Below are 72,089 nucleotides of genomic sequence, written 5' to 3'. Positions count from 1 at the left end.
TGTTGGAGGCGATCATTGCTTGCCATTTTTGTGATGCAAATATTCCTTTGTTTTTTTTTAGCCCCAGTCTTAATATTGTTCAGGTTTTGCTGCATTTTGGGCTGCTGAATACAGCTACCAAGCTGGAAAAAAGTACTTATAAATTACTGTTTCACCTGGAAGATGTGTTTGTGGTCTTGGATGTCTCAAAGAAATGAAAGATGGCATTTACACTCAGGTACATGTGTAGGAAGATGGCAGGTGAATTGGACAGGGTATTGAAGGTGATGGAAGAAGGACCCATGGTGTTCCAAGGGATATAGGCAAAAGAGGAAGGCTTTCTTTAGTGTAATTACATTTGGATTGATGGAAGTAAAGTACAAAATTCTGTTGAATGTGCAAGGGAAACATTATCTTGATTCTCATAGGGAGAGAAAGGCAATCATGGCAGTATCGTGAGAAACAGAAATGGCACAGTTGAGAGCTCTTGCCAGCAGTGGACTCTCAGAAAGCAGTGGTGTTGGAGCGCCAACTGAAAGCATTTGAAAGGGAGAAGGAGAAACTGGCAAACAAGAAATGAAGTCCATCCTAGAAACAGAGGGAGAAAATCCAATCAAAAGAAATGTCAGACTCTGTTTGGTAATCATATTTGGTGACTAATCCCTGAAATGTCACTCGAGATGTTAAGAAAGTAACATGTTTGACAATTTCCCACATGAAAATGAGCAAAGAGCTGAAATCAGTAGCAAATTGATGCACTTGTCCAAGTCTTAGTGACAGAAGTATATGAAATCAACACAGTTATCAATATATGAAAAAAATAACTAGGGGATCCAGATTAAAATTAGAACCAATATCTGTTATATATCAATCAAAACAAACAGAAGCAGAGTTGAGACTGCTCAGGCTCTTATAGCAGTTCAATTCCATGAAGGATGATCCTATTTTTCACTTTGGGCTCAATGTATTCCAGCTACGAGGCTGTTGAACTGAGATCAGCAGTGAGGGTTTTCATTACCATCCAGAGTCGGACAGGGGCAGACTAGCTTCCAACAGAAAGTGCGAATGAATAGAACCAATGTCAGAACTTCAAATGGGATTGACAAAATGTATCAGCAGGAGACTGCAAGGAAAATTGGGGCTGGGTGTTGACCTCTCAGTGTTTAGTCAATGGTCTGCTGTGGGTTTGGGGGCAATCAGGGTTTTAGTGGAATTTGTTCCTCAGACTGGGAAGAGACATGGGCAGAAAAATATAAGCAGATGTCTGGAGTGCAGCACTGTCCTCAGAAGGAAGAAATCAATATGTGCAGTTGGAGAAATATTGACGAGCAGAAGATTGCATGACCAAAGTTACTCCCATCCACAGTATTATGCATCTCACTCAACAAAATGCTATAAAGAAAAAGTGGGAAAATTCCACTTTCAGATATATGTGTCATTTTCAGAGACGCTTCCTGTCTTAGAGAAGCTAATAGCATAGATGGAAGTATGGGGTTACGTGTGCCAAGCCTCTGAATCATAGATAATGATAGGTCTGTCAAACATTAACCAATTTGAGAATTAAATGGTGTAAAAGCCATTGTGCAATATTCAGTTCTTTGCAGGGAACTGATTGGAAAAATACAGTGTTCATAACCACAGATTCTCAGAATGTTTTTTTTAATTCAGTTGTTTGACTTTGGTGTTGCTGTCTGGCCAGCATTGATAGCCCATCCCTATTTGTCCTTGGGAAGGTGGTGGTGAGCTGCCTTCTTGAATACTGCAGTCCACTTGCTGTGGGTTGACTCACAATGCCGGTACAGAAGGAATTCCAGGATTTTACTCAATGACTGTGAAGGAATGGTAGCATCTTTCCAAGTCAGGGTGGTGAGTGGCTTGGAGGGGAACTTGCACTTGGTAGTGTTCCCAAGTACCTGCTGCCCTTGTCCTTCTAGATGGAAGTGGTCATGGGTTTGGAAGGTGCTGTATAAGGATCTTTGGTGAATTTCTGCTATGCATCTTGTAGGTAATATACACTGCTGCTACTGGACTCCAGTGGTGGAGGGATTGAATATTTGTAGTTTGGTGCCAAACAAGCAGATTGCTTTGTCGTGGATGGTGTCAAGCTTCTAGAGTGTTGTTGGAACTTCACCCATCCAGGCAAGTGGGGAGTATTCCATCACATGCCTGACTTGTGCCTTGTAGATGGTAGATAGACTTTGGGGTGTCAGGAGGTGAGTTACTCGCTATAGTATCCCTAGTCTCTGACCTGCTCTTGTAGCCACTGTGTTTATGTGGTGAGTCCAGTTGAATTTATGGTCAAAGGTAACCCAAGGACATTGACAGTGGGGGATTCAGTGATGATAATATTGTTGAATGTCTAGGGGCAGTGTTAGAGTGGCTCTTAACATTGATCATTGTCTGGTATTTATGTGACATGAATGTAACTTGCCACTTTTCTGCCCAGGCCTGGATATTGTCCAGATCTTGTTGCATTTGAGCAGAGACTGCTTCAGTATCTGAAGAGTCATGACTGGTGCAATCATCAGTGAACATTCCCATTTCTGACCTTAGTGCAAAGGGAAGGTCATTGATGAAGCAGCTGAAGGTTGTTGGGCCCAGGAGACGATTCTGAGTGACTCCTGCAGAATTGTCCTGGAGCTGAAATGATTGACCCTCCACAACCACAACCATCTTTTTTTGTACCAGGTATGACACTAACCAGACAGAGGTGGGTACTGCAGATGTTGGAGATTAGAGTCAAGATTAGAGTGGTGCTGGAAAAGCACAACAGCATCTGAAAAGCAGAAAGATTTACGTTTCGGGCAAAAACCTTTTAATTAGGAAGGGCTTCCTGATTGAAGTGCTTTTGCATGAAACATTGATTTTCCTACTCCTTGGATGCTGCCTGACCTGCTGTGCTTTTCCAACACCACTCTAATCTTGACTCTAACCAGCAGAGTGCTTGCCCCTGGTACCCATTGATTCCAGTTTTGCCAGGGCTCATTGATGCCATTCTCGGTCAAATGCAGCCTTAATGTCAAGAGCGGTGATTCTCCCCTACCCTCTGGAATTCAGCTCTTTGCCAATGTTTGAACCAAAGCTATAATGAGGTCAGGAGCTGAGTGACACTGGAAAAACATAATCTGGGCATCCCTGATGAGGTTATTGCTGAGCAGGTACTGCTTGATAGCACTGTTGATGACCTCTTCTATCACTTTACTGATAGTGGAGAGTAGGCTGATTGGGCGATAATTAGCCGAGTTGGATTTATCCAGCTTTTTATGTACTGGACATATCTGGGCAATTTTCCACATTGTCAGGTAGATGCCAGTGTTGTAATTGTAGAGGAAGAGCTTGGCTAGGGGAGCGGCAAGTTCTGGAGCACACGTTTTCAGTACTACTGCTGGACTGTTATCAGGGCCCATTGCCTTTGCAGTTTCCAGGTGTTTCTTGATATCACATGGAGTGAATTGAATTGGCTAGAGTCTGGTGTATGTAATGCTGGGGACCATTGGAGATAAGATGGATCATCCACTCGGCACTTCTGACAGAAGTGTTTTGCAAATGCATCAGTCGTATCTTTTTTACTGATATGCTGGGCTTGTCCATCATTGAGGATGGGGATATTTGTGGAGCCTCCTCCTCCACTAAGTTGTTTAATTGTTCACCACCATTCATAACTACATGTGGAAGGACTGCAGAGTTTAGATCTGATCCGTTGCTTGTGAGATCGCTTAACTCTGTCTATCACTTGCTGTTTATGTGATTTGGCATGTAAGTAGTCCTGTTTGGTAGTTTCACCAAACCTCATTTTTTAGGTATGCCTGATACTGCTCCTGGCATGCCGTCCTCCACTGAACCAGCGTTGATCCCCTGGCCTGATGGTAATGGTTGAGTGGGGGATATGTCAGGCCATGAGGTTACAGATTGTGCTGAAGTACAGTTCTGCTGCTATTAATGGCCCACAGCACCTCATGGATGCCCAGTCTTCAGCTGCTAGATTGGTTCAACATCTGTCCCCACTTAGCATGTGCTGGTTTCACATAATACAATGGAGGTTATTCTCAATGTGAAGACAGGATTTTATTTCCTCAAGGTCAGTATGGTGGTCATTTTTACCTATATTGTCATGGACAATGCTTCTGCAGCCAGCAGATTAGTAAGGATGAGGTCAAGTATGTTTTTTCCTCTCATTGGTTCCTTCACCACCTGCCGCAGACCCAGTCTAGCAGTTAAATCTTTTAGGACTGGACTAGCTCGATCAGTAATGTTGCTGTCGAGCCACTCTTGGTGATGGACTTTGATATCTCCCATACAGAGTATACTTGTGCCCTTCCCACCCTCAGAGCATTATCCAAGTGTTGTTCAACGTGGAGAAGTATTGATTCATCAGCCGAAGGAGGACAGTACATGGTAACTTGTAAGAGGTTTCCTTGCCCATGTTTAACCTGAAGCCATGAGACTTCACGGGGTCTGGAGTCAATGTCAAGGGCTCCCAGGGCAACTCCATCCTGACTGTCTAACACTGTGCCGCAACCTCTGCTGGGTCTGTCCTGCCAGTGGGACAGGACATATCCAGGGATGGTAGTGTTGGTGTCTGGGGTGTTATCTGTAAGATATGATTCCATAGGAATGACTATGTCAGGCTTTTGTCTGATTAGCCTGTGAGACAGCTCTCACAATTTTGGCAGTAGCCCTCAGATGTTGGTAAGGAGGACTATGCAAGCTCAACAAGGCTGTTTGTGTTTTGGCTGTTGTCTTTTCCGGTTCTAAAGTTGATGCTACGTGGTCCGTCTGGTTTCATTTCTTTGTTGTGACTTCCTCGTAATTGATACAACTGAGTGGCTTGCTTGGCCATTTTAGAGGGCAATTGAGAATCGATCACATTGCTGTGGCTCTGGAGTCACATGTAGGCCAGACCAGGTAAGGATGGCAGATTTCCTCCCCGAAAAGATATTAGTGAACCAGATGAGTTTTACCGACAATCGACAATGACCGTGATTAGACTCTTAACTCCAGTATTTTATTGAATTCAAATTCCACCATCTGCTTTGGTAGGATTCAGACCGATGTCCCCAGAACAGTATTCTGTATTTCTGGATTAATAGTCAAGTGATAGTACCACTTGGCCATCACCTCTCCGGATAGTGTTGATGAAGGGGACTAATCAGCAACAGAGCAACTAAAGTATCTGAAATAATTATACTTGGGTATCAGAGGAGGTCATTATCCAAAGGATTTGAATGCAGTAACAGTGCTATCCAACTCTTTATCTGTCAGTAACTGGTTAACATTAGTTTCTGTTGGTGTAATTTAAGTAGAGACAAGCAATATCAATACATTATACTGTATCCCTTAACTGGCAGGCAGTCTCAACCAACAATACAAATATTCCCCCTGGCCATTGATTATATTCAGAAACACAGAGACAGATCCATGGAGTAGAGAGATCAGTCACTTCAAACAGCAGTCTCGAAATAGAACCAGCTTCTTAAGGTTAGTGACAAAGGTATATTACAATTGAACAGTGATGTGTACTCCCAGTACTATCGTCCTTTCTGTGAATTTTCTGAGCTGATTCAACTGTGAATTTACCAAAATGGAATTCGTGCTTGGAAATGCTCTCCTCCACTAGTGGAGCAGTATGTAACATTATCAGTCTCAAAGTACAGCCAGACAGCAGCTAATGTTCTCATTTAAACCCAATGGCCATAGTCACACACCAGGAACACCAATTACACCAGGACTCGTGTCGAATATTTTACAAATTCTGTCAAATAGTTACATATTTTCTCTGTACAAAGTGATCTTTCCCTTTGTTCCAAAAGCAGCTTTTCGAATTAAACTCTATATTCAGGGACCCTCTAAGTTACATACATTTTCTATTCATCAATGTTATTACATATATCTGGAGTAGGTGGACCTGAAAACAGGTCGTCTGTTCAGAGGTAGTGACACTCACACTACACCACAAGAACCATTTAAAGGATGAGGTACATAAGATAATAGTGTTCACCTAGATGCTGGTCCACAAAAATTAGGTTCACACCATGCAAATATTCTTAATCAATCACAAAAGACATGAGCAGGTGGGACTAAATTCTAAGTCTTATAGGCCATAGAGATGGACACTGCTATTGTGCCATAAAAGCCCTACTTCCAATTTACAGTATACTTCACTAATAATATTGTGGTAGAGGTTGGGAATTTTAACGGCGTTGTTAAAGGAGCTGGACAATTTCCTTTAGTGCATTTTGTAGACGGTACATTCTGTAGCCACTGTGCACAGTGATGGACAGAATGGATGTTCAAGGTGGTAGATGGCAAGCCATTCTGAACGGCAGTGAGATTCTTGAATGTCATTAGAGTATCCAAATGAGTGTTTTTTTATCATCATACTTTGTATTTGTGCCACTAAGATGGCTTAGGGAAGTCAAGTGATGAACTACTCACCAGCTTTAAACCAAGCTGGAAGACTAATTTCATATATAACCAGTCTAATTACATTTATGGTTAATGGCAGCCACTCAGGATATTGACGGTAGAGAATTGAGTGATGGCAATGCCATTGAATGTCAAGATGAGATGGTCAGAAGGTAACCACTTGGAAATGGTCATCGACTGGTACTTTTTCGACATGAATATCACTTGTAACTTACATCCTAAGTCTGTTTCCTCACTTGTGCCTGTGGACACACACTTTTCCAGCATCTGATGGTGGTGGGTACTAACCATCATCAAACTTCCCCAGTTCTGACCATCCAATGGATGCAAGGTTATAGCTAAAGCGGTGGAAAATATCTGGGTGTAGGACACTGCCTTGAGAAACTCTTGAGACAATTTACTGGGGCTGCACTAATTGTTTCCGGCAGCCACAACCAGAAGCAAGAAGAGATTGCTGGGAATGCAAAAAAGCAGGAGCGGGGCCTGAAAGCTTTGCACTGATTGTTGGAAACACAACGATAAACCAATGTTCATGCTACCCTGTTGAAACTACCAGAATAGAAAATGCTGTTCAAGATAATTAAGGAGGTTCTCTCTTAACTATTGAAAAATGGTCAGGATGTTTGAAGTTATGCAAGTTTTGTATCTCAGGAAGAGGTATTCCAAAAAAGCATAAAAACATGGTAAAATTGTAAGAGACATGAGGAAAATCCAGTCATGGGTTGCAGCTGATGATTCACTTGATGATCTTGATGGTTTGATGGAAGAGAAAGTATTTACAAGGGGTTTTCATGGAAGTTTTGAAGCTACTTCTCTGTCAGTAGTCACAATACAATGTGATTTAGCAAGCAGAGTCAAGGCTGGAGGAGTTGTTCCTAGTGTGCCTTTTGAAGGATATGTTTTAAATATACAAATAAGCTATAATGCATCACTGAAGAGTTAGGGCTTGAAGCTGGGCCTTTTGACTCAGAGTTTACTGGCACTTCCATGCACCATTATAGCTCCCAAGGAGCAGTGTTGATATTGGTTAATGATTTGACCAACATTGAGGGTAACATGACGCCGACTGATTTGTAGTAGTTGTTCAATCTTACTTTACTTGCCAAACCTCCTATAACTACTGTCACCACACGTACGAAGATCCCTCAGTCAATTAAGTACGTTTCAAAGTAGAAATTGATAGATTTCCAATGATCAATATCGGAAAGGGTTATGCAGAAGGTGAGTGTAAAAGGCATTGAAGTGTTCGATCGGCCATTGTCATACTATATGGTGTTGCATATTCAATGGACTGAATGTCCTCATGTTTCTTTGTCCCACCAGTGAGCAACTAAAGGAAAAACAGATCAATATGGTGAAATAATATTTTCACATGAAAAATTAATTTACTAAGAAGATAGATGAGCAGATGGTGAGAAAACCTGAACATCAGTCACAAGAACTGAAAATGTGGTATGAGGACTTAAAACTTCTAAATAATAAATTTGTCAAAGCAAATTTCACAAAAGGAGATCTGCAGTTTAAACTGGATAAACATGACATATCAGAAGCCTTTATGAAGTGTACTGAAAAATACATGGAACAGGAAAGGGAATTGCTGAAGAACCATAATGAGGAATGAGGAATGAGGAATTACAAACTCATACTGACAAACTACTGTAGTTCCATTAATGAAAGAATAATGAAAGCTTCAAACTCTGATACAGTCTGAGCAACAGGAAAGATGAGGTGTGCAGTGTTAATGAAAAGATCCAGATGTTAAAAGCAGCTCAAGGAAGCAATCAGTAATCATAGAGGAAAAATTCTAAAATGACTGGAATGTCATTGTAACGTGGCCTCACATGAGTGAGGATTCTACAGATGAATCTGAAACAAAGGCAACTGGTCTGACTTAGCAGTGGATAAGATGTTTGAAAAGATCAACAAACTTGAAATTGAATTGCAGAATAAGAGAGAAAACAAATATTTGCAGAAAAATACTAGAAAGGATTGGAATTGAAGGTTGCACTTTGGAGGTGTTTGCAGGAAGAAAATTAAGGTGTGCAGAAGGCTTTGGCATATCTCTTGGACAAACTAAGAAAACAGCTTGCTCAAAGAAAGCAGAAGTCCCTCAGTGCAGATCTATTCATCTGATGTGAACCAAACAATGAACCAACAAAATCTGTTCTGGAAAACGTGATTTAGGAAGAAGAGAAAAGTAAGGAAAAAAAAATCCAAAGAAGGTTGGAAGATTGTGGTGTGCGCGTGAATTGCATTGAAGACTTTAAGTGAATTCCACAAAAGTAGATCTTCAGCTAAATTGCCAAATTTAATGCATTCAGAAGACTCTATTAATTTGCTTAAAGAATGTTTGAACCGGAGACGGAATTGCTGGTGAAAAAGAACAGTTAGTTGAGCAACGAAATCAACATCAATACTGACAAATTACTACAGTTTCAACATGATAAAGTACAATGGAAGTTTTAAACTCTGATGCAGTCTGGACAACAAGGAAGATGAGAAGACCAGTGTGGAAGAAAAATTGAAAGTGTTAGGGAAAGGAGTAAAAGTCTATAATGAGGAAGCCATTGACATCACTCAAAGAATTCACTAATGTCTGTTTGGAATAGGACTGGGAGAAGATGGACAATTTCAAGTTGGTCACAGTATTAATTGAACAAGAATCACATCTTAAGAACATTGTTGAAACAGACAAAATGATTTTTATGATGAGAACAGGGAGGAATTGTTGGCCCACAAAGAAGGCCTTTGACCTTATTTAATAAAAATGGGAATTTTACATGACCATATAAATAGAGTCACACCTATGACCAATGCAAAAAGTGAAAAATTAGCTGTGGAGCTATAGGAAGGGTGTTAAAAATATGCAGGCATTGAGTTATATTAATGCCAGAATGCTTAGATGTTAAACCATGCTGGTACTACTTATTATATGTACCTGCTTTTGTCTAAGTTAACCTTTTGTAGCTTTACATCTATGACATACAAGTGTAGAAATGAAAGGATTATATGTATAAAGGTAAAGGCAAAGTCACCATTGTCCTGCCAGACCATAGGCTGGTCTTCCATTAGAGGGAGAAGGCCAGCGGTGGCTTAACCTATTACTGCACATCAGGTGATGAGTATGCCCTTAATGGTGACCTCAACTGATGTGGAAATTGAACCCATGTAGCTTGTATCACGAGCCAGTTGTCAAGATAACTGAACTAACCAATCCCTCATATGCATATCCTTTGATAAGCTATTTGTTTTAAGATTATGATGATAAGAACTTGTATTTTTAAAGCCATTGCTAAGAAACCTTCACTATGGTGTAAGTTATATTTTCTTCCTAGGGGGATGGTGTTGTGAAAATGAGGGATCCAAATCTTAACAAAACAACATAACAGGGATAGAAGTAGGCCATTCAGTCCTCAAGCTTGACATTCTATTTGATCCAGGCCCCAAGAAAATCTTTAAGCCCAGTCCTCACAGCACTCAACTTGCTGATATTTTTGAAAATCTAACTCCCTCTTTACTTTCAATCATAAAGCTTCCACTACTCTCTGGCATGGAGAACTCCAATAGTTCACTACCATCTGGAATAAAAAGATTTTTCACATCTCAAATTTAAATGAGTGACACCTTATTTTGTCATGATGGTGAGAATCTTTCCAGGCTCTGAGTTACGTGGGCTATGGAGAATTGAGTGTTGGAATTGTGTGAGATTGTCATCTCGCTGCCAAGGTGGTCTCACTGCAACATCTTCCTTTCGATCAAGAGGCATGGTGAGATTCTCACAGGGAGGATGAGTTCCCAATTGGTGCTCATTATTGTTTGTTGAGGAGCTTGTTGATAGTCCAATACAATACGAATTGGAGTCTTACCAAATTCATTCGATGAAGTAGCCATTGCGCAGACTCAACACATAAATGAAAGTTTGTGATGGGTTCAACTCGCCGTTTGCTCTAAAATGCTTCAAGTTGGGCACTGGGCTATCAATATCTCAGATACACTCACTGGGCACCAGCCATATGCACAGATGTTGGCATTCAAACATGTCCTATTCTCTATGTAACTTCATGGTCCATCTTCAATCCACTTAAATGATGTTTTTGCACTTCAGTGCTTCACTTCAGGCTGCAAGGGCTACTATCATTGAATTGCTGCAGCAAAGACATTGTGCATTCAGGGACACAGCCAGCTCATGAACTGATCCAAACTGCATCTCACTGTCAAAGTGTTCATTCATTCTGAATCTCCCTGAATAGTCGCAGCATTCCTACCCCGCATCACTTCATCTTGCCTTGGCTTCCTCAGCCAGAGTCAGAGAGTCACAGAGATGTCCAGCACAGAAACAGACCCTTCAGTTCAACTCGTCCATGCCAACCACATATCCGAACTTAATTCAGTCCCATTTGCCAGCATTTGGCCCATATCCTTATAAACCCTTCCTATTCATATACCTATCCAGATATTTTTTAAATACTGTAGTTGGATCTATCTCCACCAATTCCTCTGGCAGCTTATTCCATACACGCACTACCCTCTGCATGAAAAAGTCATCCCTTAGGTCCCAGGTTGTCTTGCCATACTATTTAATATAGACTCAAAGCAGGAAACTTGATATATTTGTCAACAGGCCTCAGTCCAGTCAAGGGTATCCCAGTACAGCAAATCAAGCGTAGTCTCCAAAAACTGTCCAGGCCCTGCTGAGGAAGGTCAGAGTTAGAATACTCTCCTCCTCAAGTAGGAGCTGAATACTAGGCAGTACCTCAACCATATTGACTCTTTCTGCCCAATTATGGTCTGCTTTGGTCTTGCAAGGAGGGAAATAGGTATTACTGAAGATGAAAGTGGGTGGTCCAGCTATTACTGTTGAAACAGGTGGGGAGGTTTCATAAATGAATGATACAGAGGCACAGAGGACATGCATGGAGATCAGTGTCCAGTTTGTGGTGGGCGAGGGTGAGTGGGGAAGATATTGCACACATTTGTGAGAGGGTAGTTTGTGATCCTTTGTGGGAGGCATATACAGTAAGAGAGTTTGAAGAAGTGTGGAGAGAAGTACTCAACCTGGTAGCATTTTAACCGCTGGAGTGCAGAAGGATATTGACTGCCTTCCTACAGTGCTGGCATTTCCTCCAGATGGCATGGACTGTCTTGAAATGGGTGGCAACATTGGAACAGAAGTCTAATGACAAGGCCGCCACTAATAGTCCTGGCAAAAGAAAAGTCCCATCTGTACACCACCACCCCACCCTTCCAGAGGGCAGGATGATGCCCAGCAGGAGGGCAAGGCGATGTCTGCAACCCGGGGCAGCTTTTTCACCCTGTCTGCCTTTTCTGGGGAAAATATCAGAAACCATGCAGAGGGCAGCTCCAGAATTCATTCTTATTCATCTGTGGGATGTCAGTGTCACTGGCGGTGCCAGCATTTATTGCCCGTCCCCAGTTGCCCCTTGAGAAGGTGGTGGTGAGCTGCCTTCTCAAACAGCTGCTGTCCACTTGCTGTGGGTTGACCCACAATGCCCCGGAGGAGAAAATTCAAGGATTTTGACCCAGTGACAGTGAAGGAAATTTCCAAGTCAGGATAGTAAGCGGCTTGGAGGGAAACTTCAAAATAATAGTGTCCCTATGTATCTGCTGCCCTTGCTCTTCTAGATGGAAGTAGCTGTGGATTTGGAAGGATCAGTGTGAGAATTTTGGTAGATTTTTCATTGATAGTGCTTACCCAGGTACACAATACCCTATTTGCGATGCCACGGATGCAAGTGATGTCAGTGAATTCCAGCATCGCTGGTGACTGGGGTATTGTTTCAGAACAGCACATGGTTAGATTAGGCGGAAATATGTAATGATTCTCACCATAAGGGCTCAAACAGCTTTAAAATGGCCAGGTCAGTACGATACGATTACGACAGCGCACTCCACCTTGTGGGACAATCATTCCATCAAACACAGTGTGAGGTAGAGGGCAGTTTTCAATGTTGAGATTGCACTTTCTATGCCCTATTTCTAGATTACCCCAACTCGCAGCAACATCTTCTCAAAATCTACCCTGCTAAGCCCCCATGCCTGTTTCAATAAGATCACCCATTATTCTTCCAAACAGAAATGGATAAAGGCCTGACCTATTTAGTCATTAAATATCAGACAACCCACTCATCCTAGGAATCAGCCTCGTGAATCTATTTTGATTGGACTCCTAAGTCAATACATCGTTTCTTAAATGCCTGTACTACAGTCCAAACTTTCCTCAGTACTCCTCATCCAGCCTCACCAACACTCTGTCCAGTCATAATAAGACATCCTTCCTTTTAAACTTGAACTTTCTGGCAATGAAGGCCAAAATTTCATTTGATTTCTTAATTACACACTGCACCTGTGTGTTAAAATATTGTGTTTCAAGCATAAGGGTACCAGCACTCTTATGTTAGCATTTCTGGCCTGGGCCAGTTGCACTGTTCCAGTGTTCCGTCTCTGCAATAGTTATCAATAGTTATCAAGTCATATTCATTTACCCTGCATCTCGCTTATTCCTTGATATTTTTAAACATCTCAGTTAAATTCTCCACTACCCCCTCTCCCTCGAATTACTTTAAAACTCAAGTCATATGATTTATCAAGACTCTGGCCATGGCATGGTTTTAAAGGAACTCATTGCGATAGAAGGTCTGTCTACCAGTACTGGTTCCAATGCCCCATGAATTGGACCCATTTCTCATATTCTGATCTTCGAACCAGGCAGTTACCACTTTAACATGATGCACCCTGCATTAATTTGCATGTGGCATTAATTTGCATGGTAATCCTACATTGTTACCTTTGTAATTCTCTTTGTTAATTTAGCTGCTCATAATCCTTCAGCAGAATCGCTTTCCCACCTGTGTAAATAATACCTATGTGAGCCACAACAACTGGATTCTTCCCTTCCTACTAACATTGACAACAAGTGAACAGCACATCCTTTTGTTGGCCTCTGGTTTTCTTGAATAGAATGGAATCCATTTCCCTAAATATGTTGTTATAAATATAAATTGCAATAAGATTAATTTGAAGGATACATACATATACTTTCTTTTTTTTTTCATACGACTCTTTGTAAAGGGAAGGTGCACCAGATATAGCAAGAAAAGACTACATCTGAAATGAGGAGAGGTTCACATGCAGACTTAAATGAAGGGCAAAAAAGTTTGCTCAAGTACTGTCTGATGATATGGCTTCAGAATGCAAGCACATGGTTGTCTCCATGGACCAGATGATGGCATGTGTGAAGCACTAAATTCAGCAGAATATTCAACATTTTCTCAATATGTGCAAGAATCTTCATTTCATTGGTCAGGCTTTAGTGGCGAGGTGAGAGGTGGCCAAGGGACTATGACATCCTTCCTGGTGACCCATCCTCTCAAAGAGTGAGAGAGATGCCATGCACACTGATAGTGAGGAGAAGCAACAGAGAGAAAATTATCAGCTTTGAAGATACCAGAGGTGCTCTGATACACTTGGGTGGCTAGGGTTACCAGAGTTAGAGGGCTGTGTCCTTTAAGGGTTACACAAATCAGCTTCAGAGTTTACTACGGACAGTGGTTCAATGGTGGACTGTGCTCCTGGCATAGTGTGATGTCGCTGGATTAGTAAAGCAGAGGTATTGGTTAATGCTTTGGGGTGAGGGGGGGGATGTTGGTGAACATGGTTCAAATGCCATTATGAAAGCTGTTGACATTCAAATTCAATAAATAAAGAATGGAACTGCATCTCAGGAATAGTTACCATGGCAACTATCACTGACTGTTTATTTGGTTCACTCAGATCCTTTCTTCCATTTTGTGAATTTTTTTTGTTCTTGTTCTACAGGTGACAGTTTGGGTGACAAGTTAATTTGGAGGACAGTTAGTAAAAATTAAAGAGCTGGGTTCTTAGCATGTGGGGTTTACCTGTAGCCTCAACCCTTTTTGAGAGAGGTGGGTCATCGTAGGGGGCTAAAGCAAATTATCTCCCCTTTTAAAACCATTCTACCTAATCTCTGCCTTGCCTTTGTCCCTTTTTGAGTGTTTATTTTGTTATTGTTACATCTGTCCTTCCTGGACAGAGTTAGTTATTTAAATGCTGGAAAAGCACAGCAGCTCAGGCAGCATCCAAGGAGCAGGAAAGTCGACATTTCGAGAAAAGTCCCTTCATCAGGAATTAGAAATGAGAAATCAGTCATTCGTGATGAAGAGCTTTTGCCCAAAACATTGATTTTCCTGCTCCTCGGATGCTGTCTGACCTGCTGTGCTTTTCCAGCATTTTGTCGCATCTGCAGTACTCACTTTCGCAGAGTTAGTTATTTATTCTTTCTGTGTTTTATCCATTCGGTGGGAAGATTATGTCCTGAAAGAAAAAAAAAATCCGAGTTCTTCCTCTGTTGCCATTGCCTTCTAGACAAGAAAAGGATTCTGAACAGAAGTGTGGAAACTGGAGTTTGTACAAAGCTATGGGTTTGCAATAAACCCTAAGTAAATTGCTGAAACCCTTTTACAGCCTACCATAACAAATGGATGTCCATATATGAAACAACGTTCCCAACTTGGAACAGGTTGGAAGCTTGGTGTTCTGCACACTTGTTACAAAATTCTTTTGTGAGATGTGGGCGTTACTGGATGTGGTGGCATTTGTTGCCTATCCCTAGCACCTCAGCACCACCTTCTCAAATGAAACCAGGGACGGGACAGGGAATGGAGCAGAGCATTCAGCTCTTCAAACCTGCTTCGCCAATCAATATTACTGAAACTGATATGATTGGAACCTCAAATCCACATTCCTTCCTCCCAACTGAAAATGTCTCACTTGTTTAACAAAAACCTATCAGCCTCTGCCTTCAAGGACTCTCTTTCCATCAGGAAAAGAGCTCCAAAGACACATGACACCTCAGAGAAAAATATTTGCTTCACCTCTGTTTTAAATAAGCCACCCCTAATTTTTAAACAGAGACCTTCATTCTAGATTCTCTGTAAAAGGAAAGATCCTCTCCATATCTATGCTGTCAAGGCCTCCCAGGATCTTATATGTTTCAATCAAGGTGCCTTCCAATCTTCCACACTCCAACATCAAGCCTAACCTGTCCAACTCTGCCTCTTAAGACAATCCACTCATTCCAATAAACCTCTGAAATGCTTTCAACATTTTTACATCCCTCCTTAATAATGTGACTGACACTGTGCACAGTATTCCAGTGGTACTCCCATCAGTACCCTGGAAAACTGAAGCACAACTTATGTATTCAATTCCCTTCGCGATGTGATAACATTGCATTAGCTTTCTAAATATTTGCTGTAATTGCATATTAACCAATTTGTGATGCAGGCATGAGGAAATAAATATCCCTCTGATTCTCAAAGTTCTGCAAACTCACAACATTTAGATAATATGCAGTTATATTTTGCTTCCTGGTAAAATAGACACTTTCCCACATATCTTCCTACATTAGGTTCCTTTTGCCAGATCCTTGACCACAGTCACAGTATTTATATGTTGATCTATTTCAGTTTCTGATCAATGATAGCCCACAGAATATTGATAGTGGAGGATTCAACAATGATAATGCCTTTGAATGCCAAGAGAAAATGGTTAGATTCCCTCTTGCTGGAGATCTTCATTCCCTGGCAACTGCATCTCACAAACCTCACTTGCCATTTATCATCCCAAGCCTGCATACTGTGCACGTCTTTCTGCTTTTGGATAAAGACTGCTTCAGTATCTGAGGAGTCACAAATGATGCTGAACATCAGTGAACAATCCTACTTTTGAGGGAGTAAAGGTCATTGATGAAATAGCTGAAGACAGTTGGTTCTGGGGCACTACCTTGAGGAAATCCTGCAGAGATTTCATGGAGCTGCGATGACTGACCTCCAACAGCCTTAATCATCTTCTTTTGTGTCAGGTCTGTCCATAACCAGCAGAGTTTTTCCTTGATTCTCATTGACTCCACCCTTTTGAATTTCTAAATTTACCTATCTCCACCACACTTCCAGGCAATGTACACCATACCCAAACTACTTGCTGCATGAACAAAATTGCTGACTTTGTACTTCCTTCTTTTGTAAAGCTGTTGAAAACTTTCCCCTCTGTTTATGGATCCATTTATGATTCATACCAATTTCTCATTTTCCATTCTGTTCAGACCTCTCATGATTTTGAAAAATTCTGTGTCATCTAGCCTTCCCCTCTCCAAGGAAAACAGATAAAAATTCCCCAATCTTTCTTCATAACTGAAGTTTCTCATTCATGAAATCTTTTTTGCAAACACTTTTGCACCCTATCCAATGTATTTGCATTCTTTCTTTAGTTTGATGCCCAAGAACTGCACACTTGAGGTCTAGCCATTGTCCTGCATAGAGGTCTCCTCTTGAACTCTATGTCCTTGTTCTGAAATATAGAATACTTCGTATTTTATTAGCAGTTCTCTATAACTGTTGTGTCACCTTTATTGACATGCAAACATATATATTCAGATTTCTCAGCTGTTGCACATCTTTTATAATAGTCCCCTTTAATTTATACTTTGTCTCTCCATGTTTTTTGTACAAAGTACATCACCTCACACTTTTCCATATTAAACATTATCTGTCTCCATTGGATCAGTGCAAGGTCATGTCATGAGAGCCGTCTACTGAGAGACGCTTACTCCAGCAAAACTATTGACATGTGTAAATGCTCGGATGTTGCCTGCCATCAGCTGAAGGGTATTATAGGGAGACCTCTTCCCAGCATTGAGCTCACCTAGTGCAGCTGATTGAACATAAGCAGTGACTCCATGCAGCCTGAGAAAGGACACTGATAATGGAATGCCTATTCTGCCAATGGATTTCCTGCATTTTGTGGAAGCATTGCTGCTGGTGGTTCTTGCTGGATTTGAGATGTCGTCTGCATATCATCCATGTTTCCAATGCTGCCCTTTAGATAATGAGCTTGGTGCTGGGTTTGAGGTCTTTGCTGTAAAATATGCCTGGTCCAAAGATCGTACAGGCACATTGGGTACAATATTGAATTTCATCCTCTATACCAACCCTCACTGAGAGAAGGCTCCCATCCAGCACTGGGATTGTTTAGCCAACTCAGGATCTACAACTTTGAAGTGGAAGATGTTTACTAGACTGGTATCCATATGTTGAATTAGGCAGCAAAAGACTTTCAGAGACTTACAGGGGTTTTATTGTAAATTTATCATTTAGCACAAACACGAGTTTCCACCTTTCCTTTCTCGATCCTTTCCCTGTCCAGTTGCCATTGGGGAAGAACCCAACACTTTTATTTTCCTAATTAACAAGCCTTACTCACCATGGTGAAGAATTCAACCTTTTTAAAAAATAAATTCACCAGTGTCACTTGATAAAATACCAATTAACAAGAATTAGCCATTGGGTCAATGCAACAACAACAGAATAGGGGAGGTTAGGAAGAAAGGGAAGGTATAAATTATAATGGAGTTAGAGGGACAAATAATGCCCTCCAACCCCTGTAGTGCGCCCAGGCCCAACCTGTTCATAAATAGAAAGTGACCAGAGCTCCAGAGAGCTGCTTTCTCATTAGAGAGAGATGACTCGTGGAGGTTTAACCTGAGGTTCACCAGGCCTCAGGCAAAGGGGAGAGGTTGAGAACGACAGTCCTTCATGAAGACCTCAGACAGTGCAAGAATTGAACCCACACTACTGGCGTCACTCGCCAGTGTAAAACCAACCATCCAACTGACTGACCTCCAATCTACACTTACCGTTCAGCACAGAACATTTAAAAAAAAATAGATTTCTTAAGCAGGAAGGCAGACACGACTTGTTTAACGCCAATTTTTTTTATGTGTAATGAGTGGTGGTGGTAGTGGTGGTGGGGGGGGGGGGGGGTTGGTATACTCCAAGGAAGTTATTTCCTCCAAACACTGGGTTCTTTTTCCACTCAACATGCATGGCTCTAATGAAAAGCGAAATTCAATTTTTATTCTTGAGTAGCAAGCAGATTTTAAATCTTTCTATATGCTGTTAAACCATTCACTAATCAAATGCAGACTATTAAATTCTGATGAAACTGCTCAGCGGAGACTCTTGAATCTGCCGAGTGATTTTTTTTTCAAATTTGATCATCTGAAATGTCAGAGAAAAGGATCTTTGACCATGATTCCCTGAAAAGGTAGAGAACATTCGACATGTTCTAGAGGCAAATTAGGAAGAGGTTCTCCCCAACACTAAAGAAAAGTGTGATTTGTGAAGCTGTTCAGGAGGCGATTGTCTGAATTGTTTTAAGGTCACCATATTTCCTCTGTTTTATTATTGTCAAAGCTTTGTATCCTCTGTGCGAAACAAGTTGAACACTAAGCACACGTAAGCAGATGGGAAGTACTTCACAAGCAGTTAGGCATTTCACAGTGTAGTCACCGCTGTAATGTCGGAAACACAGCACTCAACGTGTGCACAGGAAGATCTCACGCAGCAATGATTGACAAAACCAATCTCCAGTGTTGCCTGTCCTCTCCTTCCTCCCTCCTCTCCTCCCTGAGTTTGTCCCTCTCCCCCTCCTCGCTCATCCCTTGTCGCTCCCAGAAGCTCCATGAATCAGAAGGCCGCCTCCCTGAAGCCAGGACACGTCATGTAAATTACTTGCTGATTGTCCAGTGATCAGGGACCAGTCCTTTGCTGCAAAACGAAGCTGCAGAGATATCCGTGCAGGAGAATCAGGTGCAGAGGGCAGATCCATTGGTGGCATGACTGGGAGGAGTTCCACAGCGACAGATGTATTCACCAAACACGGCCCATTAAAATACAAACTGCGCGGCAGCTTTGGAAAACTGCAGGAAAATCAGCAAAAGCAAAAAAAACAGAAGCCGCTGGAAAACCTCAGCAGGTCTGGCAGCAAGAAAGCAGGGTTAATGTTTCGTGTCCAGTGACCCTTCTTCGGAACTGGTGATAACGAGGAAAAGGTTGGCAATGTGCATAAGGTAGAGGCGAGGAATAAACGATACTAGTAGATCGAGCCCAAAGAGAGAACAAAAGCAGCTGAACGGACAAAGGAGTGGACAGAGGTCAGTCTGGGAGAATGAAAAGCTGCTCATGGGGACAATGGATTGTATGTGTGTTGCGAGCCCATGAGATGAGAAGTTAGATAGGCAGGAGGCTGGAAGAACACAGCAAGCCAGGCAGCATCAAGAGATGGAGAAGTCAACAAGACCCTTCTTCAGGACTGTAGGGGGCGCTGCAGATTAAGAGGGGTGGCGGGGCCAAGGTGGTGAAGTGGGAAATGGGATGATTAGGCCAAGTATATGGGGCTGGGGTAAGAACATGGGAGAAGGTGCTCAAGACCTCAAGATATAAAAGTCATTATTTGGAGATGCCGGTATTGGACTGGGGTGTACAAAGTTAAAAATCACACAACACCAGGTTATAGTCCAACAGGTTTAATTGGAAGCACACTAGCTTTCGGAGCGACGCTCCTTCATCAGGTGATAGTGGAGGGCTCGATCTAACAGAATTTATAGCAAAAAATTGCAGTGTGATGTAACTGAAATTATACATTGAAAAATTGATTGTCTGTTAAGCCTTTCATCTGTTAGAATACATGATAGTTTCACTTCTTTCATGTGTAAATCACAAAACCTTTTTTTTAAAAGTTGCATTCTCGGGTTAGCTGTTAACAATGGTGATAGCTAGACAATATGTTGAAGGTGTTTAGCCCCCTGTGTTCTCTGTCTATGACCGGATGTTTAGATTAATTCTAATCTAAAAAGTGAGATAACAGAGTTTTACATAAATTCATGCAGTTTTTGAGCTCAGAGTTCTACATGAATGCATGCAATTTTTAAGCAAAGTGCAATGTAACTCTGCAAGTACAAATTCAGCCCACAAAATATATGTGTACATGTGGGTCTTTGTCTGTCTCTGTGTGTGTGTGTCTTGTCAGGGTTGGGGGTTATGAGTGTGAGAATGTGTGTGCGTGTGTAGTGAGTGCAGAGTGTCTTAAGTCTGCGAGGGGGTGCATGTGTGAGTGTGGGAGTATGTGTCTATAAGGGTGTATCTGCGCGTCTGTGTGTACCTGTGTCGGTGTGTATGTGAGTGCGTGTGTGTGTAGGAATATCTGTGTGTGTGTAGTGCAATGGTGATCACCTGTAATGTGACATGAACCTAAGGTTTCGGTTGAGGCCCTCCCAATGGGTACCGAACTTAGCTATCAGCCTCTGCTCGGCCACTTTCCTCTGCTGCCTGTCCCGAAGTCCACCTTGGAGGATGGTCACCCGAAGGTCCGAGCTGAATGTCCTGGACCACTGAAGTGTTCCCCAACTGGGAGGGAATCCTCCTGTCTGTTGACTGTTGTACAGTGCCCATTCATCCGTTGTCAATTTTTCAATGTATAATTTCAGTTACATCACACTGCAAATATTTCCTATAAATTCCAGCCCTCCACTATCACCTGATGAAGGAGCGTCGCTTCGAAAGCTAGTGTGCTTCCAATTAAACCTATTGGACTATAACCTGGTGTTGTGTGATTTTTAACTTCAAAGCTATAGAACTCGACATTGACTCCGGGAGGCTGTCCGGTGCCCAAGCGGAAATTGAAGTGCTGCTCTTCCAGCCTTGCGCTGAGAGTCGTCGGAGCACTGCAGCAAGCTTGAGACAGGAGATGTTAGTCTGGGAGCAATGTGATGTGTTGAAATGGCAGGCAACTGAGAACTTGGGGTCTTTATTGCGGGCAGAACGTAGGTGTCCAGCAAAGCAGTCTCCCAGTCTTGTCCCAAAGCGTTAGCTCTGATTTCTCTCTGCATATGCGACCAGATCTGCTGAGTTCTTTTCCAGCAATTTCTGTTTTTGTTCCTGATTTCGGGCATCCGCAGTTCTTTCGGGGTTTTTTTTTGCAGGAAAATCACATTATCTTAAATCCACAACAATCACTAAGCACTCGGAAGCTGCGTGATCACTTGCACCACAAGGAGATTGATCCAATTTTTTTCATGACCAGGCAGCAGCTAAATTTCGCAAGGGGATTCTGCAAACCCTAGTCACCAGAGCTGGTTACACAGCAACCCCTCGCTAAAGGCCAGGCAGACAGGGGGCCTTTTGAAACCTACTCCTCACATCTCCCTCGCATTGTGATTTGGAGATGCCGGTGTTGGACTGGGGTGTCCAAAGTTAAAAATCACACAACACCAGGTTATAGTCCAAAAGGTTTATTTTGAAGCACTAGCTTTCGGAGCGCTGCTCCTTCATCATGTCGTTGCGGAGCATAAGCTCGAAGACACAAAATTTATAAATTGCTATAAATTTTGTGCTCCACAACCATCTGATGAAGGAGCAGCGCTCAGAAAGCTAGTGCTTCAAAATAAACCTTTTGGACTATAACCATCACATTGTGAAGGCCTGATTCCCTACAGCCCGTGTCACACAAAGAAAAAGGGAGTCTAGGGGAGGAGGGAGTCTAGGGGAGGAGAAAGTCTAGGGGTGGGTAAGTGGGCAACAGAGCAAGATGGAACATGAGTAGGAGAGACAGTGAGAGGGGTGGATTAGGGAATGACAGGTCATAGAATCCCTCCAATGTGGAAGTAGGCCGTTCGGCCCAGAGAGTTCACACTGATCCTCCATAAATCTCCCTGTATCTCCCGTGACTAATCTACCTAACCTGTACATCCATGAAGGAAACCCACACCGTCCCACAGGGAGAAAGTGCAAACTCCGCACGCACAGTCGCCAGAGGTGGAATCGAGTCCCTGGTGCTGTGAGGCAGCAGTGTAAAGTACTGACCCACCGTGCTGCCCCCAAATAGCAATAGTTAATAGAAAGCAATGCAAGTATGCAGGTAGATGTGAGGAAATGGTTTGTGTGTGTGAGAAAGAAGGAATTAATGCTGCATTTTTTTTAACAGTTACGACCGACTGGATGAGACACTATGTCAAGGCCCTGTCAAAGATCCCACAGTCCCCATTTGGAAGCTGGGCAGGGAAGGTCTTCCCTGTGTTCTGACCAATATTAACCCCACACACAACATCACTAAAACAGATTATCTGGACATTATCACGTCACTGCTCATCGAAGAGAATTCCTCAATGCTTGTCAAGCGCTTTGGTAGGTCCTGAGATGGTGAAAGATTGTGTAGAAATCTCAGTCCTTTTTTTCTTTGTCCCAAAGTAGAATATGTAATAATCGGCTGACAACTGAGAGGATGAATTATGAGGAGCTGCCCGAGTGCCGTGAGGAGACACAGAGAGTCCAATTTCCCCACTAACGGTCCATTACTTCCTCAGATCCAGTCGGCCTGGGTGACTGGGCGGGCTCAGACCTCAGCTGCAGTTTTCCTTTCCCAGGAGAGGGGGGCTTGGGGAATGGGGGGGGGGGGGAGGGGGGGATGGGTTGGTGGGGGGGGGGGGTGGTGTGGGTGGAGAGGGAGGGTTGGAGCGTGTTTGAACGGCGCCGCAGTAAACGCTGCATCTGTCCTGCCGCTCTCCTCAGCTTTCCGGTGGCGCTGGAAGCGGCTCAGAGCAGCGGGCGGCCGTGGGCGGCGGTGAGCAGCGCGGTCAGCGAGAGCAGCGCCCGGTGCAAGGAGGGCTCCCGGGCCGATTGGGAGACGCAGCCTTCCGCTCCCTTCCTGCACTGGACTTTCTCACACAGGAGCCCGGTGTAGGGAGCGGGGCACCGGCACTTCCCGTTCTCCTCACACACACCTCCGTTCTCACACCGTGTTAGCAAGTTATCGCACACTCCCCCTGCGAGAGAGAGAAAACAAAACAAAATACACAATAAGGTCAGGCTACATGAAAGATTTTCCAGCCAAAGCTTTAAGAGATAAGAAGCAGTCGCCAAAATATACAACTGGTGACCCGGAGAACACAGTGAAGAATAATTAGCGTGGATTCGAAAGGGGATGTGGACAGAGTCTGAAATTAGCAAACAAACAGATTTTTAAAAAAGAAGAAAAACTACAGAACTGAGTTGTCAAACAAATATAAAGTGAGATGAAGTCGAGTCACCATAATCCGAGAGGACCACAAGACTAGACTCTCATTGAACAGCTTGGGGCAGTTTAACCTGAAGGTCACCATGCCTCAGGCGAGGCGGGGGAAGGTTGGGAAGGAGAGTGATTCATGGTAACCTCAGCCGGTGCAGGAATGGGACCCATGCTGTTGACATCATTTGAAAAGCGTCCAGCCGGCTGACTTTAAAATAGAGTACAAAGGCAGATCTGGACAGCGAACAGCGAGAAAGAGTGGGTGTGAGCCTTCATTTTATATCGAGTGAGGGAGGGAGCATATTCAGTGAGTATTTTTCCATTTAATCTTTCAAACCAATGTCAGTCTATTACGAATTGTTGGTAGTAACCTCGAAACAGTAAGCCATTCAAACCATCGGCGCGTTTCCCCATGTTTTATTTGTTCATGGTTGTGGGCATCACAGACCAGCCAGTTGTCCACAGGACAGATATGAGCCAACTACTTTGCTGCATGGGTCGTGAGACACAGAAATGCTAAGTCAGTCAGGATGGCAGATTTCCTTCCCCAGGTTTGTGTGAACCCACCTCGTTCACAAGAGCTATAGGAAAGATGTTGTTAAACTTGAAAGGATTCAGAATTATTCTGCCTGGGTCTTTGGAGCCTGAGGGGTGAACTTACAGAAGTTTATAAAATCATGAGGGGCACGGATAGAGTGAATGGCCAATGTCTGTTTCCCCAGAGTAAGGAAGTCCAAAACTATAGAGGGTAAGTGGGTGGCACATGGCTCAGTGGTTAGCACTGCTGCCTCACAGGGGCCTGGGTTTGATTCCAGCCTCCGATGACTGTCTGTGTGGACTTTGTGTACATTCTCCCCATGTCTGTGTGGGTTTCCTGCAGATGCACCAGATCCCTTTCACAGTCATAAAAATGTGTAGGTTAGGTGAATTGGCCATGTTAAATTATTAAGTGCATCAGACAGGGATAAATATAAGGTAGGGAGAATGGGTTTGGGTGGGGTACTCTTCCGAATTTTGGTGTGGACTTGTTGGGCTGAATGGACTGTTTTCAAACTGTAGGGATTCAATTATCAGGTTTAAAGTGAGGGGATTTAAAAGAGATGTAAAGGGTAACTTTTTCATGTAGAGGGTGGTGCATGTATGGAACAAGTTGCCAATGGAAGTGGTGGAGGCTGGTACAATGACAACATTTAAAAGGCATGTGGATGGGTATATGAATAGAACGGCTTTAGGGGGATATGGGCCAAATGCTAGTGAAAGGGACTAAATTAATTTATAATACCTGTCTAGAATTAAACAACTGTATGACAGAAGGGTCAGTTTCCATATTGTATATCTCTATGACTCTATAATTGACAGAGATTACCTGGTCACCATGATAGCTTTCAATTCCAGACTTTTAATTGAATTCAAATTTCAACAGCTGTCATGTTGGCATTCAAGTGCATGTCCTACAACATTAGCTGGGGATTCTAGATCACTGGTCCAGTGGTATTACCACCATGTGACCACCTCCCCATTTTAACTTGAAAGTCTTTTGCCCATACTATCCCCAGAAACATTTACACCACTGGAATATGGGGTAAAGGGAGTAGCTCTTGAAAGTGATCAGACAGAGTCAGCATGGTTTTCTGAAAGGAAAACAATTTAACTCACTTACAAATACTTTTGAGTAAGAAACAGTGAACAAAGAGGAAGGTATACATTATTGCACTTGAATTTCCAAAAGGCTTTTTAAGAAGATGTGACCTTAAAGGTTAAATGCTTAAGAGCATGTGGTGAAGGTGGTCTGGTGAATAAGTAATCACGTTAAATTGATCTTTTTCTGGGTTGGTAAGGGTTAACTAGTGAAATGACATAGGATCAGCCCTGAAGCCTCAACTGTTAACAATCTATATTAATAACTTGGATAATGGGAAGGTAGAAATCAATTCGGAGAAAGTGAGGACTGCAGATGCTAGAGATCAGAGTTGAGAGTGTGGTGCTGGAAAAGCAAAGCAAATCAGGCAGCACTGGAGGAGCAAGAGAATTGATGTTTCGAGCATATGGCCTTCATCAGGAATGAGGCTTGTGGGTCAAGGGGGCTGAGAGACAAATGGGGCAGGGGGTTGGGTGTGGTGGTGTGTGGCTGGGGGAAAGGTAGCTGGGAATGTGATAGGTAGATGAAGATGTAGGTAGAAGGGATAGATCAAAGGAGAGGGTGCAGCAGATGGGGTGGGAAGGAAGGAAGATGGACAGGTAGAACCAGTCAAGGGGGTGGTGCTGAATTGGAGGCTTGGGACTGGGATAAAGTGAGGGGAAGGGAAATGAGGAAACTGGTGAAATTCACATTGATCTCGTGTGGTTGCAGGGTCCCAAGGCAGAAGATGAGGAATTCTTCCTCCAGGCGTCGGTTGGTAAGGCTTTGGTGATGGAGGAGGCCCATGATCTATATATCCTCGGTGGAGTGGGAGGCAGAGTTAAAATGTTCAGACATGGGATGGTAGCTAAATTTGCAAAGACACTGAGATAGTTAGGAAGGTAAGTCGTCACATGAAGATAGCAGATCTATGCAAGGGTATTAGTAGGTTAAGTTAGTGGCAATAATTTAGCTCATAGAGTATAACAGAGGAAAGTGTGAACTTCTCCTCTTTGGCAGAAAAAATATAAAGGTAGTACGGCCAGAAATTCCAGCTTCAAATACTGTTTTCCTAGACACATGTCATAATATGTCAGAACAGCTTGACTCAAAATATCTAAAACTTAAATGGAGAGAGATTGCAGAACATTATGGTACAAAGGGATCAAAGATCAGGCAAACGGAACATTGCAGTTTACTGGAAACCGATAGATTAGAAAAGGAGCAAAATTTTGCTGCAGCTGTACAGGCCATCGTAAGATTGCATCAGGAATACTGTACACAGTTTTGAGCTGTGTACTTTATATTAAGAAGTACTTTGAACTAGATGGAAGTGGAAAGGTAGCAAAATGGACAAGAAGCAGCTGTAAGATGACATTGGCAAAGGTGATAAAAATTTAAGGATTTAACATGCTAGAGGGTAAACCAGGGATTGGGTCTCAGTGGTGCTCTTCCTGCTCAAAACAAGTCATAGCATTTGTGAGCTCCTACCTTGCTTTGGGTTTGCAACATCGAGTGATGGGACAGTTGGACGTGGATGAATCAGCTTTGCATCAGCTGCATGATTCAGAGGAAATCAGCAATTATTATTCCCAATAGGAGTAGGTATACACACACACACACACACACACACACACACACACACAGTCATCTCCACCTCACCATCAATAAAAAAAAAACACCAAGATATGGCAGAAAAGTAGGACTTAATGCAGCAGATTTTAAATAAAGTCATGAAGGAGGAGGCAGAATGTCTCCAGTGCTCAGGAACCTGAACACTTAATTTGTATACATATTTCTGCTGAAGTGATCTTCAGCACTTGCAGTCCTCACTTCCTCCATATTTCTGTTGTAGTATCACTTTTAGTCAATTTGCCAAATCAAGCCACTCCTGTTTAGTCGATTGAAGTTAAACCATTCTGGATCAGTGCCAGATGTTACGGCACTCCCAATAAGTACAGGGAGTGAAGCTCATATTTGGCCATTATAGGAAGTTACAGTCACTCTTGGGATGAGGCGTTGGTCACTTTCAGTCATTATAGTGAGTGATGGTCATCCTTCATCAATGTGGAGAATTGTCATCATTCTTGGTTACAGTGGGGAATGATGGTCCCACTCAGTTACTGGCCATCTCTATGAGAAATAGTGATCAGTCTTTGTCAGTGTGGAAAGCTATAGTCACTCTAATGTATTATAGGGAGTCAGTTCACCTTGGTTATTATGAAAGAGAAAGTGAGGACTGCAGATGCTGGAGATTAGAGTCAAGAGTGTGGTGCTGGAAAAGCAGAGCAGGTCAGGCAGCATCCGAGGAGCAGGAGCATTGATGTTTTGGGCATATGCAAAGTCATGGTCATCCCCTAATCAGCATGGCAAGTTATACCTATCTTCAGTCAGTTTGAGGAGTTATGGACACTCCCAGTTGGTGTTGTGAAGTAATTGTCACAATCAGGTAGTATTGCTTTAAGAGTTCAATATGATAGATTGAGCAGAATGGTACAGGCAGCATGAAAATGCTTAAATAATAGGGCATGAGTTAAACTTGGGAACATACGTGAACAGATTTTGGCTGGACACACTGTTCCAGTTGCCAATTCATTATCAGAGATAGTGAGGTTGCAACGGGTTCCCATTAATCCTAGTCTCCAAAAATTTCTCCAGACATTCCATCTATTTTCCATTGAATATTCTCACAAAAACATAATTAAAAATGGCCTTTACCTGGGCTAATCATATGTTGCATATATGTTACAATTTCCTTGCTTCGTGTTGCACCAGTTGAGGAGATAATATTTTATTTCAGGGTAATCAAATAAGTAGACTTCAGATCTCAGTCTCTCTTCATACTTACAATCTGTTTGACACTGACTACCTATTCACATCTACAAGCATTCTATATATCTGAATTCACTCTTCTTATTACACATTCATTTCCAATTTTCTTCTTAACCTTTTCCACACCCGCTTCTTGCTCACCCATATGATTATTTCTTATTAAAAAAGGCAGGAGGTTTGTGGGGAGTGGTTCAGTTTTAATACAGACAAGGTTTAGCAGGTCACAGGTCAGGAAGAGTAGTTCTTACTTACAGCCGCTTGTGATGGTGTCAGGGAGGCCTGGAGAGAAAATTAAAAAAAAACAATGTGTGTGATCTCTTATTAACAATCATTGCTGATAAATGTTTACAAGCACCGCCCATTATATAGAGTGTTCACGAGTTTGATCTCAAACTCATGAACAACTAGCTCATCAGTGAGAGGCATGCTACATTCTCAGAGCACTCCCACAGCGCTCAGTCCTGCTCGAGAAACCTGTGAGATTACTGCACAAGTACATTAGCACTATGTATAATTAAAGTTCGAGTGCACCGGGTTAATATGTAAGGTGGCAGCAACCACAGAAGCAGAAATTGAGCACGCACAGCACTCCCTCTCAACCCAAGCACTTTATTCTCTCTCTCTGTCCCTTACCCTCCCCAGCACCACGTTTATTGGACATTCATGTATCACCCTGGTTGTCGATTTTGGGATATTGCACACACAGCAATGGCCACAGCCATCCCTCCTTCCCTACCTCCATTTCTCCACCGGTTTCAGATATTCATTACGTCCAGGCTGGTTCTCTCTTCACCCACCTCCAGCTGTTTCCAGATGTTGAACCAGCTCTTTAACATTCCACTCACACATCAGTCTCCGCCTCACTGTTGCCTCTGTGTCTGAATGCGTGTGCATTCAGATGATCTATCACATTTAACTCTTACAGCTATTACCACCTCACCTGCTGCATAATGTTTAGCAATACCACCTTGCTCACTGACTCTGACATTGTGCCGATCGAGGCATACATTCAGGAGAGGCTTCAATAGAATAAGTAAGAAGAAGCTGCCTCAAGTGAGGGGAAGGTCAGAAACTAGAGGTCACAGATTCGAAATAATTGGCAAAGGAACCAGAGGGGGAGATGAGGTGATTTCAGACAGCAATTGTGATCTGGTCTGTACTGCCTCAGAGTGCAGTGGCAGTGGATTCAATCAGAAATTCCAAAATCCAATTGGACAACAAAAAAACTTTGCTGTGAATTGAATTAGACAGAACGTTCAAAGGACCAGCAATAGGCTGAATTGCCTCTTTCTGCGCTGTCCGAATCTCTATGACGAATCTGTACAATTTGTCACTCTGTGTCTCTGCTCACCCATGAACACACTCTGAAACGTCCACTGGGTTGGGTTTAGAATCACCTCGTTTTCAGGGTTCAGAATCAGGATGAAACATGAAGTGAAACTCCCCCTCCCCCACAGGTGCGAGACTGAGCCGGAGAGATGTTCATTACTCACAGACATTGGCCGTCCCTTTGGGGATGGGGAGGTACGAGCCTGCTCTCCATCGTCGGCCATGAAAACCTTTCTTGCATCGACCACAGTCCGGCCCCGTGGTGTTGTGCTCACACTCACAGCTCAGCTTCCCCTTCTTCATGACACAGTTGTTGGCGTGAAGGTTACACTTGCACCTGACAACACACAACAGCAAAAAGCCACCGGTCAGCTCTGTGAGAGATCGCATTCTCCGCACTGGCAGCCCGCACCTACTCCCCCAACCCCAACCACGCCGCCCTCCCACCCCCAACCCCCCATGACCAACTTCACAAAGAAACACAGTTGTCACCCCCATTTATCACATTTCAATACCAGGCGAGGGTTCTGCTTCTGGCTGGGGTTCTGCCTGTTAGTGATCAGATTCTGAGCAGCGACAAAGGTTAAATTGGCAGAAAGTTTGTCATCGGCTCAACAAAATGGATTTAAGTTTGCATAGCGCCTGTCACCGTCCGGCCCAAAATTAACAGCCGGCAAAAATGCACTTTAAGAGAAGCCCGTGGTAACAACAAAAATGACAGACGTTGCATTTTATGGCGCCTTTAAGGCATCAAAATATCCCAAGGCATTTACTGCAGCATTGCAAGTGAGTGAGTCTTCAGCTGTTCGGGCGTTAAATCCCTTCGCTAATCTCCCACCGATTACTAAAGCAGGGAAGATACGTTGCTGCTGTACAAAACTTTGGTTAGGCCACAGCTGGAGTTAGGTACAGATAGAGATATAGAATCCCTACAGTGTGGAACAGGCCCCTCGGCCCAACAAGTCCACACCAACCCTTCGAAGAGTCACCCCCCCCTTTCCCCTACTGCTCTACATTTACCCCAGACTAATACACCTAACCTACACATCCCTGAACACTATGGGCAATTATAACATGGCTGATTCACCTAATCTGTGCATTTTTGGACTGTGGGAGGAAACTTACACAGACACAGGGAGGATGTGCAATCTCCACAAAGACAGTTGTCCGAGGCGAGAATCAAACCTGGGTCCCTGGTGCTGTGAGGCAGCAGTGCTAACCACTGAGCCATCGTGCCACCCACAGTTCTGTGTGCAGTTCTGGTCACCACACTATAAGAAGGATGTGATTGCACTGGAGGGTGTGTACAGGAAATTCACCAGGATGTTATTTGGGATGAAGCATTGCCTATGAAGAGATGGCTAAACAGGTACCTGATTGAGGTGTGTAAGATTATGAGGAGTATGGACAGTGTGGATAGGAAGCAGCTGTTCCCCTTAGTCAGACAGGCAGAATTTTAAGAAAAGCAGGAGGTTGAGAGGGAATTTGACAAGAAATGTATCCACCTAGAGGATGGTTGGAGTCTGGAATGCCCATCTTGGGAGAATAGTATCACAGAATCCCTACAATATGGAAAAAGGCCATTTGGCTCATTGAGTCCAAAATCCCAAAGCGCATCTCACTCAGACCAACCCTGTCAGGTTGCCTATGTGTTGGTTAGGATTAAATGTAGAGTATCCGGATAATAGGTGAATGTGTTCGGGTGGGCCAATCTTCAGAGGGTCAGTGTGGATTTGTTGGGCTGGAGGGCCTGTTCCCTCATTGTAGGAGTTCTATAATTCAGCTGTGGCTGAATGAAAAGTCTATACAGCTTCCACAAAAGCTTACGTGAGAATTGATTTGGGTGGCACGGTGGCACAGTGGTTAGCACTACTACCTCACAGCACCAGAGGCTCGGGTTCAATTGCCAGTTCGGGGGACTATCTTTATGGAGTTTGCATATTCTCCCAGTGTCTGCATGGGTTTCCTCCCACAATCCAAAGATGTGCAGGTTAGGTGAATTGGCCATGCTAAATTGCCCATAGTGTTACGTGCATTAGTCAGGTGTAAGTCTAGGGTAGGGGAATGGGTCTGGGTGGGTTACTCTTCGGAGGGTTGGTGTGGACTTGTTGGGCCAAAGGGCCTGTTTCTACACTGTAGGGAATCTAATCTAATCTATCCCAATAACCCGACATTTCCCACGACCCAATCTACCTTACCTACAGATCTATAGACTGTGGGAGGAAACCACAGCACACAGAGAAAACCCATGCAGACATGAAGAGAATGTGCAGACTCCACGCAGACAGTTGCCTGAGGTTGGAATCAAACCCAGGTCCTTGGTGCTGTGAGGCAGTGCCACCATGTCACCAAATTTCACCATCTGCCTGGATGGGATTTGAACCCACGGTCCCAGAACATTACCTGTGTTTCTGGATTAACTACCTAACAACAATAGTACAAAGCCTTCATCACTCCTGATTCTAGAGGGAAAGGCAGGAAATCACACAACCTTTAAAAATATATGGACGAACAGTGGAAATTCCATAACATTTAAGGCTATGGACTAAGTTCTCAGAAGTGGCATATATGTAGATAAGCCAGCACAGATTTAACGGGCTGAAAAGCCTCTTCTATGCTGCATGACTCAATGACTGTGTCCCTTTTCTCTTCCAATATTTCAAACCTGCCTCTTTGGCTAAGCTTTTGGTCATTTCCTTTCCTTGACACAGCGTCAACACTTTGTCTGCATTACACTCCTATAATGACTTTACAATTTTTGTTACTACATTGAGCGTGCTACATAATTACAACCTGCATTTGTTGGAGATTTGGAAAGGCCTAAATTGGTGGGATGGTCTGCCTACCAATAGGTGTGGGACATTGTTGTCACTGATTCTGTGTTAATAGCATCAAGCGTCTGCTAAGTTTACCATCAAAGCAAAGCTTCAAAATCTACAGATTTTACAGTGCACATTGTATTAATTGCCAGTTCTGAGCACGTCTTACGAAAGTAAGCAAAACCAATACAACTCCTTGGAGACAAATGAATGGCAACGTAAACAATTTCCTGCTCCTGTTCTCTAATTAGTGACTGAAGATTCTCCTTGATTAAAAGCTCGAGTGAGTCTCATAGAAGCCAAGTGTAGAATAATCAGGTATTATGCTAGACATACATACAAAATGGGAGCAGAAATAGACCAGCTTGAGTCTCTCCCTCATTCAATAAACTCATGGCTTATCAATCTGTGTTTCAATTTTGACATTCCCATATATCACCAGTAACCTCTGCCTAACAAAAATGTAATCAACTCTGCCTTAAAAATGTTTAATGACTTGCCTCACCAATTTCTGTGGTAGAGTTCCAAAGTTGAACATGCCTCAGAGAGATAAAGATTTTCTGCTCATCTGTGTCCCAAAAGGATGATCCTTGATGTTAAAACCACTCAGGTCTTGATTGACAAACAAGAGGAAATGTCATTTTCTCATGCACCTTGTCAAGACCATCCAAGATCTTATACAGTTCAATCAAGTCACTCCACTGCTTTCCAAATAAGCCCAGTTTGTCCAAACTACCTATTGATGAGACAACCATCTCTATTCCAAGTATTAATCCTGTAAACCTCATCTAAAGTCACTCCACTACATTTACATCCTTCCTTAAGTATGGAAACCATAACTGCACAGGCTATTCCAAATGTGGTCTCACCATTGGACTGTATAAATAAAGCACAACATTTATACTTTCTTGCTTAATTCCTTTTACAATGAAGGTTAGCATCCTGTTAGCTTTCTTGATTACTTGCTGCACCTACATAATAACATTATCTGACTGATTCATAAAACCATTCAAAATCGCTTTGCTCCTCGGTCTCTCTCCATTTAATTAAAACTCTGCATTATCATTATTCCAGTTAGCATGAACTTCACATTTTTTCACATTATAATTTCTCTAGCAGATATCTGTCCACTAACTCAAATGATCTATATCCGTCTGCAATCCTCTTATGTCTTCTTCATAACATAATTTCATACCCATCTGTATTTAAGTGAAAGTAACTCCAATACCTTCACTCCACTCATCTGTTTATTTGATGTAAATTCTAAGAAGATGAATCCTCACACAAGCGCTTCATCCATCATATTCTACAATCAGACAGGGAACCACTTGTACATACACTGGTTTTTGTGAGCCAGCCAGAAATACTAATGTTGTTACCCCTTTAATTTGCAACAATAACCTTTGATGTGGCACATTATCAAATGTGTTCTGGAAAACCAAATATAGTAAGGTGACAAACTCCTGTTAACCCTCAGTTCATATTCCTCCGTTAATGAATTACATAAAAAAGATAAAACCTGATTTCTCCTTTATTAAGTTGACTCTTCCAAATTATCTTGAGTTTTTGAAAGTGTGTGGATATAATCTCTGTGACTACCAATCTAACTGGCCTGTATTTCCATATTTTCTGCTTCTCTACTTTCTTGAATACAGGACTTAAACTTGGTACTTTCTAGTCTCCTGGAACACTGTCTGAATTGAGGAAGGTTTGTAAAACTAACATCATTACATCTACTTACTGATTAGCCCTCTCTTTTCCAACACTAGGATGAAGTCAATTTTGCTCACAGCTCCATCAGTTTGCTTAAAATTGCTTCACTCATGACTAATTTTACTAAGTTCCTCTCTCCCTTCCACTTCCTCAATTATAGCTGTTACTAGTGTGCTTTCTTGTTGCTTGATACTAGGGACAAAACAAAATATTTGCTCATTTCCTTATTATCTATCAGAACTTGCTCAGTCACACTGTCTAGCTGACCAACATTCTTTTATTTACAAGTTACCTTTTTAGCTACTTCATAGAATCCAAAAAGTGTAGACCTTTCAGCCATTGACTTCACACTGATCCTCTGTAAATCATTCCAATCAGAACCACTCCCCAAAACCCTGCATTTCCAATGTGTAATCTACCTAACCTGCAAAGCCCTGGATACTCTGAGCAATTTAACATGGCCAATCCACCTAATCTATACATCTTTGGACTGTAGGAGAAACCCAGAACAACCAGGGGAAACCCATTCAGAAATGGGGAGAATGTGCAAACTCCACACAGACAGACGCTCAAGGTTTGAATTAAACCTTGGTCCCTAGAGCTCCTACCAGCTGAAACTCTTGCCATTCATTTGTTACATTACTAGCTAGCTTCCTCTCAAACTTTAACTTCTTCTGCCTGATTAATCTGATACTAAAAGATGACTGGTGTTCTAACTAATCATCTGGTGTATTTCTAAGCTTTCTTTCCCTGCCCTTTCATGTCATTCTCTGACTTTCATTTCCCATATTGCTATTATCCTTTCTTACATATACTCTACTTCATGATAATTCGCCTCCATTTACATTTGATTCCCTGTCACCCTCTTTCAGTTAAAATGCTTTACCTTCCCATTTATGCAGTTCTTAAGAATGCTGATCCTAGCACCATTGAGATGTAGACTAACCCAGTGGTATGGATCCAAATTGCACAGTACTGTTGCCAGCGACCCAAAAGTCTGAACCATAGTCTTTCTTCCAGAGCAGACATTTATCCATATATTTCCCTGTCTAATTTTATGTATCCTATGTCAACTTACATGTGATTCAGGTAAAAGTCCAGAGATTTTAATTTTTGAGCTTCTGCTCTTTCTTTTTAGCACTAGCTCGTCACAGACTTTATACGGATCATAATTCCTAGTTCTGTCTATGTTGTTGGCCCTGAGCCAATGTCCCGAATTCTGGCACTATGTAAAGATCACAGCCAACTGGACTCTCCCTCTTTTGTGCAGAGAATGTTGTCAATCGACTAAATAGACTATCACCTGTTAATACGACCGTCCTTGTTGACTCACTAACTTGAATGTCTTCCTACACCATAGTACCATGATCTATTAGCTCATCCATCCAGCATCCTATACCATCATCCAAACAGACTGAGTGATCCTCAAAGCTACTGGACAATTGCAGATGCTGAAACTCCTGCACTCTGCCTTACCTTATCTGCATCACTTGCAATCATACTCTCCCATACATGACCACTGATTAAGAACCTATCCAGCTGGTGTGACTGCCTTATGGTGCAAAGAATTCTTCACTCTAGCTAATGCATCATAGTGCCTCCAGTCATAAACTTTGAACTGAAGGTGTTCAGTTTCGAACACGTACTGCATACTTGTTTGCCCTGAGGACAATGACATCCAGGAGCATCCAGACGCTACAAACATTGACACATTGCCTATTCTGCCGTCCTAATTAATTTATATATTCACTTAGGTATATTGACTTTTATATATTTTGTTAACTTAACAATTTGTACACTATGTTAAAGCTTAAGAATAGAAAAAGATCGTAACTACTTACCAGAGAGTAACCAAACAACTTGCTCCTTTCTCTGCAGTACAGCAAGAACCAATTCTGTACAGCTCTGCTGACTCTAGGTCTGCCTCTGACTGCGTGTCTTGGACTCCTCCTCTTCCCTGCTCTTCCAGGTGATACTCACTGCCTGCCTTAGCTCTTCTAGTTGATACTGACTGTCTCTTAAAGGGTCCTTCTGCCTGGTCTTCAATCTGGTTTTGGATTCCTGTCTCAGAATCTTTTCTCATGTGCTCCTCTGCATAATATTGACTGCCTGTTTAGGAGTCCCCAGCATGTCCATTCCTCTACATAATGCTGACAGACTGTTTGATGTCCTCTCATCCACTCCTCTAGATTATATTTACTGTCTGATGTTGGGTCCTCTCATATACTCTGAAAATGTGTTGCTGGAAAAGTGCAGCAGGTCAGGCAGCATCCAAGGAGCAGGAGAATCGACATTTCGGGCATGAGCCTTTCTTCAGGAATGAGGAAAGTGAACTTTCCTCATTCCTGAAGAAGGGCTCATGCCTGAAACGTCGATTCTCCTGCTCCTTGGATGCTGCCTGACCTGCTGCGCTTTTCCAGCAACACATTTCCAGTTCTGATCTCCAGCATCTGCAGTCCTCACTTTCTCCTCTCATATACTCCCTTCGGTGATGCTGACTGCCTGTTTTGATGTCCTTTCACCCAGATGCTGGTGCTTTAGATGCTGGTGCCTCCTTGTCTCAGGTTCTTTGTCTCACTCATTCATTTAGTGAATGATTGAGTTCTGCAGATTGTGCTTTGGGTAAATGGGAGCTCAGTGATTGAAACTGAACAGAAATTGAGGACAAAGGAAGTGGTCAGTCAGAATAATTCAGAAGATTTTCAGTGGTTTTGACAGGGCAACTAAGGAGAAACTGTTTGTGGTGACACTAAAACCAGTAGCCAGAGGAATAATACATGTTGAAGATAATGGACACAAGAAACAGAAGGGGAGATGAGCAGATTTTTTTCATGCAGTGTGTTCCTGAAATCTGGAATCTGCTGCCTGAAGGGAGAGAGAAAGTGATGATAAAATACATTTCAGAAGAGAATTGGGTAAATAATTGAAGGTGAAATGTTCACTGAGATAGGGGTGTTAGGTGAAAAATTTGGAGAGATCATTCAAAGAGATTGCACAGATAGAATGGATTGAATGACTTCTTTTCTGTACTGGTGGATTCTCCGAATCCTGATGCGACATGGAGTTGGCAGTGTTGAAAGGAATGGGTCAGAAATTACCTTGCTGCTCACTGAGCATGAAAACAGATCCTCACGGTGAGCCAGACATCAGAACTGTAAAAGATCAGAGCCAAGCTCATCAGCAAGGAGAGGGGGAGCTGTCACAGTGCTACTCTATACGGGCTGTCACTCAACCATTCAGCAAAGGCTTCACAACTCACATGGGCAGCTGACAGCGCTAAGTGGGCTGTGGGCTATGAGGAATTTCTATGCATCTCCATAAAACCTCACCAGTTACTGAGAGCTCGCATCAGTGACCCTGAGCAAAAGTAGCAAGATGCTCCCACCTTCCAAGAATCTCACATAGAGTGAAAGTCCTCAATATCCCAGTACAGATAGCACAAGCCTAGATGTTAATACAGGAAGCAAAGATATAGATGTTAACACCGATAGCATGACTCCCAATGATGGAATGGATAGAATAAATCCAGATCTTAGCACAGAGAGCATAGAACCAAATGCTGGCATGGGCAGTGTGAATCCAGATGATAACACAGATATAGTGAAACCAGATGTTGGTGCAGATAGAGTGAATTCAGATGTTTGCACAGAGAGCATTACTGTAGATGTTGGCACAGATAGAGTCAAGCCAGATGTTAGTGTTGCTAGAGTAAACACAGATGTTTGCACAGGGACCAGTAATCAGATGTTGACACAGATAGACAGAAACAAGATGCTTCCACGGATAGCATGAATCCAGATGTTAGCCCCAATAGAAGCACACAATATTGACTCTGACAGCAACCCTCAGATTCTCCTGTCATGGTGCCCCTTGATATTGCTCCCCAGATGTTAGTCCTAATGATGATCCCCTAAGTATCCACCCACATGGTGCTCCCAGATGTTCTCCAGGTGCAGGCCCCATATATTTCCCCCAATCATGCTCCCCAGTCATTGAACCTTACAATGACCCAAAGGAGACCCAGATGTTGACCTTGATAATACTTCCAGATGTTTCCTGACATGGTGACCCTCAATAATGTCCCCAGGTGGACCCCCCTTTCTAGTTCCCCTCTAGATGTTGGCACTTTGGCTGCTCCCCAGATATAGAGCCTGACCCCGTGCTCCCTGAATGTGAACAGTGAGTTGTGACCCTGCCCAGGAAGGACTGTGGAGCTCTCACCGGCCACGGATGTCCAGGTTGGAGATGGCATAGAAGTACTTGGAGAGATTGTGGGGGTCGACGCTGGTGGGTCCAGTGGCCGGCCGCAGCAGCCGGAGCCGCAGGTCAGTCAGGGTGAAGAAATCTCTCAGCTCCTTGGTGGTGTCCAGTTGGCCGTACAGTGAGGCCATGTCCCCAAAGCGGGGACCCCCAAACAGGGCCAGACGCTCCTGGATCTCGAAGCGGACCATCTTGTCCACCTTCCACACGTAGCCCCTGGAGTACTCCTCAGTGCAGATGATGTCCAGCACTGAGGTGGCCCTCAGATCTCGGGCCTTTCTCGGCTCCATCCCGAAGGAGTTGAGGCAATCGGCTGCATAGAACTGATAGGGCTGCCAGCTCCGCCCATGGTCCAGGGACTTCTCCAGGACCATCTGCTCCGGCCGGCCAGACTCAAAGGTGATGATGATGTCTTCGGTCAGCTCAATGCTCTTCCCCCAGGACAGGGTGATGTTGACCAACAGGGGCTTGGGAAAACTCCTCCAGGACACACTTTGCCAAAAGCTGGTGGGAATCCTGCCTTCGTCATCCAGCATCAGCTCGGGAGGGTGGGCCAGCTCAGGCGTGTGAGCATCACACTCATTGTTGCACATGTATGGGTTCTCCTGGAACAGAGAGGGGAATGGCATGGGTTAGACACAGTGTAAAGCTCCTCTACATGTTCCTATTAAATACTGCCAGTACAGGTACAACAGAGGGTTAGATCCAGAGTAAAGCTTCCTCTACATTGTTTCTACCAAATACTCCCAGGACAGTATAGCAGAGGGTGAGATACAGAGTGAAGATCCCCCCTACACAGTCCCTTTCAAATGCTCCCAGGATAGGTACAGCACAGGGTTAGATGCAGAGTAAACTCTCCAAACTCTCCTCTACCTTCCCAACAAATACACTCAGGGCAGGTACAGGACAGGTTTAGATACAGAGTAAAGATTTCTGTACACTGTCTCTATCAACTACTCCCAGGGCAGATATAGCATGGGGTTAGAGACAGAGTAATGCTTCTTTTAAACTGTCTCCCTAAAATCGTCACAAGACAGCTTTAACACAGGGTTAGATACAGATTAAAGCTCCCTTTACCCCATCCAAATAATACCCCAGAACATGCACAGCATGGTTAGATACAAAGCAAACCTACATCGACATTGTTTGTATCAAATACGCCCAGGATAGGTGCAGTCCAGAGTGAGATACAGAATGACGTTTTCCCTACATTGTTCCTGTCAAATACTGCTGGGACAGACACAGCATTATTTCAAATACAGAGCAAAGCTCCTGTGACATTTCCTCAATCCAATGCTTCCAGGATGGGGGGAGCAACACATGGTTACATACAGAGCAAAGCTTCCACTCCACTGTCCCGATCAAAACACCCACACATCAGAACAACACGCAGTTGCAGAGTAAAGCTTGCTTTACACTGTCCCTTTCAATATTCCCAGGAAAGGTACAGCATACGGTTAGACACAGAGTTCCCTTTACACTGTCTCCATCAAACATTTCCAGGGCAGTTAGAGCGCAGGTGAGATAGAGTAAAGCTCACTTGCCCCTTGACATTGTTTCCATCAAACACTGCCAGGATATTAACAGCATAAGGGATAGATACTTCTGCTCTGACTCCTTCGGTTACTCCCAAGGCAGGTTAAATGCAGAGTGAATCCCGCTCTACACTTTAAACTGAAAGTAAAACTCTCTCTACACTGTCTCCATTGAACATTTTCAGTGCAGGTACTACACTGGTTAGATACTGACATGGAATGTAGGAATATCCTCACAGTCCAATTATTTCCAGGACAAGTTTTTCATAAATCTGTCAGTGCTCCATCACACTACACTCTGTGTTGGACAGTTAGACAATGGGATAATTATATCACTGTTGTGTTGAAGAATGATGTTCACTGTCTAACTAAAAATAGTTTCACATCACCAAAATATTTACAGCCATGAGTTATACAACAGCACAGGATTTGGGAAGCCAATGCTATTCCTCAAGTAGACTGCAGGATCATGGAGAAATAGCAGGGGGAGTGGGACTAGATAGATCTTTCAGAGGATTTGCATAAGTAAAATGCATTGAATGGCCACATTCTGAACAATGTCATCCCCTGACTTTCACAATTATAAATTAGGTTGGTGTGTGCCTTAGAGGAAAACATGGAGGCAATGGTATTACCCTTGATGAGCTTTGAGTCAGAGTCATAGAGATGCACAGCATGGCAACAGACCCTTCGGTCCAACTCATCCATGCTAACCAAATATCCTAACGTATTTGGCCCATACCCCTGCAAACCCTTCCTATTCATATACCCATCCATATGCCTTTTAAGCATTGTAATTGTACCAACCTCCACTACTTCCTCTGGCAGCTAATACCATGCACGCAGCACCCTCTGTGTGAAAAAAGTTGCCCCTTAGGTCCCTTTTAAAGGTTTCCTCTCTCATCTTAAACTTATGCCCTCTAGTTTTGGACTTCCATGCCCTGGGGCAAAGACCTTGACTATTCACCCTATCTATACCCCTCATGATTTCATAAACCTCTATAAGGTCACCCTTCAGCCTCCTGTGCTCAAGGGAAAACAGCTCCAGCCTATTCAGCCTCTCCCTTTAGCTCAAACCCTCCAACCCTGACAACATCCTAAATCTTTTCTGCATTCTTTCAAGTTTCACAACGTCTTTCCTATAGGTGGGAGACCAGAACAAAGGCAAGTGCACTAGCTTTCTTCACTATCCTGTCAACCTGGGACTCCACTTTCAAGGAACTATGAACCTGCACTCCAAGGTCTCTTTGTTCGGCAGCAGTCGCCGGGACCTTACCGTTAAGTGTATGAGCGTTGCCCTATCAAAATGCAGCACCTCATTTTTGTGTAGATTAAACTCCTCCTTCTCTGGGTCCTCTAGATTATGAAGGGAGTGTATTTGGAATGTGCTGTAGATAGGCCTGAACGAGTTGCTTGAATCTTGCACATGGGGCACACCTACAGCCATCGTGCGCTGGTGGTAGAGAGAGTGGAGTTTGTGATGTACCGCGAAAAGATTTCGTGTAAATCGTTGTCATTAATCACGAACTCCATGCAGAAAGCAGCCGCCGTGCGTTGATGGTGGCGAGCGGAGTTGTGGGAGATGCTTTCTCAGGAGCCTGGGAGAGTTGCTCCTGCAGTGAGACCCGGGGACGGGGCACACCGCGGCGCTATCTGAATTCTGCAACATAGTCCTGCCGAAAACGATTCCACCCTGTAAACCATGTACGAGTGAAATCTGTTTCATAGTGGATGTTTGCGGCAATTAAACAAACTAATGTGTGTGCTGAAGACGAAGAGTGTAGTAACACAGAGAGAATCGAGAACAATTAATGTGTAATTGTCACAGCATCGACTAAGGAAATTAACCAAAGCTACAGATTAGGGGAAGAAATATTTTTAGTCCTTTATGTAAGTCAAATTGAGTGAATACTCGTAACCGAACCCAAAAGCTGCGTGGAGTATAAATGAATAATTTAACAGTACAGATGTTAAGTGCTCCTGAATCGCTGTATGCTCGATACATCATTAACAGCTCAGTGTCCCAGTCCTACACCTGATGCTTCTCAATAATGATGCTGTTTCAACAGCGAGGAATCTCGAGTGTCAGTCGCTGGTGGGAGTTCAGTAGAAAATCACAGTGGGAGTGAATAGAGACGCAGAGGGAAGATCTCACTCTACCAATCCTTTTGCATTATCTCTCATTCCCAATCCCCAATCGGGCCACAATTTGCAGTAAGATTGCTTGTTTCCCGTTTTGCCCTGCACCAGTTTGTGTCGGGGTCACCACCAGACTGTTTCAAATCTCGGCTGATCGATTCCTTCTCCCTCTGTAACCTTCTGCTCATGGGAAAACAGTGTTGTCTTTAGCCTTACTTACACTTTAACCTCCCCTACCCCCACTCGTGGCCTACAGTGGACGCCAGCAACAGCTCGGTTTTAAAATTCTCGTCCTGGTGTTCAAATTCCTGGTCTTGCTCTCAACCGCCTCCGGACTACATTGCTCCCAAACCCTTGCCTTTCTTCAATTCTGGCCTTATCGAGCATCGTCCCATTTCATGCTGCACAGTATCGTCTCACCCTACGGTTCCTTTTGTAAACCCCCCTGGATGCACTCCCTTCCATTCAGTCACTCTTAAAAAAGAGAATCGCACCACCCCTCCTCAGATGTGGCTCGCTGTCAATTCCTGTCTGACTTCTCCTTCTGCAAGGAACCTTGGGAATATCTAATTACTGTTGACGGTGCTACATAAATACAAGTTGTTGTTGAACCAGTAATTGATCATCGCCACCCGGCCAAGCCAGAAACTGAATCCGTTCTGGCTGCATCATCACGGGAAGGGAAGAGCTTTTAATATGAAGGATCGTATATTTCAGAAACTGTTTCTGTCACGGTGGAGTGTAAATGCAGGCTCTTGTGAATCATTGTTACTGCAACAAATCCACTCACCCCCTGACGTTTATTTCAGAGCTTTAAGTGCTGTTATCTTGGATTTACAACGTGTCGTGTGACTGAGATCCTGTCGCTATCGCGAACGGAAGCATTCGCTGTCGGCACGGTTCATTCTCCTGGCTAATGATGTTCATTAGCAGGTTATTAAAGACAGAAGTTACTGGCTCCGTAAAGTTCACTCCCACAGAATCTTGTTACTTCCAAGCAGCGAGTAATTTGTCCTTTGCTAGAATTAATTTAAGCACTGGAAAATATCCCAAAGTGATGCACGGGAGCATAAATTAAGAGGGAGTGAATGAAACTATATCCCGTAGGTAGTATTAAGACTGGTGATGGATGGGGATGGAGTAAAGGATGCAGCTCGACATTACCATGAAGCTGAGCTTACCATGAAGATCTCGCCTTCTCAACCTCTCCCTTCACCCGAGGAGCGGTGAACAACGTAGGGTTCAACAAATAACAGAGCAGCCCTGTGGTCCTCAGGGACGATGGCAAATATTTTTTGTCACATGCCGTGGTTGTGAAACGTGCTCTAGAAATGTACGTTTATTTCTATAGAACTGTGTTTCATTTTCAGTTTCACTGACTCTTAGCAGTTGCCGCTCAAGATGCTGACTCCAAGTGGTGTCTGCAGACAATTAGGTTGAGTTCATTTAAAAACAAACCACACACACACATATTCTGGCCATTTGGCTTAACTAGTCCACGATGATGTTTATTTAGCACACCATTGTTTCATTGTTTCATCCCATCAACGTATCCTTTATTTATTTCCCCCGCCCCCCCCCCCCCCCCCCCTCATCTGTACTCCTCGCTTATTCTCAAACTTCTCTGTTATTAGCCTCCATCACTCCTTGCGGTGCTGACTTCCTCACTGTCATTATTTTCGTGGATTTCTTTTCCTCCTGATTCCCACTTGGTTTTATTACTGACTATCTGATGTTTTCCTAGTTCCCCCGCACATCCCCCCCCCTCCCCCCCACTCCAGCCACAATTGGGAACACCTCCTTTGCATTCACCTCATTAAACCCTTTCATCACTTCGAAGCCCTCCACCACCCCCAGCACAAGAGCGCTCGTCAACCTCTCATAGCTCCATTGTGTTGGGCTGAAGTCAGTGCTAAACCAATCTAATGCAGCAAAGAAAGGTTGAGTGCAGCGAAATGATTGTTACTAAGAATCCGGAGAAGCTGTGTTCTAATCCCTCAGTGGGCAGATTGAGAATTTGATCTCAATTTTAAAATTCCAGGAAGCAGTAAACATCAGATAGCAGTGGAATTCCAACTAGCCCAAGAATGTCCTTCAGGAAGGGAAACCTGCTTTTGAACAGTCTTTTGATTTCCCAGGTTACAACAGGCAGATCCATCAGAACTGACATTTGGTCTCAGCTGACTCCCGGTGATGGACGTGTCGTGTGATCCACATTATTGACAGGGCCCTAGTCCACTATTCCTAAGAAATGACAGTCACATTACATTAGACACCGAGCTTCAACATTTGCTGCCCTTACCTAGTCTTGAAGAGTACGTGGCTCCAGCCCCACACGATGCTGTTGATTCTTAACTCCTTTCTAATGTGGCAAATTACACCACCATAACCAGGAGTACTGGGTGTCTTTGTGCACCAGTCACTGCACGCAGGTGCAACAAGAAGTGAAGAAGGCAAATTGTATCCTGACTCTCATAGGAGAAGAATGGGAGGATATGAGCAGGGGTGTTTTGCTGCAATTGTACAGGGTTTTGGTGAGATCACACTTGGAATTCTGTGTGCAGTTTTTGGTCTCCTTATAGGAGGAAGGATGCACAATAGGGAATGTTTACCAGATGGATTCCTGGGGTGGCAGGACTTAGTCTGAAGTAAGACTGCACTGTTTGGGAATTTATTCATTGGAGTTTTGAAGAGTGAAAGGGGATCCCATAGAAACCCATAAAATTCTTACAGGGCTTGACAGGGTAAATACAGAAATGATGTTCCTGATGACTGGAGAGTTCAGATCCAGGGGTCACAGTCTAAGGATATGAGCCAGGTCATTTCGAACTGAAGTAAGGAAAAACATTTTCTCCCAAGGAGGGGTGAGATCGTGGAATTCTCTGCCGCAGAAAGCAGTTAAGACAAACGCATTGCAGGTTTTCAAAGAGTTTAGATTAGATTCCCTACAGCATGAAAACAGACTCTTCAGCCCAACAAGTCCACTCCAGAGAGTAACCCACCTAGATGCTACATTTACCCCTGACTCGGGCCCCTAGCACTATGGGCAACTTAGCATGGCCAATTCACCTGGCCTGCATATCTTTGGACTATCGGAGGAAGCCCACACAGACAGGGGAGAATATACAGACTCCACGCAGGCAGTTGCCCGAGGCGGGGATCGAACGCGGGTCCCTAGCACTGTGAGGCAGCAGTGCTAACCACTGAGTGCTGCCCTTAAGGCTGAAGGGATCAAAGGATATGGAGAGAAAGTGAGGGACCAGTTGGATGGTCAGCTGTGATAATATTGAATGGTGGAGCAGGTTCGAAGGGCCAAATGGCCTGTCCCTGATCCTTTTTTTCCCCTCTGGTTCCGTGTTTTCAGTCGTACACAATACTGCAGACGCTTGACTACCTCCTGAAATGGCAAAGCCTGTCACCAAACCCACTACCAAAGATAATCATGGAGGCTGGGGATGGGAATAAGTTGCCGTGACTCCGACATTCCGAGATTGGATTTCCGAAAGGAGATCCGAGATTGGATTCTATGCCAAGGTCTTGTGAGGCAGCTCGATAGAAATCTAAGCACTGGAATTTAATTACGAAGGCAATGAGCTGATAGAAATGAATGTTTGCACAAGTTAATGAAACTCAGAACTCTGCACCTGGTGTTTGTGTCCAAACATTTCAGAAGTGAGAAGACGAGGCAGAGGTCTCAGCGAATAGAACGCACACTAGAGAAAGAATGAGCATCTATAGTAAATCTCTTCCAAACAGTGATGTAAATCCCACATTATTGCCAAGACGCTGTGTAGGTCAGTCCTTATACAGCACAGTCACCTTTCACTAGACGCTGCACTTTCAATTTAAATCCCCTCCCCCATTCACTCAGTGGGTGATTTGTTTCTAATAAAGTGTCTCTCGGAAAAAGACAATCACCTCCGACTAATCTCCCTACTGGACCCAGCCTCATTCAGCTTCATGACTGTGAGCAATTTGTCACATAGCCCACCGATTCATTGCGAAACTGGATTGAAGCAACCGCTTTCATCCCTGTGTTTACTTTCTCTTCCAGGGTATTGGAGAGGAGGGGGTGAATACAATAACAGCTAACAGCAAGAGCTCAAAGACATCGACAAAAGAGAAAGAATTTCTGGTGAACAAGAAAGGTGGAAAAGGGATGAAAGATAGAGAGGTTGTAGCACCGACTGTGGCTTGCGAAGAGCAGGATCCCACAAACGGCAATGATATAATGAGGGATGTATTATTGAGGGATAAATATTTCTTGAAGAGACGGAGAACTCGGAACTCCACAGCATTGGGATTGAACTCTCGACCTTGCCTGTCTTTTTGTATCTGTATTTATAGTTAAATTTTCGTGTGGGCATTACAGAGAATGAGAAACAGAATAACAGGAGATGGAACTGAGACTCCTCATCATTCAAACTGGTCGATAAATAAATCCATCCACTGATGACAGGGTCTGGGGTCAGTCAGTCATTGTCACATCAGCCAATAAATAATTCTTCAAAGATTGTCCCACTGAGCTGCTAAAGTGAACAGAACATTCCCAAAGGGAACAATGTAGCGAGGGAGGTCTGATCCAGGAATAAAGAGGCTTGTAAAGTTTAATGTGTAGCCTGGTTTATTGGGTCAGTGGTCGGTGAGTGAGAATTTGGTCAGAGTGAGGATTAACAGGGGAAAAGTCTCTGGCCCCAGATCACTTATTGCTGCCTGTTCCAGACCCTCCCATGTGAGAATCAAAATTTTGTCACTGAAGAATAGACTGTAATATTACAGCGCAAATGATTGGCTTGATCAGACAAAAATCCCATTGATTCTTCAAATTTGCTTCAAACATGCACTTTTAAGACAGCAGAAAGTATTGATGACTCATGCAGTACAAATGGAGACCAAACAGTCCATTGTACCCATCCTGACCCTGAGAAACTAATCAAAATTGGTTAAAGAAAAGTCACTTACGATATCTAGAGAGAAGTAATACTGTGTACCGTTCTGGCCACCACATTACCAAAAGGATGTGGACACTTTGGAGACGGTGCAGAGAAGGTCTACGAGGATGTTGCCTGGTATGGAAGGTGCTAGCTATGAAGAGAGGTTGAGTAGGTTAGGTTTATTTTCATTAGAAAAAAGGAGATTGAGGGAGGACCTGATTGAAGGGTATAGACAGGGTGGATAGAGACAAGCTTTTACCCAGGGTAGAGGATTCAATAACGAGAAGTCACTCTTTCAAGGTGAGAGGTGGAAACTTTTAGGGGGATACGTGCGGCAAGTACTTCACACAGAGCGTGGTGGGCGTTTGGAACTCGTTGCCACCAGAGGTGGTAGAGGCAAGCACGGTAGATTCATTTAAGATGTGGCTGGACAGATGCATGAGTAGGTGGGGAGCAGAGGGATACAGATGCTTAGGAACTGAGCGACAGGTTTAGACAGTACATTTGGATCAGTTCAGGCTTGGAGGGCCGAAGGGCCTGTTCCTGGGCTGTAAATTTTCTTTGTCCTTTGTTCTTTGTTCAAAGGAAAACAATTGCTGGACTATCGAAGAAAGAGCAGCAGAATACGACTGGTTAGATAGCTCTTTTAACAAGCTTGCATCAATGGGTTGAATGGTTACTTTCTATGCTGCAAGGCATTACATTGAGAAGAAAAGGAAGAGACAATATAAATAATCCTGAGAGAACCTGGTTATTAGCTCACCTGCTGGTGGATCTTGCTCTGCTGAAATTGGTTACTGCATTTGCAATTCAGTGACTGAATTTTGAAATGTATTGCACAGGCAATGACGCACTTTGGGACCTTGTAAGGTAGTGAATAGTTCGATACCAATGCAAGTCTTAATGTTAAAGATGAAACCCAGAACCTCAATATTAACATTCATCGTCTGTCATGGCTCACTTGGATTTTTTTTAGTGTTGCTGCTCGGACTCAGAAATAATTGGCTGTCAGAGATTTAGCTGCATAAGTCAGACTGTGTTTCGACAGAAGTACTGATGATCCTCCCTTTGCGAGTGAACCTCACAACACATGTAGTGAATGTAGTGAATGGCTCAAGCAATTCTGAATGGTTTCAGAGGAGACGCTTCAGAATTCCCAAGACTTAAGCCAAATACCAGGTGACTGAAATGCAGTAAATGTGATTCCTAACTTCAGGCCTGGGACAACGAACCATTGAATCATAGAGCCACAAGCTTCGCTTCTATTGTTGGGAATGAGTTGAAAATTTTTGTGAGACACAATATGAGGGACACCTTGGGAAACATGAGTGAATTCAGTGGGAGTCATAATTTATTTCTAAATTGAATTTAATTGAAGAGATGACCAGCCAAATAATGGAAGGAGATGATGGATATTATCTTCCCTGGTTTCAGGAAATTGATTAACTGCACCATAGAATAGGCCATTGGGGAAGGCCCAAGGCCAAAGGGACTGGATGGCTGGATTGCAATGCAGAGTGGTGCCAACAGCACCAGTTTAATTGGCTGAAGTCACAGTGAAAGTTCAACTTTCTCAACCCTTGCCCCTCGCCTTTGGCGTGGCTGTTTAGCAGTACCAGAAGGATCTTAGCGAATGGAGATAGGCAATTGGGGGGGCAGAGGGAAAAGCTACTATCCAGGGTTAAGGAGAAGTGTATGCAGCATGCTGAGAATGGGGAACACAATGGGGTTATGAGGTTAACCGATGAAGGAGCAGATGACTCGTGCAAAGGGTGTTCCAAGTCTATTGGTGGGCTGGATGGGTGAGGGGTTAGGGGAAAATGCAAGAGGATTGAGTGAAACTATAAATGAAGCCACAGTAGTAGGGAAAGATTAAAGCATGTTGGGGGGAGAGAGCACATTAGAAGGGGAGGATTTAATGGTACACTGCTGCCCATATATCCACTAGGGCCATCACTGAATGTTTGATCTTCTGAAAATGCACTTCTGTTGCCTGGAGCACTCTGGTACTCTCTGGACAGAGGCTCCACTAATCATGATTATTTGTTGTTCCCTGCACAACGTAGCTCAACTATGGGTGACAATTTAGCAAGAAGGTGAAATGGATCAAACCATATGTCCATGCAAACAGAATAGAGGAGGAGTCCAATGGAGATACTGATGGAGGCAAAGCTGCTAATGTTGCCATTTAAGAAGCCAGGGTGATGTGGTAGACAGGGTAGGTTAACCTAGTAGTGGCTACATTTGAACCTGAATGCTTTTGAACAGACGTAGATGAACATTCGCAGCATGGAGCCTTGGCTGAGAGACATTCCTATCATAAAGGCAATATCTGACTCCTAACATACATGTGAGCATTTTATGCTTCTTTATTGGTATTTGTTTTTTTTATTTTGGTTTTGAGTTCCTGTCCAGATTTTGACCCAGAGCATTCGTACAGTTTCATGTTGGATGACATGCCCTTCCCGAATGGTCAGTGAGCAAGGGACATTAATCTATTGCAGACATTTTGAAGGCCTACAAAATACTGAGTGCCTGCCCAAAGACACACGTCGAGCTCAAGATTTCTCTTTCCCACAGTCACATTCCTCCCAAAGGGCAACAGAGACTGACCGCTTTTGCTCTAGGCCAAACATTGCATGGTGCACATGATCACTTTGGTGATCAGCCCTGGTCTCAAAGTGTTAATTCTTTTTTTCTCCCAGACCTGCTGAGTTTTTCCCCAAATTTCTGTTTTTGTTTCAGAATCAATTAAAAGCCTTCTCTCGGTAGTAAAGGACCACATTACTGGATTACAAAGCACTATTTGTGACTGAAGCAATGTCCTCGTGGTATTATTGCTAGACAATTGATCCCTCGAGACCCAGGTGAAAGTTCTCAGGATCTGGGTTCAAATCCTCTTATGGCAAATGATGCAATTTGAACTCACTTATTTAAAAACAAACCTGGAATTAAGAGCCTAATGATGACCATGAAACCATTGTCAATAGTCAGGAAAAACCCATCTGGTTTGCTGATGTCCTTCATGGATGGAAGCTGTTATCTTTACCTGGTCTGTTCGACATTCGACTCCAGACCCACAGCAATGTTGTTGACTGTTAACTGCTCTCTGGGCAACTAGGGATAGACAATAAGTGCTGGCCTAATCCCATAAATATATAATAAAAATACAAACACTGCATGATTCTACATAATATTGATACCTGCAAATCCAGTGTGATTTGAGGACTCTTTAATCTGTCTATACCTATCACGACGGTTGGGAGCTTTCTCAACAGCTGAGCTTGAGGAGCCCTAGCTGACTGCTCTGCTGTCTTTGGCACGTCTTCCCCACTGCACCCTGCCCCGCCCTAATATTCCTGGGTTGTTCTGAGTGTCTCATGTGTAGATGCAGTTGCAACCTTCTCAGAATTATCAGATGGTGGTGGCCAAGTCATTGGCACAGCAGAGACAGAAAGCCTTGGCACAATGGGACTTCCTGAATGTCTGGCTATCACTCCTTCACCCTGTCTGTACTTAATGGCACGTCCCTCACCCTATTAAGGGGATGGGGCATGGGGAGGAAGGGTAAAGATGCCTGAGCTCCATTTCATCCAGTCAGAGAATGACTGCATCCACAGACTGACTGACAGAGCAAATCCTGCCTCTCTACATTGCCTGTTACCTACTACATGTAGGCAGCCATCTGTTCACACATCCAATGGCATATGGTCTCTTTGCTACACGTTTCTGGCACCTCTGTGAAATGATCCCCTGCTATTTTTAAAATTTATTCATTCATGGGATGTGGGCATCACTACCTAGCCCAAGATTTATTGCCCATCCACAATCAACCAGAGGACAGTTAACAGTTAGCCACATCGCTGTGGGTTTGCAATCATACGTAGGCCAGACCAGGTAGAATCATTGAGTCCCTACAGTGTGGAAGCATGTCATCAAGTCCACACAAAGAGCAACCCACCCAAATCCACCCTGTCACTATAACCCTGCATTTCCCATTTCTAATAATCCACCTGGCCTTCACATCCTTGGACACTATGGGCACTTTACCATGGCCAATCCACCTAAGCCCATCTTTGGACTGTGAGAGAATGGCAGTACCCAAAGGAAACCCATTCAGACACGGGGAGAATGTACAAAGTCCACACAGACAGTCGCCCAAGGCTGGAATCAAACCCTGGTTCCTGGTGCTGTGAGGCAGCAATGTAACCCACTGACACATTGCACTGTCCCAGGTAAGAACAGCAGATTTCCTTCCCTAATTGATGTTAGTGTTTGCTTATGCATCTACAACAACTCATTAATGGCTGAGTGCCGATGCTTATCATCTGGAATGGGCTCATCAAGGACCTGTTCTTCAGTGTAGCTGTAACCTCCCTCTGTAGCTGTGGACTTGGGTCAGTGTTGACCTCACTAGAATGTGACCCTGAAGCTACTCTAGATGAATGAATATCGCTGCATTGGTGGAAGGTGGAGAGGAAGGCGCAGCCTCTGAAGGTGCTGCATCTTCTTCCTTAGAGGTACAGCTCAGGATGGTGCGAGAAATATGGATGGAAAATGGGGCTCTTTTCTTCTCTCATAGATGGGGAGCGAGATCCAGAAGCTGTATGGAAATACATAAAGATTTCACACAATCAAAGAAATGTTACGGGGCCAAAGAAGGCCATTTGGTCCATTGTGTCTATGTTGCCTCTCCAAAAGAACGTCATTACTTAGTGTCATTTTTCTGCCTATTCCTCATAACCTTTCATATTATTTCTTTGCAAATGACCATCCAATGTCCTCATGAATATTTCAGTTGAACCTGCTTCCACCAATTTTCTATGCAGTTAATTCCAGACTCATGTGAAAACGTTGTGTTTCATCTGAAACTTGTTTCCTTTGCAAATCAATTTAAATCTGTGTCCTTGTTATAGACCAGACCAAACCCCTCAAAACATGACAAGGAAATAGCTTAGACCCTAACATTTTTCTTATTTTAAAGGGAAGTGGCAGACATTGCATTACAGATGCAACTTAATTGGTCAAGCTACCAGTCCTGAAGCAAAACACACTTTATTCATACACTGGTTAAAATACAAGCAAAAAAAAGGAATGGAATAACTTAACTCTATTGGAAAACTTACAGAATGATAGATTATTTAATTACTAAACAAGGACTATTCCAATAGAGTAACATCCCATAAACACACCCTTGACAAAGGCAAATTCAATAAAATAGATAGTCTCACATGCATTTCGAGCTGCACGAAGAGAGCCCCAGCTTTCAGCTTTAGCAAAGAGAGACACAGTAACTTTCACAACCCCAACAGCTACTGAAAACCAAACTTAAAATCCAGGTTCTGTGGGAGCTTGACTCCACCCATTCAGGTTGCTTCTACTGTTTCAACTTTAAATAAACACACAAGGCCTCACAATCTGTTTACTTCATCAGCTTGAAGTACGCTGCTCTACACCTCTGTCTCAACCTCTCCATGACAAAAAGGATAACATACACCTTATAAAGCCATAGTATCATTACACCTTGGATTCTTGATCCAATGGCAAGTGGGAACTATTTGTCTATACCTACTCTATCCAGCCTCGTGATGTGGAAAATGTGCACAGATCTCTTCTTACCCTTCTCTCCAAGGAGAATAGACTCAGCCTCTCATAACTGACAGTTCTTATCCCTGGAAGCATTCCTGTAAACCTCTTCTGCACTGTCTCCAATTTAATATTTCTGTGAGCCAAAATATTTTATTTAAGACATTACTATTTCATGTGCATCTAGGAATAGGAGCGTGTTTTTTTTTTCTCTAGTGAGATGTGTGTACACATCCAAATTCCCGTTCAGCGCAGGCAATGATCCCTTGCTCTCCTGCCAGCTACACTGCCTGCAATTTGGAATGGAAGGGTAGGGGTGGTGATGGTCCAGGAACCTTCAATCAGCACATCCCCCTTTCTGTCTCCACACATTCATACTCATTATGCATGTCCTTCTCCTGTGACAAGTGAGTGACATTAAGAGAAATTAGCATGGGTACATGAACACATGGTCTGCTTTCACAGATTGAGATTTCAATCCCCAAAGCTATGAATGCTTTCTTTTTACCATCTGAGGTGGTATCAGATATCTCCGAATGAATGGTGCTTCTGTTTGGTCAAGGAACAAGAGTACGTGAATGACAATAAAGTATTCAAAGGTATGTGCAACTAAGATAATCCTGAAGTGTTTTGACTAAAGCCGCTATTTGTATTGTGTCCTTGTACCATGCAACCTATCAGTGAAAGTGTATTTTATTTGTACATTCTCACATGAAAAGCTGGTGGTGAATGAGCTGTCAAATGTTGTAGAACCTTCAGTGTGTCAACTGTGAACCCCGGCAAACTCATTAAAATGTACAACACGGCTGGAAAGACAGGATGAAGGGACGATGTCTCTCTTTGTGTGGTGACAATCAAGGGGGTCATGGTCTCAGGACATGAGGTGGGCCATTTTATACAGAAATGAGGAGAAATGACCTGATTCATGGGGTGGTGAACCTGTGGAATTCTCTACCAAAGAAGGGTGAACAAGTCAAGTCACTCAATATATTCAAGGAAGAAATAGAATTCTGGAGGCTGAAGGTGTCAAAATGCGTAGGGAAAGTGTGGGAATTTGCTGCTGAGTTAGAGGCCCAACCATGTTCATGTTTAAAGGTAAACAATGGGATAAATGACCTTCTCCTGCTCCTACATTCTAAGTATCTATGTGTGAGTGGCAGTAGCATCGTGATACAAAGATGAAACATGGCTCTAGTTATATTCAGTGTACATGAGGAGTTTGATGGAAATGCCTTACCTATTGCAACCTTGTGCATGCAATGGCAAACCAACAATGCTAACTCACTCTCGTGGGACATGCAGCACTGAACAGGCAATGGCACTTACTGTTGATGGAGTGCAGCAGATCATTCATCTGTTGACAGCACTTCATCCATTGAATCTTGAAACACCCACAGGTACTGACCTCCAGCCACACTGCCTTTGCCAGCAGATGGACTCCTGTTTCCATGGTACAGAAACAGTACATCCTTTCTCCTCTAAAAATCCTGCAGGAGAAGATCAAATGTGGTATTGCTGAAGCACGGAGTTAGTCTCTGTCCAGTGTCAGACATCTTCCAGAGATGAGTGGTGCAGCCAACAGAGGTTGACTGCTGTTCCTGGCTTTCAGAAAGTTACATGCTGTCCGGGTGCCTGTGGACCCAGATGTTGGATCCTGGAAGGTCCCAGTCGGTTTCAGAACTTCTGTCCCAGACCGTTTGGCATTCTATTTGCAGGTTAGTATTCTTACCTGCTCTAGACATGTTCAATGAAATCTCTGAACAGGTCGATTAGAAAAAAGAATGTAATGTCTCAAGCCAACCCAATACTTACTGGAGAAAATTACCTCCTGCTTTTGGGAAAATTGCCACACTTATTTCCAATCGATCAAGATGTACTGTGTCTTACTATACTCAGTGTCCCATTTCTCCCTCTCTCAGTCACACTGTGTCACACTGAAGAGTGTCCCATCTCTCTGCGGATTAGACTGTGGCTAACTGTATCCAGTGTACTGTCTCTTTCTTTCCTATCTACTTAAAGTGGCCAACCTATCACTTGTGCAGAGTCTCAATGAGATTTGTTCTGTAGCTTGCAAAAAACCTCAGATCAATGAAAACTCGTCATTGAAGTGGAATTGCATGTGAACACATTGAGCTGTTGCAAGAAATGAATCTAGTGGGTGATTATAGAATTTGTGGAATATTCTACTTTCAAACTGGCATTGATTAGAATTAACAGACTCCTTTTGGGCCCAAGTGATGAAGAATTGACCATCTCCTCTCCATTGCCTTTTCCATCTCAATAATACTGCTTTGGTCTGCCTCTACCTCAGTTCATCTGTTGCTGAAACCCTCACCTCTGACTTTGCCACCTCCAGACTGGACTATTCCAATAATGTCACAACCTCTCTTACCACCAAGTCTCATCCCTGCTATCATGACAGGGATACACCAGTCCCCAGTTTGGCAAAATATTTTTTTTTACTCTGTGGTTCACTTTCCTCCATGGAGTCACAACCCATTTGTCTCTGGAATCCTGATCCCCAAACTCACCAAATTATTCCTGCCACTTCAATTACAACCTCTTAAACATTCAAGATCTTAACCCCTCTGCCTTCAACTGCCTTGGCCCTAAATTCTGGAATTCCCTCCATAAATGTCTCGACCTCTCGCATCTGATTAACACTGGTGTATTTGACAAGGCTTTTCATTACTGTTCTTTTTGTTGTTCGGTGTGGAAGTGCTGTCTGAATACGTTCCTGTGCAGTCCATTTTACTCCATAAGGCATTCTATCTAGATGCAGTTGTTGTCATAAGCCAAAGCAAACCCCGAAGATTAGTGCCAGGGACGGGTGAATTCATTCTCCTGTCTCACATGTTGGACCAGCGGAAGCATATTCAGCATCTCCACACTAAAGAGAGCGAAAGGTGAACTGCCCCAAAATTGGATGGGTCACAAGGTATGGAAAAAGTAGCGAAACTGCAACAGCACAGGCAATAAACCCATCCACAAAACATCTCCCCTTCAAACCCATGTTGTCTATGAGCTGAGTGTCTCTTCCGTTTTGAAGGACAAACACTTTGCTCTGGAGCTGGCATCACAGAAAGGCCAAACTGGCTTTGTAAAGACACTTTACGATTTGAAGAAAGGCTAGTGAAACAAATGGCATTTTAAAAAATCTGTCAGTTCTGCAATGGCATGGCCAATGAGGCAGACTTTTATTATATTCCCGTACTGCTATGGTGGGTTTTGAACTCATGTCCTTGGGATTACTCCTCCTGTAACTAACCGCAGTGTTCCTGAATCTAATTAACATTTACATTTCATCTAATTTGCAGTTTAAACAAAATCTATTGAATCGTAAAATGGATTAAACCCATCCCATTCCATTTTGACTCAAACACTCGATTGATGAATTAATCTTCGTGAGGTTTGCTTGTTTTTATCCACCCCATGTTGTGAGAAGCTGAGAAACTGGATCACTGTTTCCCCCAATCTCATTTATTGAACACTAATAGTGACTACTTGTCTCATCGCTGAGTGTGTGTGTGTGTCTGTGTATGTGTGTGTGTGTGTTTGTATTGAACTAATAGGGAAGAGAGGGAGGCACAGAGGTTTCTAAGCTTCAGTGCTGTCGAGTGAATAGTCAGGGTTTCTGTTGAAAAGTGTCCAGGTAAGGCAGTTAGAGGGAAATTAATAGTCAGACTTTCATTGAGTATAGGAGTTGTGAAGTCATGTTGTAGTTGTTCGGGACTTTTTTAGCCAACTTTTGGAAAACTGCATTCAATTCTGCTCTCTCTGCTGTCGGAAGGATGTTATGAAACTTGAAAGAGTGCAGAAAAGCATGTTGCCTGGGTTGAAGGGTTGAGCAATTGGGAGAAGCTGAATAGGCTGGGTTTCCTGGACCGTTGGAGGGTGAGGGCTGATCTTACAGAAGTTTATAAAATCATGAGGGGCATGGAGAGGTTGAATAACCAAAGTCTTTTCCCCAGGGTATGGGAATCCAAAATTAGTGGGTGTAGGTTTGAGGTGAGGGGAAAGATTTAGAAGGGACCTAAGGGACAACTTTTTCACACAGAGGGTGGTGAGTGTATGGAATGAGCTGCCAGCGGAAGTGGTGGAGGCTGGTACAATTACAACATTTAAAAGGAATCTGGGTGGGTATACGAATAGGAAGGATTTAGAGGCATATGAACCAAATGCTAGCAAGTTGGACTAGATTAATTTAGGATATCTCATCGGCATGGATAAGTAAGACCAAAGGGCCTGTTTCCACGCTGTGCATTTTTATGACTCTCCTAAAAGCAGTTTCTCTCTCAGTTGTGGACTGGGGACTCTCGCTTACCCTGGATTATTGCTGCAATATTACAAACCCCTACACCCACCGAACCCCGATACATTATATCAGCACAGCATCTGTTGAGGAATGAGTGTCTCTGCACCAACGTCACAGTCACAGTCTGAATACATTCTCACCCTGGAGTCTTTCCGTCTCACTCACCCACTCACACTGAATACAGAATCAGAGAAGCAAAATTCAGGAGATGGAACAGATTGGGAAAGAAGGAGCAAGCGAATGTGCATTTTTAAAAAAAGGAAACGCCGAAAAGTTACCGAATAAGAATAAAAAATACGGGACAAAGGAGTCGAAATTCGGACACCTGGTTCTGACTCTGAAACCTCTCAAGATTTCAGACGTGAAGTTAATATCGCAAGCACCAGGCGATTTTTCCTCCATTGCTGTGTTGCTGTGCACAAATTGAGGAATGCGTCCCCAACATCAAAAGAGTGACCACACTTCAAGAAATAAGTCGCTCACGGTGACGCACTTTGAAACGTCTTGAAACTGTCACTTGCAGAGAACCTGATCTCATTGGTTTCAGCTACGCTTACAATGTTACAGAATGGAACCTGCAAAATTTATTGCAGAAGATTCTTTTAAATAGCAGATTACTGATTGACTTGGAGTGTAATTCCCTGTGATAAACTGCATGTTCTGAAATATATCATACATTTTCAATTATTGTTGAACCATATGTCTGATTCCTACATCAGGAGTTTTCCTTCAAACAATAATGTACAAACTAGTCACCCTGAGGAAATGATTAGCTTAACAACATGACAATTAACATGTAAAAACAATCGTGAATTTACATCTCAATTGCTTACCGGATGCTTTACAGGACTAAACCAGAAAGGGTCAGACACTGTGAGATTGCAACAATTCCCACAGAAATCCAGTCTGGTGCATTTTGGCCTGAATCAGAACTTCATGAACTGAAATATTTCATAGCATCACCAAGACGTTTGAACATTATAAACATCAGTGACAAGAAACAGAATAGGACAGATTTCTCACTCCAGACATAATCCCACAATCTCCACATGAAATGAAGTCCCTCATCCCTGTTAACTGGTTTTAGCACTATCTCCAAGAAATGAAAATCTCGGATGTTGTCTCACAATGGACACAATCTTCCAACCTGGGCCTGAGCAGTCATAGAGTCATAGAGATGTACAGCATGGAAACAGACCCTGGTCCAACTTCTCCATGCCAACCAGATATCCCAACCCAATCTAGTCCCACCTGCCAGCACCCAGCCCATATTCCTCCAAACCCTTCCTATTCATATACCCATCCAAATGCATCTTAAACATTGCAATTGTACCAGCCTCCATCACTTCTTCTGGCAACTCATTCCATACACGTACCACCTGTGCATGAAAAAATTGCCCCTTAGGTCGCTTTTATATCTTTCCCTTCTCACCCTAAACCAATGCCCTCTAGAGAAGAGACTTTCTCTATTTACCCTATTCATGCCCCTCATGCTTTTATAAATCTCTGTAAGGTCACCCCTCAGCCTCCGATACTTCAGGGAAAACAGCATCATCCTATAGCTCAAATCCTCCAACCATGGCAACATACTTGTAAATCTTTTCTGAACCCTTTCAAGTTTCACAACATCCTTCTGATAGGAAGGAGACCAGAATTGCACATATTATTCCAAAAGTGGCCTAACCAATGTCCTGTATACTGGAGACGCAACATGATCTCCCAACTTTTATACTCAGTACTCTGACCAATAAAGGAAAGCATAACAATGCCTTCTTCATGATCCTATCACTTCTAAAGATTTTATAACACTTCCTTGATTTTGTACTCCATGCACCTGGTAATGAATCCAATGTCAGAGTGCGAACAGAATTCACTTTGACAGAGGCCATTCAGTGAGCCTCTGTTCACAGTGCCAGACACAACAGCGGCCGGTTCAGAAATGATTGTACTTACCAGAGTGCAGTACATCTCGGGGGTCTCTCCACATGTGCTGTTGGGGGGATCCAGACTGATCTTCAGGAACCTGGTGAGCAGCGTGGTCTCTGGTTGGCAGGCCATGTAATCCCAACTCATCCATTTGTCCCAGTGTATCCGGGTCTTACATAGGTCGTAGTGTCCCCAGGATGGGAAGTGCTGTGCAGAGAGAGACAGGGTCACATAAAGGATCTGAAGGGGTAGCAGGCTGGTTAGATGCATCACTCCAACTGGACCCACTTAGAGAGGGGGCTATCTCAGTTCGTCTGGGGGTGTTTCTCTGCTCTTGTACCACCCTCACTCAGGGACCAACTCAATGCGGGCAGATGTTCTTAGCCTTGGAACTCATTCTATCTTCTGCAGTGTTGGTGTAAATATTCCAGGAGTTGGGACTGTAGGTGATGTTCTGGTTGTTCTTATTTGAGATTTTGTTTTCTTTCCAGATCTGTTTGCTGTGTCAGGCAGATGTTCTGGGTGTCTGATACAGTTAGTGCAGGAAGCCAATGTGAAGGCATTCTCCAGACCAGATCCTGTTCCCCATTGTTCATGTCTTCTCTCACAAATCATTTGCCTATTAGAAAAGGAATCAAATACATAGATTAAGAACAGACAGTGGCCCTAAACTTCAGCCTTCAACCACAATCCACCCTCAGACTTCACAGCTCACTTGAAATGCAATGTTGCAGGCATGGAGAGGAGTTGTCACTTACAGCAGTCACTTGGAAGCAGATATATTGCATACGTAAAAATTGCAAATACGACCAATGAATGATGAGTCTGTTTACTTCATTTGATCATGAGTGGGTTGAAGTATTGGTGAGGATGCCAGGGAGAGGTCCTCATCACATTGTTTTTTTTCCAAAATAGTCACCGGAGGATCTTTTACATCCAAATCAGAAGTAAGGACTTCATCACAAAGGTGGCACCTTTAATAGTACAGCACTATCAGCTTTGAGCCTCTTGACCTAAAGCACTCTCTCAGTACTGGCCTTCTCACATTCCAAACTCACTCAGTTCAGACCCTCTGACAGTGTAGCTCTCCCTCAGTACTGACTCTCCAACAATGCACTCTCTCAGTACAGACCCTTTGACAAGCAGCACTCCCTCAGCACATACACTCTGGCAGTGCAGTGTTCCCTCAACACTGACCCTCTGACAGTGTAAAACATCCTCAGTAGTGACCCTTGACAGTACAATACTCCTTCCATGCTGCCCCCTGACAGAATCAAACCTCATTAATACTCCCAACCTGCCAGTGCCTTCCTGTGAGTCCAGATCCACAGCAATGTTTGACTTTTAACTGCCTTTTAAAATGATATTAAGCACAACTTTGAAAAAACATTTAGCAATGAATAACACAACTGGCTTTACCAGCAACAGCAAGATCCCATGAATGAGAACATAATTCTCTGACAGTGCTCCACTCTATTAAACCAACACTTGGAGTGCCAGATTAGATGTTGGCTCAAGCCTGTGGACTGAGTTTTGTTCAGAGTCAAAAAAGTGTGGTGCTGGAAAAGCACAGCCGGTCAGGCAGCATCCATGGAGCAGGAGAGTCAATGTGTCGAGCATAAGCACTTCATCAGGAATGTGGGGGCACGGGGTGCCATGGGAGAGGTGGTCCCAAGGGGGCTGAGAGATAAATGGGACGTGGGTGGGAAGGTAGCTGGGAATGTGAGAGGTAGATGAAAGTGGGGGGTGATGGTGATAGGTCGGAGCGGAGGTTGGAGCAGATAGGTGGAAGGAAGATGGACAGGCAGGACAGTTCAAGAGGGTGGTGCTGAGTTGAAAGGTTGTATTTGTGATAAGGTGGAGAGACAGGAGATCAGGAAACTGGTGAAATTGCCATTGATCCTGTGTGGTTATAGGATCCCAAGGCAAAAGATGAGGTGTTTTTCCTTCAGGTTTCTGGTGGCTAGAATTTGGCAGTGGAGTAGGCCCAGGACTTGCATGTCCTTGGCAGAGTAGGAGGGGGAGTTGAAGTGTTCAGTCACAATATCACCATCAGCTCCCACCTTCATCTACCTATTGCATTCTTAGCTACCTTCCCCAACCCAAACACTCCCTTCCATTTATCTCCCAGACCCCTTAGGGTGCACCACCTCCCCAACATTCCTGACGAAAAGCTCATGCTCGAAACGTCAACTCTCCTGCTTCTCAGATGCTGCTTGACCTGCTGTGCTTTTCCAGCATCACACTTTTTGACTCTGATCCCCAGCGTCTGCAGTCCTCACTTGTTCCTGTGTTTGATTCAGCTTTATCGGAAGACATAAAGAGGAACAAGGTGAAATAAGAAAAATAATGTGTTCTTGTTTTACCAGCATTGTTGAGAAGGTAATGGCATGGTGGTACTATCGCTTGATTAGTAATCTAAAAATTCAGCTAATGGTCTGCAGATATGGGGTCATGACCGTTGTTGAAACCTGACTACAATGTAAATCTGGAATTAAGAAGCTACCCTAAAGGCAAGTACTGTAACCACCACTGATTGTCATAAAACCCCATCTGCTTCACAAGTGTCATTTAAGGAAGGGAATCAGTCATCCTTCCCTGTTCTTGCATATATGTGACTCCAGACCCACTGCAATTTGGCTGTCTGTTAACTGTCCTCATTCTAATCAAGAGTGTGATGCCGGATGCTGCCTGACTTGCTGTGCTTTTCCTGCACCACACCCTTGACTCTGATCTCCAGCATCTGCAGTCCTCACTTTTGCCTCATTCTAATCAACACTGACCCAGCTAGCGATGCACATTCTCAGAACATATTTTTTTCTAACTTTACTTTAAATCCTCTTGATCCTGAAAAAGGAAAGTGATTCTCATACCGTGTTTGAAGAGTTTTCCTTTTAGCCTTGTTTAGTGACCATTCCCATGTCCTAATTTACAACACAAGGTGTTACTCTGAGCTGTGACTGTATCAAGATTAGAACTCAGATATTTATAGCTCATCCTTGAGAATAAATACTATGAGCTTTCATAAATTTCTACCCTGTGTGCAGAAAATAGTCTCTGAATGTCTCACTTCCTCCCACATTCCCCTTCAGCTTGCACGTCATCACAAACAACAGTCACATTCTGAACCTAACATCATTGCACAAATCCCTGAACACACATTCACCATCTCCAAACTTCAGACACTCACTCAACAATCTACCCACACCTATGACCCACCAGCACACACTCACCATCTCCAATCCCCTGACATACACTCACCTTCTTTAAATCCTGACACACACTTACCATCTTCAAATCCGCCAACACACACACTCACCATCGCCAAACTTCAGACACTCACTCGGCAATCTACCCACACCTATGACCCACCAGCACACACTCAACATCTCTGAACCCTGACACACGTTCACCATTTCCAAACTCTGACACACACTCATCATCTCCAAATCCCCAGCATACACTCATGGAGTATAGAGTCATACCGCATGAAGACAGATTGTTTGGTCCAACCAGTCCATCCTGATCCTAATCCGAAACTAAACTGCTCACTCCTCGCCCATACCCCTACAAACCTTTTCTATTTGTGCACTTACCTAAATGCCTTTTTAATGTTTAAACTGTACCCACATCCACCATTTCGTCTGGAAGTTCATTCCACATATGAATCACATTCTGTGTAAAAAAAAATTGCCCCTCATGTATTTTTAAAATCTTTCTCCTATTCATCTTGCAAAAATGCCCACTAGTATTGAAATCCGCCACCCTAGGGAAATATTCTTATCATTCAACTTATCTACACTTCTCATGATTTTATAAATCTCCATAAGGTTACTCTCAACCTTCTAAGCTCCACTGAAAAAGTTCCCAGCCTCTCATTATAACTCAAACACTCTTTGCCTGGCAACATCTTGGTAATCTCTTCTGAACCCATTCTCCAACTTCATAATATCCCTCCTTTAACAGGGAGACAAGAACTGTACACAGTACGCCAGAAGAGGCCTCAACAACATCCAGTGTAACCTCAACATAATGTCCCAACTCCAACACAAATAGGTCTGAGCAATAAAGACAAGCATGCTAAATGCTTGCTTAGCCACAATTTCCAAACACCAACACACAATCACCACGTCCAAACCAGCAACACAAATTCACCACCTCTAAACCATCAATTCACACTCATCATCTCCACATCCCCAACACACAATCACCACCTCCAAATCCCCAACACCCACTGATCATCTCCAAACAACCAATAGATGCACGCCATTTCCACATTCCCAACATACACTCACTATCCCCAAATCCCCACCACCCACTGACCATTTCCAAACCCCAACACAGACTCACCATCTCCACATCCCCAACACACACTGACCACCTTCAAACACCCAACGCATGCTCACCATTTCCACACCTCCAACATACACACACTATCCCCAAATCCCCACACACACTCACCATTTTCAAACCCCCAACACACACCTACCCTCTCCAAACACCCATCACACCCTCACCATCTCCACACCCCCAACACACACCCTCCATCTCCAAACCCCCAACACATACTCCCTATCTCCAAACCCTCAACACACATTAACCATCTCCACACCCCCAACAGACACTTACTATCTCCACACCCTCAACACATATTCACCATCTCCAAACACCCAACACACACTCACCTTCTCCAAACCCCCAAAACATTCTCACTGTCTCCAAACCCCCAACACACACACACACATCATCTCCAAAACACCATCACACACTTACCATCTCGAAAACACCAACACACAATCACCATCTCCACACCCGCAGCACATACTGCCCATCTACACACCCCAAACATACACTCATTACCACACCGCCAACATACACTCCCTCTTACCACACCCCCAACGCACACTTACTATTTCCACACCCTCAACACATACTCACCATCCCCAAACCCTCAACACACACTCACCATCTCCGAACACCCAACACACACTCACCATCTTCAAACACTACCACTAACACACACTTACCATCTCCAAAAGCCAGGCAGGAAATGGAAGAGGTGAATTGAACAGGGACAATGAGAGAGAGGGAGAAAGGGAGAGATGCGAAGGATGACTGAACAAACAAAAGAAAGATTGAGAGAAAGAAAGAAGGAAAACCAGGGAGAAATTATAATAATGTGAACAAAAGGATGTACGAGGCAGAGGGACACAGATAGATTGTTGGGGTTAGAGAGCGACAGAACGGGGGAGTTGGGAATCAATGCAGAGATCGAGATGGAGCGATGGGAATGAACCTGAAGGTACGAAGATAAAGTAATGGAGAGATGGAGATAGAGATGAAGATCAAGATATCAAGACGGTAAGGTATGGAGAGAAATTAGAGAGGTAGAGAGAGAGAGAGAAAGAGAGAGAGAGGCGGGAATGGAGATATGGAGATAAGGAAAGCTGGAGCGGGTCCTGGCGCCGTACTCTCACACATTCAGACTTCAAATGTAAATCCTGGAGAGAGACGGAAAGCGGCCCATCTAAGGATTCCGCATGGTCCTAAAGTCCCGCCTTCCAAAAGCCTTTAAATCCACATAAATCAAACTCTGTGAGACTCTGCATGGTTTTATCTTGTGGAGAGTGTTCTGCCGTTGTAGTCTACAAAACCTGAAGTCATTACAGCTTGAATAATAGTGGGGAGAAAGGTCAAAGTCTAGAGCCGAGTTTGAGCTCTGAACTGCTTCGGGAATCTGCCTTGTCGCTAATTGTTTGCCATCTTCTGGGGAGAACTGACCAATGCCCCATCTAACCGGGAAAGTGTGGAGCGATCGAGTGGGACTGACAGGGTGCCTTTTCTTAAAAAGCTTGTCGGAGCGGATGGGCTTTTTCTCAGGAAACCCCCTGCACCCCGCCATAACATTCCTCTCTGGCCATCTGAAGAATCAAACGCACCTCCTGATCCGGGATCGCCCTCAGGTTTCCCAGCTGCATTCCCAGTTTTCCCGAACGTCACAGACGCAGGGAGCAAACAGCTGCTGGTGGCTCTCACACTGCTGTTTGTGGGATCTTGCTGTGCGTAATCCGGCAGCTGCATTTCCGCGGTGACTACCTTTTCAGGAAAAGAAGTGTTTGATGGCTAGGAAAGGGTTTTGGGTTCATTGCTGGGCTGGTGAAAAAAACAGGTGCTTCAGAAATGCAATTCCTTTGTTTCAGGATCACCAAGGGATGATAGCGAACATCTGAGTGGGGTGGACCCTGTCCAGCGGAATAGAGGTTTTATTCACTTCTTTGGTGTATGAGAGGGTCTGTCTCACTCTGACCCTCCGTGTTAAAGTGACCCACAACAACTCCCATCTCCTAACGCAACGCCCTCAGTCCCTTCCCAGCTCCCGAATTGTTGGCATTCCAGAGCTTGAAATCCCGACTGGAAACAGGAATGAACTGGGAGTCGAGTGGGATAAAAGAAAGAAACATCCGAAAGGAATTCTCTGCCCCACACTCTGCCTCCACGCCCGGGACAACAGCAGCAATAACTCAGGGTTCATTGGAAGGTAGAAAGTGTTCAGAAACTGATCTTGGATTCGATTTAAAAGATATCCGAGGGCAGAGGAAGTAAAGAAGGTTTCCTGAGCCCCTCCAATTCTGGCCCATGGACAGTTTTGCTCGTAAAAAGGCGCTATACCAATGCAATTTCTTTGCGTCCACCTGGACGGTCCATTTTTTTTGTAATACCTCACTGATCTTGGGCTGCAGGAGTCTCTAGTCACTAGAAACTATCCCCACCACCTCTCCCTCTCTCTTTCTCTCTGTCGCTGTGTGTGTCTCTCACTCACCGGCTGTTTCTGAAGGGGGTTTCCTACCCCGGGTTACTGCAATCTCCGATTGAACACAGCCAGCTCCATTTTGAAGCTCCCAATTGGAGGCCGCCTTGATGCGCTGAGAGCCCGTGTGTGTGTGTGTGTGTGTGTCACTGGAGACGGGCCGAAAGTTCCCTCCTCCCCAGAGCTCGGCGCGTCCACACCTCCCAGACCCAGAGCAGCAGCAGCGTCGGCGCTGAGTGAATCACACGAAGGCAGCGCTCCCCGGCAGGCTGGGGAGAGGACATCACTTTCGCTCATAGGAAATGCTGAGGCTGGGGAAAACTCTGCACACACACACACACACACACACACTTGGGGTTGTGGGGAATGCAGGAGACAGGGATCCGGGCAGTGTGGAGAAGTGAATAAATCAGCAACTCAGACTCCCTACACAGTGGAAACAGGCCATTCGGCCCAACAAGTCCGCACTGACTCTCCGGAGAGCATCCCACCCAGACTCACCCTATCCCAGTAACCCTGCATTGCCTATGACTCAGCCACCTGAACCCCCCCCCCCTCCCCCCCCAACGCATCCCTGCACACAGCAGGGCAATTTAGCATGGATCTATCTACCTAACCGGCGCGCCTTTGGACTGTGGGAGGTAACCCACACGGGCACCGGGAGAATGTGGAAATTCCACGCAGACATTCGCCCGAATTGAACCTGGATTCCTGGTGCAGTGAGGCAGCAGTGCGGGGATCGGAGTTGATGAATCCGTGATAACAAGGGAGTCCCACCGCCCCCAGCCGGGAGGGAGAGGGTTTTAGGTATCAGGAGCAGGAAACCAAGTTGAATGCGGACTGAACGTCGGGGGCTGGAGTGGGGGCAATTCCCGGAATCTCGAAATTCTGAAGCTGCGGTCACACTGTGTGATATTCACCCCAAATTGCCCTGAATTCCCGGCTCCGTTCAATTCCCGGGATGGACAGCGCTCCGATCCGGAAACGGGGCTTCAGGGGATGGGATGGATTGGATTCTCACGGACGCAAAGTCTCACTCCATTGACATGAAGCTCACCTGAGCTGAGAGACGTGAGGACAAACATCAATCAAGACCGAGGCTCCAGTGGGCTGGGGGACAGGAGGGGAGGCTGGGGGTGGGAAGTTGGACAGAGCGGATCCTGGTGTCGACTCTCATTTATTGTCTCGGCGAAAGAGGGGACTGTAGATGCTGGAGATTAGAGTGGTGCTGGAAAAGCACAGCAGGTCAGGCAGCATCGCAGGAGCAGGAAAATCGACGTTTCGGGCAAAAGTCCTTCATCAGGAATGTGATGAAAGGCTTTTGCCCGAAACGTCGACTTTCCTGCTCCTCGGATGCTGCCTGACCTGCTGTGCTTTTCCAGCACCACTCTAGTCTTGACTCTCATTTATTGTCCACCCCCAAAGCACATAGATAGAATTACACTCTGAGCGGAAGGTAGATGTGAAACCGGCCCAGCTCTCTCCATGTCTCCAAAGACAGAAATAACTTTCTATGGTCTAGCGCCTTTCGCGCGCCCTCAGCCTGTCCCAAACCTTCACGAACAGTGAGATGCAATTGCAGTTGTTGTTGTACGCGTGCAGTCTCTCCTGTGCGTTACACCCTCCCTTGCTCACCGGGGGTGCTGTCCATTCCTGCCCTCAGTTTGGTAGCATAGTCCAGTTTCATTTTCCTGATTGCCTCATCTCTACCATTCACTTTATCTCTGATTTTATTCAACACAGTCTCACTGGACTCAAAGTCTATAATGGTGAATTTATATTCCAGAATATATCAAATCACATCATTATCCAGTCAGCTACGTTTCTCTCAACCATAATATTTTAACCTTTCACTAATTGATCAGGGAACACTTTACAGTAGGTTGCTTGAAGACCATTTAACAGTGGAAAAGATCTGATGGACAGTGATTTTTGTTGAGACATAAACATTGGCCCCTGGATACTGAGGAAAACTCCAATGGTCTTCAAAATACCAACTGTGGGATCTTGAAAACCAAACCAGATATGATAGGCAGGGCTACGTTTTAATGATGCTTTCAGAAATGGTATTTCTGACAGCACAACAGTCCCTCAGTGTTGCTTCCCTGACACTACAGCACCTCTTCACTCAGTATTGACCCTCTGACAATGCAGCACTCCCTCAGTCCTGACCATTCAACAGAGCAGCACTCCCTCAGTACTGACTCTTTGACAGTGCAGCACTCCTTCAGTCCTGACCATTTGACAGAGCAGCACTCCCTCAGTACTGACTCTTTGACAGTGCAGCACTCCTTCAGTCCTGACCATTTGACAGAGCAGCACTCCCTCAGTACTGACTCTTTGACAGTGCAGCACTCCTTCAGTACTGCCTCCCTGACAATGCAGCACTCTCAGTACAGTATTCCTCCTCTAATGGTGTATCACTCGCTTTGTACTAATCTTCCGACAGCTCAGATTCCCTCAATTCTCATTAATTCTCTGAATGTTCTGACACTATGTGCCAACATCAAATTGCTGCCGAAAGGTGTGAATGCCTGCTTCTCGAAATGGCAATGTGTTTGGTCTGTAACTTAAAGACGGGCATTGTATCAATCAGAGTTTGCCCTGACAGACTATATGGAACAGATAAAGTCACATTTCAGTCAGCTGTGTCTCCTGTTCATGAAATGGCTCAAAACATTCAACTGTATTTCGCTGACTTTAAGATATACTGTTGTCCTGAGTAATGTGTTCAGGAAAGCTATCACTCACATCTGGAATAGGTGGGGTTTGAACCTAGATTCAAAGGTAGGGACACTAAGACAATGTTAAGTGAACTTCTTTTTTGCACTCAGTGCATCAGAGCAGAATGTGTAGGACAATTATTGGCACTGTCTTCAGAGAGGGCAGTCTACTCTCTGTAATTCCCACTCCCACCCAAACACAAGACCAATAGAGGGTCTTATTGCCTCTGGATAAGACATTAAACTTAGGCCAATGCTCTCCACAGCCTGTGATATTTCAACATTTCAACTCATTCTTACAACCTGCACAACTGCGTTTGTTTCCAGCCATCTGTTGAAGTGGAATATTGAGGTTTTGGTGTTAAATATTTATACCTTGTCGACTGATTAAAGATTCTCACACACCACATTAATTCACCAAACATTGAAATGAAGGAGCAATTTATATGGTAACATAAGCATTGTTTATATATTCCACACCATTGGTAATCAGAATCAATTATTAACATCAGTGTTTGGGATGTGATTTTTTTTTCTCCACATTTTAAACTGTCGGCATTTTAAAGCATTTCTTCTGGGAACATGAGTGTCACTAAGAAAGCTGGCATTGATTGGTCGTCCCTCTTTCCTGAGAGATTGTTTAACCTCCCAATATGGATCAAGTTAACCCTTCACTTTTAAAATTTTCTTTGAGGGTATTGCAGTATTCACTGGAAATTCCGAGTTGCCTGTTGATATAACTAGCTTGTGAGAGCAGTTAAGAGTCAACTGCACTGCTTTTAGACTGGAGTCACATGTAGCCCAGAATAGGCAATGATGATTGATTTCATTCCCTAAAGGGCATTAGTAAAGCAGATGGATTTCAGTAACAATCAACAGCAGTTTTATTCTCATTATTGAAGGGCAGCACAGTGGCTCAGTGGTTAGCACTGCTGCCTCACAGTGCCAGGGACCTGGGTTTAATTCCCACTTTGGGCGACTCTCTGTGGAGTTTGCACATTCTTCCCGTGTCTGTGTGGGTTTCCTTTGGGTGTTCAGATTTCCTCCCACAATCCAAAGATGTGCAGGTTAAGGTGAATTGGCTGTGCTAAATTATCCATAATGTTTAGGGGAATGGGTCTGGGTGGGTTACTCTGCAGAGGGTTGGTGTTGACTTGTTGTGCTGAAGGGCCTATTTTCATACTGTAGGTAACCCAGTCTAATTGCAATTTTCACCATTTGCCTTATTAGGGTTTTAATGCAGGTCCCTGTACCATTAATCTAGAATTTGGGCTAATCACCTTCTAACATACCACCATGCTCCTGCTTCCTTATACAGTTTCCTGAGGAAGTGGATATTGATTTTACAAAAGCTTCAGATTATTTTTCAGTTTTGGCTGCTGTTGCAAAGGTGGCAGCCAATGTGTGCACAACATGATTTCACAAGCATCAATGAAATAAATTTTCATATAATATGTTTTGTCAGATGTCGGAGGCACTCTGGGATCAATAAGCACAGAATGGCATGTTCCAGGTTCATACTATGAAAAGAAAAAGAATGAATTGGGTATTCTTATGCCTACCTTTCGTGAATTATGTCACCAAAGACTACAGCTGTAATGGCAATCAGGAGGAGCATGACTGAATGAATCAAGTCTTGACCATTCTTCCATTTTCATGACACAAAAGGGGTTTGCATTTTTTACAGGGATTTTTGGATATGTTGCTTCCATATCAGAGGTGAGGTAAGCTCATAGCTCAGGCAAGTAACTGTGATTGACAGCTCAATGCACTCAGCCCCAACTCCACAGCATAAGAGAGGCAGTGTGCAGAAATTTCTATCCCCTCACCCCCACTCTCTGTTCCTTTTCCACATGTTTGCATTCCCGTACTGCTATCTTTTCTCTCTTTCTGTCCTTCTCTTGTGGTTTTTCTCTCTTAATATCTGCCTATTTATCTCTGACTACCTCATTCTCTCTCCGTTTGTCTAACCTCCCTTTATTTGTGTCTTTATTTCTCCCAGTATCTCTTTCTTTCTCTGTCACTCTCTCTATATTTCCATCTCTCTCTCATCCTTCCTGTCTCTTTCTGTTTCTCATCAGACACTCACTGTCTCATTCACTCTGCCTGTTGCATTATCTCACTGTCTCCCTTTGTCTGTCTCTCTGTCTGTCTCTATTTTCCCATCTTTGTCTTTCTCTTTTTGAATTGGATCATCACAATTAAGTTTACTCCAAACCTTCTCTGTTCCTGTATTTATTGAACAATTAATATAACAGAGAATCAGTATTGGAAGATCTCTATAACCCTGGCCTCTTGTGTCAGAACCTGGAACCAACCAGTGAGTTTATGTTAAACTTGGTTTTGTGTAATGAGACAAGGTTCATGAACAACCTCAGAGTAAAGACACCCTTGGTAGAAGTGACCACAGTATTATTGAATTTTACATCCACATTGAAAAGGTGAATACTGGGTTTAAGGCTCAGCTTTTAAACTTAAGAAATGACGTATGTGTGGCATATATGAAAGCAGAGCTAGTTGAAATTATCTGGGATAATAAGCTAGTTATAAGAAGTATTTGGAAATTAGCACTATTCAATCAGATGCTGAACTGACTAGCCATTACAAATACAGTGGCTGCAAGAGCAGGTCAGCGGCTCGGAGTAAGGCAGAGAGTAACGCTCTTCCTGATTCTCCAAAACCTGTCCATCTACAATGTCCAAATCAGGATTGTAATGGAATACTCCCCACATGCCTAGATGAGTGCAGCTTCAACAGCACTCCAAACGGTTGACGCCGTTCAGAGGAAAACAGGGTACACTACTTGATTGGCATCACATCCACAAACGTTCACACTGTCCACAAGTGATGCACTGTAGCAGCATGTGTACCATCTACAAATGCACTTCAAAAGCCCAGAAGGCCCTTTTCACTGCCCACTCCAAAAGCATCAGTACGACCATCGAGAAAGGCAATGACAGGTGGTGTAGAGTATTGTCGTAGAACTGCAAGTCACTCTAAGTCACTCACTGTCCGGATATGGAAAGCTATGGCTGTTCCAAGGTTGTTACTGGGTCAAAATCCTGAAACAGAATTGTGGGGTACATGAAATGGACAGTAATGGTTCAAGAAGACAGGCCGGCATTATCTTTTCAGGGGTAATAAGATTGAGAAATAATTGCTGGACTGGCCAGCAAAGCTCACATTGAATGAATGAAGTTTTAAAAATAGGAACAGCGGTGTACATTCAAGGGATATTTTAGAATAAGTATATTCCAGTAATAAGGAAAAATACTAACGTGAGGACCCACCATCTTTGCTTAAATAAAGACATTAAGGAAAGAATCAAACAACAAAAGGGAAAGCAGAAAAATGCACAGAGGTGATTGACTGATCATTAGTCATAACGTTAAAGAACTACTGAAAATAACTTAAAGATCAATCAGGAAGAAGACATTAAGGTATGCAAGGAAGCTAACTAGACTTATTAAAATGGAAAGCAAAGGTTTCTACAGGTATTTAAAAAACAAAGGAAAAAAAAATAAAATGAATGTTGATCCTCCAGAGAGTGAGAATTGGGAGTTAAAATTAAATTATAAGGAAATAGCAGATGAAATTATCAAATATTGCACTGCTGTCTTCAATATTCAAGATAAAAAAAAGCCATTGCAGTAATATTTGAATGTCAAGAGGTGGGAGGTTGAGCCGAATGCCATGAAATTAAAGTCACTGAGACAGTGGTGTCAAGCCAGCTTTCCTTTATCCTGCTGTCTTAAAAGAGATGGCTACTGAGGTAACAGATGAATTGACATTAATTTTCCAAAATCCACTAGATTCTGGAAGGGTTCCATCAGACCAGACAGTAACAAATGTAACTCTTCTACCCAAGAAGTGAAGGAGAAATAAATCAGGAAATTATAGGTTACAATTAGTATGAATTTTAAAAATAGGAAGACCTACAGGCATTCAAGGGATAACAGTTAGCTTAATGTCTGCCATGCAGAAGATTTTACAATTGCTCAATAAGGAGTTTATCAATGGCCATTTAGAAAAAAAAAATCAAAGTTATCAGTGAGAGGAAGCATTTATTTTTGTGAATGAAAAACATGTTTCAAGAATTTGTTGGAGTTCTTTCAAGGAGTAACATGCACTGTGGATAAAGGGAAGCCCGAAGACATGCTATACTTGGATTTCCAGAAGCATTTGTTAAGGTTTTGCATCAAAATATGT

At 43.6% G+C, this 72,089-nt stretch overlaps 1 protein-coding gene across 5 annotated transcripts; it reads right to left on the bottom strand.

Moving 5' to 3' along the window:
- Nucleotides 1-22,871: 22,871 nt before the first annotated feature.
- Nucleotides 22,872-65,445, bottom strand: LOC140455409 (netrin-G1-like). Of its 5 annotated transcripts, XM_072550237.1 has the most exons (8): nucleotides 63,377-63,811; nucleotides 61,223-61,273; nucleotides 58,377-58,968; nucleotides 37,876-38,519; nucleotides 29,287-29,459; nucleotides 28,046-28,072; nucleotides 26,453-26,518; nucleotides 22,872-23,101 (listed from the first exon to the last, which is right to left on the bottom strand). In XM_072550237.1, the coding sequence occupies exons 3-8, from the start codon at nucleotides 58,617-58,619 to the stop codon at nucleotides 22,872-22,874; spliced, it is 1,383 nt and encodes a 460-aa protein (XP_072406338.1). In that variant the 5' UTR covers nucleotides 58,620-58,968; nucleotides 61,223-61,273; nucleotides 63,377-63,811. The 5 variants fall into 5 exon arrangements, with proteins under 5 accessions (XP_072406338.1, XP_072406337.1, XP_072406339.1 ...); XM_072550236.1 differs by lacking the exons at nucleotides 61,223-61,273; nucleotides 63,377-63,811 and adding an exon at nucleotides 65,170-65,445; XM_072550238.1 differs by lacking the exons at nucleotides 61,223-61,273; nucleotides 63,377-63,811 and adding an exon at nucleotides 64,289-64,652.
- Between the last annotated feature and the right edge of the window lie 6,644 nt (nucleotides 65,446-72,089).

This window comes from Chiloscyllium punctatum, chromosome 30, assembly GCF_047496795.1.
Source record: "Chiloscyllium punctatum isolate Juve2018m chromosome 30, sChiPun1.3, whole genome shotgun sequence".
Classification (NCBI taxonomy): domain Eukaryota; kingdom Metazoa; phylum Chordata; class Chondrichthyes; order Orectolobiformes; family Hemiscylliidae; genus Chiloscyllium; species Chiloscyllium punctatum.
Note: the sequence above shows the minus strand (reverse complement) of the source record. Positions and strands in the feature narration are given on the sequence as shown.

Bases quoted from the DNA above. Each gene is read 5' to 3' on its own strand.
- LOC140455409 (XM_072550236.1), bottom strand. From the start codon at position 58,619: ATGCATCTAACCAGCCTGCTACCCCTTCAGATCCTTTATGTGACCCTG. The intron at 38,520-58,376 runs GTAAGTACAATC...TCTCTGTTCCAG, and splicing joins CCGAGATGTACTGCACTCTG to GAGAACCCATACATGTGCAA. The intron at 23,102-26,452 runs GTAGGAGCTCAC...TCTCTCTCGCAG, and splicing joins TGTTGCAAACCCAAAGCAAG to GGGGAGTGTGCGATAACTTG.